The sequence below is a fragment of the Pinus tabuliformis genome, chromosome 8, assembly GCF_031772625.1.
Source record: "Pinus tabuliformis cultivar Carrire ecotype Pingquan chromosome 8, CPIR1, whole genome shotgun sequence".
Classification (NCBI taxonomy): Eukaryota; Viridiplantae; Streptophyta; class Pinopsida; order Pinales; family Pinaceae; genus Pinus; species Pinus tabuliformis.
This window is the reverse complement of record NC_142294.1, coordinates 1,335,102,940-1,335,175,028: the sequence shown is the minus strand read 5'-3', so window position 1 is coordinate 1,335,175,028 and position 72,089 is coordinate 1,335,102,940. Positions and strand designations below refer to the sequence as shown.

Below are 72,089 nucleotides of genomic sequence, written 5' to 3'. Positions count from 1 at the left end.
TGCATATGTCAAATACCAAATCTAGATGAAATATTTTATAGGGATCAAAACCAATTATCTGGACATCCTCTTGTTATATTATTTATTTGTATGTATTTAAGGGTCACATTATTAAATAACTTAACCTATTCTCAAATGAAAAAGATGGTTATGCCTATCTCAAATACCAAATCTAGATAAAATATTTTATGGGAATCAAAACCAATTACCTCCACATCCTCTTGTTATATTATTTATTTATGTGTAGCTAAGGGTCACATTGTTAAATAACTAACATATTCTCAAATGAAAAAGGCAGTTTTGCATAAATCAAATACCAAATCTAGATGAAATATTTTATAGGGATCAAAATCAATTACTTCCACATCCTCTTTTATATTATTTATTTGTATGTATCTAAAGATCACATTAATAAATAACTTGATTTTTTAATGAACACTGAGTCATTAATATTTTTTTTGTGTTTTCCATTAATAATTATAGGGACCAAAACCAATGACGTCCAAGCCACTTCATGCCACTTTATTTTTTAATTAACACTAAGCCATTAATATTTTTATGTGCGGTAATATTTCTATGTGTAACACTAAGCCATTAATATTTTTATGTGCGGTAATATTTCTATGCGTAAGGTTTTTAATATTAATTATTAAATATATAGTATTTTATATTAATATTACATTTAAATTATATTAATATTAAATTTATGTTTAATAAAAATACAATAATATTATTTTAAGTTTATAAAAATATTAGGTTAATATAATAATAGTTAATAATATAATTATTGATTATTATATTTATAGGATATAAATTGATTAATATATATCAATCATATTTAATAATATAATCATGCTCATATAAAGTAAATATCTTTTCGCAATAATTCATAGAAAAATAACTCATAAACTACTTTATGTAAATCTCATAGACTACTTTATGTTTATGTAAATATCTTTATTGTGCTGTTATACGGTAAATATCTTTTCACAATAACCCATAGAATTTATTTAAATTCGAGTTGGCCTAGTCACACATGAAACATAAAAGTTGTGGAAATTAAGGGTTACGACACAGCTTTTACATTATTTTCCAATAAAAAATTATGGAGGTAATAAGTACAATTTGTCCTTTAGATGAGCTGTACACGCAATAGAAAGTAGAATGATGGGTTGGGAATTGACGCGATAGCTTCAACGTGAGCAGTTGAGATGCACCAATCAGATTAGAATAGCGAAGTTTGAGAGTCAGGCCCTACGCTCTTGGATGATTGAGACAGCCTGAGCCGTTGGATGAATGAGACGCGGATAGACTCAAGTCGTCGTCGCAACGCGTGGATAAACGTGGCCGGACGTCGCGTTATTGACCGATCCTCGGGGTCATGGTCGTGGACATGGAGTATATAATCTAAGAATATGATTAAATTGTTTTTAATGAGTTATTGATTTTTTAATTACATTCACGAGACTTCGCACTTTCACCAACTTAATTTTACTCATATTATTTTTTATATTGTTTTCTTTTTGATATTTTTTTGGATTAATCATATTATAAATTTTTGGTAGATTTTTTGAACGGTCTAATATTATTTTTTATATTGTTTTCTTTTTGATATTTTTTTGGATTAATCCTATTATAAATTTTTGGTAGATTTTTTGAACCGTCTAATGTGGTGAAAATAGCAGAGATGTCTCTGTTATAAAGTTAGCCATTAGTAAATCGCTGTTATGAATTAGCTTTTACAAAATAATGGAATAAATTTATTATTATTTTGTTATATTTTAGTTTAATTAGTTAGATTAATTTAATAATATAATAAGAATTGAATATTTGTAAATATATAATTAAAAATAAGTTTAATATGGTTAGATGGTCAAAGACCAGGTAAACCCTAAAGACATGAAAGGGGTGTACTCCATCCATGTTCTGGTGGGATTCCCTACATTGGGGAATCCCACATTGGGGAACTAGTCGCTCCATTAACCAAAGAATCCAAGAACATGCAGCAGATATTAAGCACAACCACTCTCGTTCCTCGGCTTTAGGTGAACATGCAGTGAAAGCCAATCACCATGGTCATCGCCAAGATTAATCACTTCCATCATAGGAAGCTTCGAGAAGTCATTGAAATTGAAAAATGTAACCTTCGAGAAGCCATTGAAATTGAAAATTGTTCTCTTAATATTAACGAACGATGGTTGGAAGTTAAGTAGAAAATTGAAAAATGTAAGCTTCCACAAGCCATTAGAATTGAAAAATGTTCTATTAATCTTAACAGGGATGATGGTTGGAAGTTAAGTAGAAGTTAGATCCCGCTTTTAATTAATAATTGATTATTTTTATTTTTATATTGCAATTTATATCCTCTTTGACCTCCCTATTAAAATATTATTCAATCTTTTTATATAATAATATTTAAATATAATTGTTAAATATTATTCATTTTTAATAATAACCATATTAAACTTATTTTAGTTATATATTTACAAATATTCAATTCTTATTATATTATTAAATTAATCTAACTAATTTTGAATTCATTCTTATTTTAATTAAAATATTAATAATTTAAAATAAAACATAACAAAATAATAATAAATTTATTCAACTATTTTTTAACGGCTCCCGGCTAACTCTGGAACAGATGCATCCTTGTGATTTAAACATTATGATTTACTGATTTTTTCACCTTTGTGCTCATGATGAACCACAAATTCATGATGTGATTAATCCCAAATAATTTATCAAAATTACTATGGATCACAAAAGTCTAAAATCAAGCATTGTTATTTTGAGTAAGAAACTTGTTTGGTGAAGTCTTGTTTTTTTTAAAGTTTGTTGAGATTGTTCACTTTTAAGTTGTTATTAAATTAAGGATGAATATTTTTATATATTGCACATTTTTTGATGAAATGTTATTATGTTTCTACCATCCTTTTGCTGCAAAAAATATCCGTTCTTTTTTTTTCAATTTTCTTTAGGGACCATTTATTTGCTAGTTTCACATTTTAGATAATGGGAACTAGTTGTGCAAATCAAATATTAGTTTTTCCTTTGGTTGAAGATGTCAAATACTCTTTAGCATCCTGCTTCCATATGAGGTGAAATTCCTTAATATCATATGTTTTTCTACTTACTTGCTTTATCCACATTCTAAATTTTTTAAGTCAGATAGATCTATACTGATCCATATTTTCAATCTTCTTTAAATAACTTAATCATTAAAATCTCAATTAAAAACCTACCAATCTCAATTAAAAATTTATCATATAAAACCATTAATTTAACCTCAACTTAAAAAAATATTTAAAAAAATATATCATAATCATGTGGGAACATTGATTTGACCTCAACTAAAAAAGAATATCATATAATACATTAAGATGGATGCTTTTAGTACCTTTTGCGATTATATGGATGAGGTTAGGATTTTAAAACTACTTGTGATTAGATGGTTGTTTTTGAATTCTCGCCATTTGTGGCTTGCAAAGTCATTTTAGGACTCTAAAATTATTTGTGATTAGATGGATGCTTCTTGCATTCTGGCCATTTGTGATTTGAAAAATTATTTGTATTTATTAAAACATGTGGACTTGGTGATTCTGGCTTATAAGTTTGTGCATGGATTGTTATTTCCATGTATTGACTAGCAAATATAGTTGGTATTTAAAATAGATCTATATTGATTGATATTTTGAATATTCTTTAAATAACTTAATCATTAAAATCTCAATTAAAAACATATCAATCTCAATTAAAAAATATCATATAAAACCATTAATTTAACCTCAACTTAAAAAATATAAAAATATAAAAAAAAATATCGTAACCATATGGGAACATTGATTTGACATAAACTCAAAAAGAATATCATATAAGACATTAAGATGTTCATTTTGTGATTGTATGGATAATTTTAGGACTTTAAAACTACTAGATGGATGTTGATTTGACATAAACTCAAAAAGAATATCACATAAGACATTAAGATGTACATTTTGTGATTGTATGGATAATTTTAGGACTTTAAAACTACTAGATGGATGTCTTTTGAATTTTCGCCATTTGTGAATTGCAAATTCATTTGAAGACTCTAAAATTACTTGTGATTAGATGGATGCTTCTTGAATTTTTGCCATTTCTCATTTGAAAAGTCTTTTTTTTAATTATTAAAATATGTGGACTCGGTGACTGTGGGCTATGAGTTTTGGTGCATTGGTTGTCATTTCTCATTTGAAAAGTCTTTTTTTAATTTGGTTGTCATTTCTCATTTGAAAAGTCTTTTTTTAATTATTAAAATATGTGGACTCGGTGACTCTGGGCTATGAGTTTAGTGCATGGGTTGTCATTTCCAATGTTGAGTAGCAAATAAGGTTGAATTTTGGATTCACTCTTTAATGACCTTGGGTTGAGGAGGAGCTCAACTTAGCAGAATACAAATTTTTCTCTTTTCTGAAGGCAGATGGAAAAAGAAAAGAACGTTCATGCAGTCGGGGCAATGGCCGCGAGGATGAGCCTGTTACTTGTTTTTTGTGTGGCTGTGCATATGCCTCTCTCAGTGGCTGAGCCGTACACTAATATGGTTTCGTATCATCGTGGGAATCACAGCGAATATAGAAACGGTAGCGCCTTCCAACGTAATCTAAACAAGGTTATGGGAAGACTTGTGAAGAGTGCTTATTACAGCGCATACAATACTTCCAGGTTTGGTGACGAGGGCTCCAATAGTACTGTTTATGGTTTTGTCCAGTGCTTTGCAATTCTAGAGCACTGTGAGTCTCATCGGTGCGCATCTATGGCGAAGACCAGGCTTGTTCAGATATGCAATGGCACTTCCGGAGACATTCAACTAAACGGCTGCCGCTTAGGTTACGACGAAAATCCGGTGGAATTTGCCTCTGTGGTTTGGTCTCAATGTCAGAATAACAAATATAGAAATGGTACGTCATCAGATTTGTTAAATACTTCGTTTAAAAAAAGATTCGGATGCGGGGTTTTACTTGGTAATCTTAAAAAACTCTTCAAAAACCCCAACAAATGTATTTTTTAACTCTGTCACTGTATATTACAATTTTTAAAACCCTTATTTTTACGGTTTTCCCATGTTATTTTAATATATTTTCTTATTTCTATCCCTGGTATGGAAACTTGAAAGAATTGACCAAACACAATAAAAAAACAAGGCACCTGCGTAGCGGCAGTCCCTGCCGTATTGCCTGTTCTGTGATGTTGTTTACATTATGGTTAAGTTTTTATGAAATACTTAAACGTAATACTTTTACAGAGCAAAACAAATGGTATCAATCTGCCATTAGAGAAATAGTTGCAGGAGACGGTGCACAAAGCTCCATTTGGAGCTACAACTGTGGTGAAAAATCAATGTTTTTACGTTTGAGTTGGGCCTTGGAATTTTATAGAGTTTGTTCACCGCATAATCGTGGAAACAAACAAATAGCTTACATTGGTTATGACCTCAGAGAAATGGCAAAGATGGAAATACAAACTTAGATTTAGGCCTCTTTTTGTTCTCTTAGTAACTGATCTTTTTGTGAGGGCTTAAAATAGGATTGATATGAAAGGGTTTCCCCATTCTATTTCCACAGAGATGCTGTTATGAGTAGGCTTGGTGGGTATAAGATCTGTTGATAGTTCCGTGGGAGCCTTTCTACTTGTTTCCATCTAGAAGGCAGAACCTATTCGTCCAGTTTAGTGGGAAATTCGACGACCCATCTAACATAAAGTGGATATGTTCGGTTATAATGGAGTACCGGCAGTCATAATCGAGTAGATAACTACCTATCTGGATCGGCAGCATCGCCTGCCTTTGGCATTTACACATCTCGTAGCAAGGAAACTCCTATTTTATAGATCATAGAAAAGTATTATAAAAATAAATGTTGTTTGACATGCAAAGTAAATAGCTTTCGTTTTTTTCCGGTTGCTATCTCGATTCGGGTGCTGTCACTCAGAGAGTGAAAACTATTTACCTTGCATGTCAGGCAGCATTTACTTTTCTATGATCTATAAAATAGAAATTTCCCAAGTAACAATGGCTCGATTAGCCAAATCGGATATGAAAGATAACCGTCACGGAAAAACGAATCTGGGAGTAAAATGAAAAATAGAGTTATCTAGATGTCAGAATTAATTGGGATACAGATCTCCTATCTATCTATTTAGAAATGTTCTATCTATCTATTCTATTTACAGATTTCCTATCTATCTATCTATTTACATATGTCCTATCTGTTGATCTAGAGCTCCTGCTCGTAAAATTATGATTTTGAAAAGCGAGACTGGAGCTAATAGTGAATCTAATCGTTGATAAAATGAAATAGACTTACTGGATACATTTGTAGTAAATGGGATTTACAGAGTTGTAGTTAATCAAATATTAATAAGTCTTTGTATTTATTATCGTTCAGAATTAGACCATAATAGAATTAATTATATTTATACTAGCACTCTGATTTCAGATTGGGGAAGAAGATCGAAATTAGAGATCGATGTGGGAGAAAGGATATGGGCTCGTGTAAGCAGAAAATAAAAGATATCTATTCCAGTTCTATTATCAGCTATGGGTTTAAATCTCGAAGAGATTCTGGACAATACTCGCCCGAAAGATTTTTATTTTTATTGAAGAAGAAGGAGAGGTGGGAGTGGAAGGAATATCTATGGTCGAGGGAAAAAGAGCTAATCGTGAATCTAATCATTGATAAAATGAAATGGAGTCATCTATGGAGGTCAAGGAATTGAATTGTCTTAAAAGTGACTGAAATCAAGGTAAAAAATTTCAAAAAATCTTGTAGATGAAATGTTTGAATCATGTTTTTTTATGGCGGAATGGATTCAGCACCATCAAAAACATCTAGAGCACTTAAAATTATGAATTTTGGATTCAGCACCATGAAAAAAACGTGTACAGCACTTAAAATTATGAAAATGGATTCACGACCCTCAAAAACATACTTAAAATTATGAATTTTAAATTCAGCGTTATGAAAAACATCTATAACACCTAAAATTATGAATTTTGATAACTTTACTTATATTTAAAAAATGACTTGTCAATTTTTTTTCAAAATATGACTTAAATTTCCATAACTCTCAAACCAAAAAAACAATTTTTAGACTACTGCAAATTAATTGAATATACATTTTTTTTAAAGATAGGTCAACGATGGAAGTTCTTACTTAAGAAGGTGAGGGATTGTCGATCGACCACACACAGAGGGACTGAGTCACTCGACCCTGGCAATGTGCCCTACATGCAACCGCTAAGCATGCATTATTTTATTATATTTTAAATAAATTTAAATTAGATTTTATTTACATATTTATCTAAATAAAATAATAAATATAAATAATGGAAATAAAATTAAAAAAATTTAAAAAATATTTAGGTAGGGAGGTTGGCCATGTATGCACCACTTGCCGCTTTCTACTCAGAGTTGATAGCATGCAACCTACGTTGCATCAGTATAATCACTCTTCGTTTTGGTAGCAACAGGATCGATGGGTGTTTCTGTTGTTATGAGTAGTGAGTATTAGGAAATGTTTCAATAACAAATATTTTCTGCAGATAGTCGTTTGTGCAGATCTCTATCAAGTAATTTATTTTAAAATGTAAAAATTGTTACTTATTTTACAAGTTAATTTATTTTAAAATGTAAAAATTGTTATTTATTTTACAAGTTAATTGATGATCCTTGGCATAGAAAGCTGTAACGGTACAAATCTAAATTCCCTACCAAGTAATTTATTTTAAAATGTAAACACTGTTATTTTAAAATGTAAAAATTGTCACCTGTGGTACAAGTTAATTTTTCATATCGAAGTTTTTAAAATGTAAAATAACTTCTCATATTGAAGTTTTTAAAATCTATAGATACACAATTAGGCTATTAAAAGTACTCACAATATATAAATGTCTGCATTGCTTGATTAAAGCCTGTCTGCATTGGTTGATTACAGCTTTTCGGTAATGTTATTTGAAGATTTATCTCCTTGTCTAGTCCATCTACTTTTGAAGCTCCTTAAAGGAAACAGGTAAACTCTGCAATGAGATAGGATAGTTGTTCCTAAAACAAGGATGGGGTAGCCTTTCCTAAAGTAGGGATGAATAAGGATGGGCATCGTGCAATATGTATGGTTCTTTCCCGGTAGAGAAATCACTTACTGAACCATATATTATCTCATTGAACCCTTCTTTGGATAGGTTGTAAACTCCTTCTCCCAATAGGCCATTGTTATAGCATCTCAGGTTTAGCAACTTCTAGCAACTACCAGAAACCTGACAAATGGCCGACATGCTAATAGCAAATTACACCACACCCTTTGCAGCACACTCTTTGGATTATGATTAGCAAAATGGAAAATATGTAGGTGAACATTAAATGTTTTTAAATTAATGTTGAAACCATACTAGCATTAAACTGCGTCTAATTAAAATTCAAAACCTTCCAAACAATTTATCCTAAAAAAATCATGTATCACAAAAATCATACATTATCACCAGCAATAAGACGTCCAAGTTGTAACTTTAGATAATAAAAAAATTCGCCAAAACATTTTTATTAAAACATTGGCTAAAAATTAAACGCAGTGATAAGTCAAATAGATTTAATATTGATGAACAGTCTATCAATCGTTATTGATGAACAGTCTATCAATCGTTATAATCCCTTCTTTGTCGTAGGAAAGGACTAATAAGTAACTCAAATGTACTCGCATTCCAACATAAACATATGTCACAGTAATAATATAGTCTCCTTGTGTTATATGTTACTGTAATAATATAGCCTTTCCCGAAAGTAGTAATAATATACTACTTTTGCACTTATCTTTAGCATAATATGATTATGCATTTTTTAAGTGGAGAAAAACACGCAATCTAAAAAAATAGCTAATGATATATAGGCTTTTACAGTTTGTATTCTTTATAGCATGGCCAACCTGACATGTATCCAATGCCTTTTCACAGTCCCTACATATACACAAGTGTCTACATGGCAACAACATAATTTATGTAAATTTGACTTGGTCTAGTCACACATGGAAATTAAGTGTTACATTATTTTCCAATAAACAAATATGGATGTAATAAGTACAACTTGTCCGTTAGATGAGCTGTACACGCAATAGAAAGTAGAATGATGGGTTGGGAATTGACGCGATAGCTTCAACGTGAGCAGTTGAGATGCACCAATCAGATTAGAATAGCGAAGTTTGAGAGTCAGGCCCTACGCTCTTGGATGATTGAGACAGCCTGAGCCGTTGGATGAATGAGACGCGGATAGACTCAAGTCGTCGTCGCAACGCGTGGATAAACGTGGCCGGACGTCGCGTTATTGACCGATCCTCGGGGTCATGGTCGTGGACATTGAGTAAATAATCTAACAATATGATTAAATTGTTTTTAATGAATTATTGATTTTTTAATTACATTCACGAGACTTCGCACTTTCACCAACTTAATTTTACTCATATTATTTTTTATATTGTTTTCTTTTTGATATTTTTTTGGATTAATCATATTATAAATTTTTGGTAGATTTTTTGAACCGTCTAATATTATTTTTTATATTAGATTTTAGACTTCTGTGGGAGTTTTTGATTCATCATCCGGATTAACCACAATTCTCAGTTCATTATGCCAATTTCAAATGCCAAAGGAGGTCCATCATCAGGACAAATTTGAAAGAATAAGAATGAGAGATTATTGAGAGAGAAGAGAATGCGACCTGGAAATAAATACATGAACCCTAAATTCATAGATAAAGGCCGACATATAATTTATTATTTTCCAGTTTATTAGAACAGGATTTTTATTATTTAAAATTATTAATTTTTTACCATAATTATTTTTACTATAATTAAATAATATATCAATATAACTTATATTTAATTTATATAATCCTCTAATTTATATTAATTTATAAAATCCTTCTAATTTATATTAAAAGATATACCATAATTTATCTATACTAATTGATATAACTAAATTATATTTATTATAATTAATATATATATAATATATATAATTAATATGAATACAATATAATTAATTTATATAATTATTCTAATTAAATAATTAATATAATTTAATTAAAATCATTAATATAGTATGATTATAAATTAATTAATATAATTTATAAAATTTTTATAAAATAATATAATTAATGTAAATTAATTAATAAGATTTATATAATTAATATAATTAATATAATTAATATAAATTAATTTATATTTAATTTATATTAATATAATTAATATAATTATAAACTTATGTAAATAATATAATTTAATAAAGGATAATTAATATAGTAATATAATTTAAAATTTTTAAATTTTTTTTTTTTATCAATTAATTAATATAATTTATAAGATTTAATAAGATTTTAATATAATAAAAAATATAATTTTTTTTATTAGAATGATTAATAGAATTAATTAATATAAATTAATTTTACCAATTAATATTAATATAATTAATATATACTTATATAAATTTTTTAATTTTTATAAATTTTTGCTTACCTGTTTTAAGTGAACTCCCGAAATGCAAGACCCTTTATTTCCGATCCTGAGCTTCCAAGGGTTCGGGTGGGGTGTTTATTTGCTTTATCAGAGGAAGCCAATTTCCACTGATTTCACTCCCATTGTCCCTGTTGAGGTTCCGAGGGTATTTCATAATTTCGATGGCCTCCCTGATTTTTCTTTTGTGATAGTTGTCTTCTCTTGCAATAACCCTGGCGCTTTCCAAACACACCTGATGTTTGGTTTTGGACGAGTGCTCAGCAAGGGCTGATGTGCAGGATCTTTCATTCTTTATGTCAGCGGCATGTTCTTTAAGCCTTATTTTCAGAGATCGACCTGTTTCCCCGATATAACTCTTGCCACAGGAGCAATCGATCTTGTACACCCCCTTGAGCTGCTGACGATCAATGCTATCCTTAACGGACCTCATTATTTGCCTTATTGTTCCACATGTTGTAAATTGAGTGTGAATGTTCTTCCTCCTTAAAATTTTTGCAATCTTATCTGTAATCCCTTGGATGTATGGAAGGTAAACCTTCCCTTGATTATCTTTTTTGTCTCCAGGGGGATGCTCAGAGAGGGCCCTATCCCATGCCCTTCTTATAGCTTTCGTGATACTCCCTTCTTTGTATCCAATGTTTTTGAAGACAGAGGTCAAGTGATGTATCTCATCCTTTATGTGATCAGGGTCAGAGATCCTAAAAGCCCTCACAGCTAGGGTGTTTAAGACGCCGGATTTTTGGGAGGGATGATGATAAGAGTCAGCGTGAAGATAGCTATCAGTATGAGTTTTCTTCCTGTAGACCTGGTGTCCCAAAGTACCATCCTCCTTTCTACTGATCAGAACGTCCAGAAAGGGGATCTTACCATTCTCCTCAAGCTCCATCGTAAATTTGATTTCGGAAGAGATAGAGTTAAGATGATTGAAGAACTTCTCAAGCTCTGCCCTACCATGAGTCCAATTGAGGTTGGTGTCATCAACGAATCTTTTCCACCATGCTGGCTTCAAGTGGAAGGAGTCAAGGGCTTTTCTTTCAAAGTACTCCATGAATAGGTTGGCGACAATAGGTGAGAGCGGGGAACCCATGGCAACTCCAGAAATTTGCTCATAATAGTGATCTTGAAAACTGAAGAATGTGGACCGTAAACAGATTTCTGCAAGCTTTGCTGTTTCAGGATCGGTGGCCATCTTTATGACATGAACAGCTTCATCAAGAGGAATCTTTGTAAACAACGATACGACATCGAAGCTTACAAGAATATCATCCTTATGCACCCTTTTATTCTTAATAAGCTTTACAAAATCACTTGAGTCTTTTATAAAAGAGTCTGTGTTACCAACCAGAGGCTTTAGGATTTTAGCCACATATTTCGCTAATTCATAGGTAGGGGAACCAATGGTGTTAACAATTGGTCTGAGGGGAACCCCTTCCTTATGGATTTTTGGTAACCCATAGATTCTAGGAATAACCTCACAGGAGGGAATCAGCTTCTTCTTAATTTTATCTTCCAGGTTGGTTTCCATGATGGCTTTCTTGACCTGCTTTATCACATTGGGAATAGGGTTGGAGTTAACTCTCCTATAACTCCCACAGTTCAAATGCTCATTCATTTTTTGAATGTAATCTTCTTTGTTTAACACAACGGTGGCGCCACCCTTATCAGCTTTAAGAACAACTATCTTATCATTATTCCGGATAGATCTGAGAGCTTCTCTTTCTTCCTTATTCAAGTTACTTTTTGGCCGCTTGGACTTCAGCATGGCTAGGGAACATTCTTGTCTTATAATTTCTCTGTCGTTTGATGAAAGATTTTGAGTCCCATTCTCAATGTTGCAAATGATGCTTTCAAAGGGAATGTTCTTAGGTGAGACCGCAAATCCCAATCCCTTGCTCAGGATTTTAATTTCTTCAGGGCTGAGAATTGTGGATGAGAGATTCACTACTTTATTATCATGATTATTGGTAGCAATGGGGTTTACCATAACAAACGTGTCATTGTTACAATTAAAATTATCGTTCCTAATAATTGAAATCGCTTCCGCCTCCCTATCTTTTCCTTTTTCATCAACGCTGCCTTTATTCTATTATAATTAATTCCGTTCTCATTTATGTTATAATGCTTCATGATTACATTAGTATCACTATTCTCGACCTTATTACCGTTCTCATATATGTTATAATCCTTCATGATTACATTATTTTCGACCTTATTACCGTTCTCATATATGTTATAATCCCTCTCACTATTTTCGACCTTATAATCCTTCATGATTACCTTATCATCACTCTTTTCGACCTTATTACCATTCTCATATACGTTATAATCCTTCATGATTACATTATTTTCGACCTTATTACCGTTCTCATATATGTTATAATCCTTCTCACTATTTTCGACCTTATTACCTAATTTTTCATCCTTATTACTTATTTCAGAGGGAATTCGATTATTTTTATTGTTGCTGCGATCCCCATAAGGGACAGAATTCACCTGATGGACAGCGTTTTGGAGAGCTTTAACTGCGTGCTCATTATTTGACTGAACTGCGTGATTGTTAGAATTTACAGCATCGACTGGTTGGACAGCGTTGTGGAGTGTTTTAACTGCGTGATCTACTGGTTGGACAGCGTTATGGTGGGATTGAACTGCAAGTTCATTATTTTTCTGTGCTTGAGCTGCGTGGTTGCAACCAGAATTCACAGCGTCATGTCTACTTTCCTGCGACTTTACATCCTGAACCGTGTGATTGCAACTGTTAATGACAGCGTTATTATGTCTTTCTTCTGGTTTGCTGCCGCTGTCCCATGGCTTGTTGCCTCTGTCCCTTGGTCTGTTGCCCATATCACTCCCGATCTCTGTTTTAGCAGCGCTAATAATCTTACTTACTGGCTGAGCAGCGTGGTTAGTGCAGGAAGTTTTTACTGCGCAGGAGATTGGCATGCTTGACAAACCCACGCCTTCCTCCAACTTGGCCAGCTTCCTGGACTGCCTCTCCCTGGCGATTCTACCCTCTGACCGGGCTTTTAATGCAGCCTTAGCATCAATAATTTTCCAGAGATCAGAGCTTATTATCTTAGTTAGTTTCAGATGGGAGGAGAGGGCCAAGCGATTGAGCTTATCTAAGGATGCCCTGGTTCTCCTGATTTCGCTCCGAATTAGGGATAAACTTAATCTTAAAAATGATTTATTATTGTAATGATTAAAAAGTCTATGATTAACCTTGGCAAAGGGAGGAATGATTTAGTTGTTTCTACATTGCTTTAGAAATTGCGGGTCCGCAGTTCTCCTCTCAATTTTTGTCTTCACGATTTCGAGAAGACAGATCTCCTTCCATGTTTCCCCTCATGTTAGATTTTAGACTTTTGTGGGAGTTTTTTGATTCATCATCCGAATTAACCACAGTTCTCAGTTCATTATGCCAACGTTTCAAACCCCAAAGGGGGTCCATCATCAGGACAAATTTGAAAGAATAAGAATGAGAGATTATTGAGAGAGAAGAGAATGCGACCTGGAAATAAATACATGAACCCTAAATTCATAGATAAAGGCCGACATATAATTTATTATTTTCCAGTTTATTAGAACATGATTTTTATTATTTAAAATTATTAAATTTTTACCATAATTATTTTTACTATAATTAAATAATATATCAATATAACTTATATTTAATTTATATAATCCTCTTAATTTATATTAATTTATAAAATCCTTCTAATTTATATTGATATACCATAATTTATCTATACTAATTGATATAACTAAATTATATTTATTATAATTAATATATATAATTAATATGAATACAATATAATTAATTTATATAATTATTCTAATTAAATAATTAATATAATTTAATTAAAATCATTAATATAGTATGATTATAAATTAATTAATATAATTTATAAAAATTTTATAAAATAATATAATTAATGTAAATTAATTAATAAGATTTATATAATTAATATAATTAATAAATTAATATAAATTAATTTATATTTAATTTATATTAATATAATTAATATAATTATAAACTTATGTAAATAATATAATTTAATAAAGGTTAATTAATATAATTTAATAAAGGATAATTAATATAGTAATATAATTTTAAATTTTAAATTTTTTTTTTTATCAATTAATTAATATAATTTATAAGATTTAATAAGATTTTAATATAATAAAAAATATAAAAAATTTTATTAGAATGATTAATAGAATTAATTAATATAAATTAATTTTACCAATTAATATTAATATAATTAATATTACCAATTAATATAATTAATATAATTAATATAATTAATATTACCAATTAATATATTGTTTTCTTTTTGATATTTTTTTGGATTAATCATATTATAAATTTTTGGTAGATTTTTTGAACCGTCTAATGTGGTGAAAATAGCAGAGATGTCTCTGTTATAAAGTTAGCCATTAGTAAATCGCTGTTATGAATTAGCTTTTACAAAATAATGGAATAAATTTATTATTATTTTGTTATATTTTAGTTTAATTAGTTAGATTAATTTAATAATATAATAAGAATTGAATATTTGTAAATATATAATTAAAAATAAGTTTAATATGGTTAGATGGTCAAAGACCAGGTAAACCCTAAAGACATGAAAGGGGTGTACTCCATCCCATGTTCTGGTGGGATTCCCTACATTGGGGAATCCCACATTGGGGAACTAGTCGCTCCATTAACCAAAGAATCCAAGAACATGCAGCAGATATTAAGCACAACCACTCTCGTTCCTCGGCTTTAGGTGAACATGCAGTGAAACCCAATCACCATGGTCATCGCCAACATTAATCACTTCCATCATAGGAAGCTTCGAGAAGTCATTGAAATTGAAAAATGTAACCTTCGAGAAGCCATTGAAATTGAAAATGGTTCTCTTAATATTAACGAACGATGGTTGGAAGTTAAATAGAAAATTGAAAAATGTAATCTTCCACAAGCCATTAGAATTGAAAAATGTTCTATTAATCTTAACAGGGATGATGGTTGGAAGTTAAGTAGAAGTTGGATCCCGCCCTCTTTTCATAATTTTTATATTTTTTTTAATTAATAATTGATTATTTTTATTTTTATATTGCAATTTATATCCTCTTTGACCTCCCTATTAAAATATTATTCAATCTTTTTATATAATAATATTTAAATATAATTGTTAAATATTATTCATTTTTAATAATAACCATATTAAACTTATTTTAGTTATATATTTACAAATATTCAATTCTTATTATATTATTAAATTAATCTAACTAATTTTGAATTCATTCTTATTTTAATTAAAATATTAATAATTTAAAATAAAACATAACAAAATAATAATAAATTTATTCAACTATTTTTTAACGGGCTCCCGGCTAACTCTGGAACAGATGCATCCTTGTGATTTAAACATTATGATTTACTCATTTTTTCACCTTTGTCCTCATGATGAACCACAAATTCATGATGTGATTAATCCCAAATAATTTATCAAAATTAGTATGGATCACAAAAGTCTAAAATCAAGCATTGTTATTTTGAGTAAGAAACTTGTTTGGTGAAGTCTTGTTTTTTTTAAAGTTTGTTGAGATTGTTCACTTTTAAGTTGTTATTAAATTAAGGATGAATATTTTTATATAATGCACATTTTTTGATGAAATGTTATTATGTTTCTACCATCCTTTTGCTGCAAAAAATATCCGTTCTTTTTTTTTCAATTTTCTTTAGGGACCATTTATTTGCTAGTTTCACATTTTAGATAATGGGAACTAGTTGTGCAAATCAAATATTAGTTTTTCCTTTGGTTGAAGATGTCAAATACTCTTTAGCATCCTGCTTCCATATGAGGTGAAATTCCTTAATATCATATGCTTTTCTACTTACTTGCTTTATCCACATTCTAAATTTTTTTAAGTCAGATAGATCTATACTGATCCATATTTTCAATCTTCTTTAAATAACTTAATCATTAAAATCTCAATTAAAAACATACCAATCTCAATTAAAAATTTATCATATAAAACCATTAATTTAACCTCAACTTAAAAAATATTTAAAAAAATATATCATAATCATGTGGGAACATTGATTTGACATAAACTCAAAAAGAATATCATATAAGACATTAAGATGTACATTTTGTGATTGTTTGGATAATTTTAGGACTTTAAAACTACTAGATGGATGTCTTTTGAATTTTCGCCATTTGTGAATTGCAAAGTCATTTGAAGACTCTAAAATTACTTGTGATTAGATGGATGCTTCTTGAATTTTTGCCATTTCTCATTTGAAAAGTCTTTTTTTAATTATTAAAATATGTGGACTCGGTGACTCTGGGCTATGAGTTTTGGTGCATGGGTTGTCATTTCTCATTTGAAAAGTCTTTTTTTAATTATTAAAATATGTGGACTCGGTGACTCTGGGCTATGAGTTTAGTGCATGGGTTGTCATTTCCAATGTTGACTAGCAAATAAGGTTGAATTTTGGATTCACTCTTTAATGACCTTGGGTTGAGGAGGAGCTCAACTTAGCAGAATACAAATTTTTCTCTTTTCTGAAGGCAGATGGTAAAAGAAAAGAACGTTCATGCAGTCGGGGCAATGGCCGCGAGGATGAGCCTGTTACTTGTTTTCTGTGTGGCTGTGCATATGCCTCTCTCAGTGGCTGAGCCGTACACTAATATGGTTTCGTATCATCGTGGGAATCACAGCGAATATAGAAACGGTAGCGCCTTCCAACGTAATCTAAACAAGGTTATGGGAAGACTTGTGAAGAGTGCTTATTACAGCGCATACAATACTTCCAGGTTTGGTGACGAGGGCTCCAAGAGTACTGTTTATGGTTTTGTCCAGTGCTCTGCAATTCTAGAGCACTGTGAGTCTCATCGGTGCGCATCTATGGCGAAGACCAGGCTTGTTCAGATATGCAACGGCACTTCCGGAGACATTCAACTAAACGGCTGCCGCTTAGGTTACGACGAAAATCCGGTGGAATTTGCCTCTGTGGTTTGGTCTCAATGTCAGAATAACAAATATAGAAATGGTATGTCATCAGATTTGTTAAATACTTCGTTTAAAAAAAGATTCGGATGCGGGGTTTTACTTGGTAATCTTTAAAAACACTTCAAAAACCCCAACAAATTTATTTTTTAACTCTGTCACTGTATATTACAATTTTTAAAACCCTTATTTTTACGGTTTTCCCATGTTATTTTAATATATTTTCTTATTTCTGTCTTTAAAGTACTGTTTTATTTCTATCCCTGGTATGGAAACTTGAAAGAATTGACAAAACACAATAAAAAAACAAGGCAACTGCGTAGCGGCAGTCCCTGCCGTATTGCCTGTTCTGTGATGTCGTTTACATTATGGTTAGGTTTTTATGAAATACTTAAACGTAATACTTTTACAGAGCAAAACAAATGGTATCAATCTGCCATTAGAGAATTAGTTGCAGGAGACGGTGCACAAGCTCCATTTGGAGCTACAACTGTGGTGAAAAATGAATGTTTGTACGTTTGAGTTGGGCCTTGGAATTTTATAGAGTTTGTTCACCGCATAATCGTGGAAACAAACAAATAGCTTACAGTGGTTATGCCCTCAGAGATATGGCAAAGATGGAAATACAAACTTAGATTTAGGCCTCTTTTTGTTCTCTTAGTAACTGATCTTTTTGTGAGGGCTTAAAATAGGATTGATATGAAAGGGTTTCCCCATTCTATTTCCACAGACATGCTGGTATGAGTAGGCATGGTGGGTTCCACAGAGATGCTGGTATGAGTAGGCATGGTGGGTATAAGATCTGTTGATAGTTCTGTGGGAGCCTTTTCTACTTGTTTCCATCTAGAAGGCAGAACCTATTCGTCCTGTTTAGTGGGAAATTCGACGACCCATCTAACATAAAGTGGATATGTTCGGTTATAATGGAGTACCGGCAGTCATAATCGAGTAGATAACTAACTATCTGGATCGGCAGCATCGCCTGCCTTTGGCATTTACACATCTCGTACAGGTGGCAAGGAAACTCCTATTTTATAGATCATAGAAAAGTAAATGCTACTTGACATGCAAAGTAAATAGCTTTCGACTTTTTTCGGGGTTGCTATCTAGATTCGCGTGCTGTCACTCAGAGAGTGAAAACTATTTGCATTACATGTCACGCAGCATTTACTTTTCTATGATCTATAAAATAGAAATTTCCCGGGTAACAATGGATCGATCAACAAAATCATCGAAAGAATGAAAGGTAACCTTCAGGGAAAGACGAATCTGGGAGTAAAAATAAAAATAGAGTTATCCAGATGTCAGAATTAATTGGGATACAGATCTCCTATCTATCTATTTAGAAATGTTCGTTCTATCTATTCTATTTACAGATTTCCTATCTATCTATCTATTTACATATGTCCTATCTGTTGATCTAGAGCTCCTGCTCGTAAATTATGATTTTGAAAAGCGTGACTGGAGCAAATCGTGAATCTAATCGTTGATAAAATGAAATAGACTTATCGGAAATATTTGTAGTAAATGGGATTTACATAGTAGTAGTTAATCAAATATTAATAAGTCTTGGTATTTATTACCATTCGGAATTAGACCATAATAGAATTAATTATATTTATACTGGCACTCTGATTTCAGATTGGGGAAGAAGATCGAAATCAGAGATCCATGTGGGAGAAAGGATATGGATTCGTGTAAGCAGAAAACAAAAAATATCTATTCCAGTTTTATTATCAGCTATGGGTTTAAATCTCAAAGAGATTTTGGACAATACTCGCTATCCCAAAAGATTTTTATTTTTATTGAAGATGACGGAGAGGTGGGAGCTGGAGGAATATCTATGGTCGAGGGAAAAAGAGCTAATCGTGAATCTAATCATTGATAAAATGAAATGGAGTCATTTATGGAGGTCAGGGAATTGAATTGTCTTAAAAATGACTGGAATCAAGGTAAAAAAATTTCAAAAAATCTTGTAGATGAAATGTTTGAATCATGTTTTTTATGGTGGAATGGATTCAGCACCATCAAAAACATCTAAAGCACTTAAAATTATGAATTTTGGATTCAGCACCATGAAAAAAACATGTACAGCACTTAAAATTATGAAAATGGATTCACCACCCTCAAAAACATACTTAAAATTATGAATTTTAGATTCAACACTATGAAAAACATCTATAACACCTAAAATTATGAATTTTGATAGCTTTACTTATATTTAAAAAATGGCTTGTCAATTTTTTTTCAAAATATGACTTAAATTTCCATAACTCTCAAAGCAAAAAAAAATATTTTTAGACTACTGCAAATTAAATGAATATACTTTTTTTTTTAAGAGATAGGTCAACGATGGAAGTTCTTACTTAAGAAGGTGAGGGATTGTCGATCGACCACACACAGAGGGACTGAGTCACTCGACCCTGGCAATGTGCCCTACATGCGACCGCTAAGCATGCATTATTTTATTATATTTTAAATAAATTTAAATTTGATTTTATTTACATATTTATCTAAATAAAATAATAAATATATAAAAATATAAATAATTGAAATAAAATAAAAAAATTTAAAAAAATATTTAGGTAGGGAGGTTGGGCATGTATGCACCACTTGCCCCTTTCTACTCAGAGTTGATAGCATGCAACCTACGTTGCATCAGTATAATCACTTCACTCTTCGTTTTGGTAGCAACAGGATCGATGGGTGTTTCTGTTATGAGTAGTGAGTATTAGGAAATGTTGCAATAACAAATATTTTCTGCAGATAGTCGTTTGTGCAGATCTCTACCAAGTAATTTATTTTAAAATGTAAAAATTGTTATTTTAAAATGTAAAAATTGATATTTATTTTACAGGTTAATTGATGACTTTTGGCATAGAAAGCTGTAATGGTACAAATTTAAATTCCCTACCAAGTAATTTATTTTAAAATGTAAACACTGCTATTTTAAAATGTAAAGATTGTGACCTGTTGTACAAGTTAATTTCTCATATCGAAGTTTTTAAAATGTAAAATAACTTCTCATATTGAAGTTTTTAAAATCTAAAAATTGTTATTTACAGTTAGGCTATTAAAAGTACTCACAATATATAAATGTCTGCATTGCTTGATTAAAGCGTGTCTGATTGGTTGATTAAAGCTCTTCAGTAATGTTATTTGAAGATTTATCTCCTTGTCTAGCCCATCTACTTTTGAAGCTCCTCAAAGGAAACTGGTAAACTCTGCAATGAGATAGGGTAGTTGTTCCTAAAACAAGGATGGGGTGGCCTTTCCTAAAGTAGGGATGAATAGGGATGGGCATCTTGCAATATGTATGGTTCTTTCCCGGTAGAGAAATCACTTACTGAACCATATATTTATCTCATTTAACCCTTCTTTGGATAGGTTGTAAACTCCTTCTCCCAATAGGCCATTGTTATAGCATCTTAGGTTTAGCAACTTCTAGCAACTACGAGAAACCTGACAAATGGCCAACATGCTAATAGCAAGTTACACCACACCCTTTGCAACACACTCTTTGGATTATGATTAGCAAAATGGAAAATATGTAGGTTAACATTAAATGTTTTTAAATTAATGTTGAAACCATACTAGCATTAAACTGTGTCTAATTAAAATTCAAAACCTTCCAAACAATTTATCCTAAAAAAATCATGTATCACAGAAATCATACATTATCACCAGCAATAAGACATCCAAGTTGTAACTTTAGATAATAAAAAATTCGCCAAAACATTTTTATTAAAACATTGGCTAAAAATTAAACACAGTGATAAGTCAAATAGATTTAATATTGATGAACAGTCTATCAATCGTTATAATCCCTTCTTTGTCGTAGGCAAGGACTAATAAGTAACTCAAATGTACTCGCATTCCAACATAAACATATGTCACAGTGATAATATAGTCTGCTTGTGTTATATGTCACTGTAATAATATAGCCTTTCCTGAAAGTAGTAATAATATACTACTTTCGCACTTGTCTTTAGCATAATATGATTATGCATTTTTTAAGTGGAGAAAGACACGCAATCTAAAAAAAATAGCTCATGATATAGGCTTTTACAGCTTGTATTCTTTATATCATGGCCAACCTGACATGTATCCAATGCCATTTCACGGTCCCTACATATACACAAGTGTCTATATGGCAAAAACATAATTGAAACAATAATATTTCGACTCATCTTACAAATTATTTGGCCTCTATGATCCTTGCTACTTCTAAGTGGTTTAGCATAACTAACCTCTTCATTGGGATTTAAATGAGCTGATTCTGCATCATTTGCCTCATTATCGCCACATCCTTCTATGGTTTGCTCCTTGCTTTGCACCACTTCCTGCTGAAGATTACTTTTAATGATGTCACCATCACTTCATGATTTCTAGCTTTGCTCTGCCATTAATGGGCTTCTAGTTACAAATGTTTAAGCCTCTCCAATTCCATTTTCTATGATTCACATTTTCCATCGCCAAGTCCTTATCCATAGGACTCCTTGGAAAACCTTCTTCTATGACATTCAGAAAGGCCCTCAAATTCATGTGCCTCTTCTCCATAATAGATTGTCTGAGATATTCCCATATCATTTCAAAGCATATAATCAAATTGTTTTAGGAAAAAAATGATGAAATTTCCAATACATTTTTATTCCTTTCAAAATGCAACCACAACAGATTTTATGGATTACACCGCCTATCATTTCAAAGCTTAAAACCAAATTTGTTTTAGGACAAAATTGATGTAATTTCCAATACATTTTGATTTTTATCAAAATGCAACCATAGTAGATTTTATAGAATACATCCGATCAAATGTCGATGAAAATATTGCAACATTAGGCCTACCATGTCTACCCAGACTCTATTATGCAATTCCAATTCAGTCCATTCCAAGTGAAATGCAACACATATATTACAACTCTAAACATTTTGGATATGACAAGTTCTAGGCACCACGACAATAGATGAAAATAGTTCCCTCTCAATATCCTAACCAAATTATACTTGGATTTTACGATGATTCTAGATATCACCACAATGCAATCTTAATTTGTGTGTCTTAATAGTATCAATCTGCAATGTCTGCCACTTGTAATTAATTTGATTTTATTACGCCGATAGGTGTCCCTCTTATTGGAATTGGCCATTTTAATCGTTTTTCTAATTAATCTTTTTGATTTAACAGTCTAAACTAAAAGATGTTAGCATATTCTCGTTGTTGCCACTCCATCAATGAATGAAATTAAAAACCATAACTTCCTTGCATATCTAAATCAGCTGTTTAAACCCTATTTAAATTAATTTTTTACCAAAGGATGATTAAAATTTTACTGTGTCTCTCATTTATCTCCACGTATAAGGATAAAAAAAATGATATTAAAAAAATCAATAAAAAGTATATGAAACAATATAGAGCGACAATTTCCTTCTATATGCGCAACCTGGCAGATGCAGTTATCCCATCATTTAATCATGAAACGCTTTATGATTGGCATTCTCCTCCACTAGTAGAACAAAGTAATCCAAATCCACATATTTATCCCATCACTTATCATAAAAAGCTTGGCGTTGGCATTCTCCTCCACTAGTGGAACAAAGTACTCCAAATCCACTACTTCAATTCAATAATTCTGTGTTTGCTAAATGGATGGGACCTTGTAGGAGTTGATTGGCTTTTAGAGTGTGCTCTCATATGACATGAAAATTTCAACCTAAGTATTCATGTTACTGTCTTCTTTCTCAGATGTTTCCAAAAAGCACCGTGTTGCTTTGGCCAAGGAGGGACAAGCCGTCTTTTATATACTTAGTCATATATTGTCTTGTGTTGGGATATTAGGTTTAGTTAAATTGTACATAACAGCCTTCGTAATTATAATAAATTTTTTAAACTTTTTATTGTTATTTTGTAATTATAATATATAAGGCAACCTACACCATAGGGAAATAAGATCACGAGATCCACTCTCACTAATGAAAGGTGATAGTATTAAACTCTTACTATATTCTAATCTTTTCATGATTTCGCAAACATTGGATGCTAACCAACTTAATTATATATAATATGTTTTTATTCTATATCTTTTATTGTATTTTATTTTTAGTTTTAATTTTAGTGACTAATTTACACCTTGGGTGTGGGAAACGAAGCACCAATTAGAAGATGAAAAACTATGCCTCAGAAAGAATTTCTTGCTCAGATCGCGAGGAGCGCTCTGCTCATGTGCCGAAAGAGGGTCGTGACATTGGAGAAGGTGGGCAGCTCAAGTCAGAATTGAGAGCGCGCATAATTCAAGTATTTATATGGGATCCACTAGCCGGGTCGTGTCATGGACTATTTCTGCTTTTCAGCCTCGAGACCATTTATGGTGTAATCAGTTGGCTACCAGAACTGTGGCCTCAACATTTCATCCTTGAAGCCTTTATCAAGGTAACCCTATCATCTTGGGTTCAGTTTCGAGTTTTTCTTGTGAAGTGTTGGAATTTTATAGCTCCGAAGTGTTTGACACTCAGGTTAGTGCATGGGAGGATTGTGTGTGTGAACGGCTCCATTATTTCATGCGTAGATAGGGTGGCGAGGTTTGCATTCCCCATGCTAATTTTATATTTCCTTAGTGAATTTGAATTTCTTGGGTCTTGGGCTCTTCCTATTCCATTATCTATTTTGGAAAGAAATAAGATGAAGTGACTTTCGATGTTGGTTTTTTTTGGTTATGCTACCACTTCATTGGTGGTGAGCTCTTTAAGGGCACCGGTTTCTTCGAGTTCTATCTATTTTCAACATTAACAACTCACCAGACAATTCTCCTTTAGCTTGGGTGGGTGTTAAGCTCAGGGAATGGAATTTCTGGTGTCAGAGAAATTCCATCAATAGAGGCAATTAGGTTGGTGTACAGGTTTCGTGCTTGTTGCTTCAAGCATGGATGATCCATCAACGCAGTCATCCCTGTAGAGGAGGTGGCCACAGGGGCATCAAAGAGCTTATGTGGAGAGGGCAGGTGAGTGCAGTGGTGACGAGCAAGGTGGCATTGAAATCGAGGGAGAAATTGTGCAAGGCCCTACCTTTTCTCTTGGTCCCATAATTCAGCTTTATTTTCTTTCTCAGCTGGATTCCAGATCAGTTGAGAGATATCCAAACCAACCTATATATCCTATGTGAACACTTATATGAAGATCAAAATGATCGTGTTGGATTATATTAATGATATTTAATCTTTAATCTATTTTTGTTCTTTGTATATATCATATATATTTTTTTCTAATTTAATAGTTACATAGTACCATTTTTAATTAGGTATGTGTTGAAAATAATAATGACTATTATTTCTCTGCTAAGATAAATTAATAAAACGTAAAAATTAATTAGGATCTAATTGCTTTTGTTTCTTCACCTAAACCATTTTTTTTTTTTACATACTTACTCCTCCCCCTCCTTGGCCAAAACAACACTGAGCTTGTTGGAAACGTCCGAAAAGGAAAAAAGGAGCATGAATACTAGGCTTGAACTTGTCATGCCATATCAGACCACACTCTAAAAGCCAATAGACTTCCACAAGGTCCCATCCATTTAGCAAACACCTATTCGATTTGAATTATTGAATTGAAGGAGTTTGTTTGGAGTTCTTTGTTCGAATAGTGGAATAGAATGCCAACATTCAAACATTTCATGATTAAATGATGAGATAATTGCATGTGCCACTTTGCATATAGAAGGAAAATGGTTTATTGAGGGGAGCATTGGAATACTTCAAGATGGGGCTCCATGGTCAGCTGGTGAATAACACAACAATTAGTTTCACAAAATCATTATATTTTAACCAAACTTTCCATACAGATCCTCAAATGCTCTGAACTTTGTTAACACCATCTGTTCTCAACTTTCGCACTTTCTCTTGCAAGCATTCATAGTGAATGCAAAGTTTTTCATAGTGAAGATACAGAGAAACAAACCCAACAAAACCAACCAGGAATGGTTCGATAATTTTTTATATTGTTACTAAGAGTTTTGCTCATTTTTGGGTATCCCTAATTTTCCATCAAAGTTCCACACCAATGTTGCATAGACTAGATAATCTATAAAGGCATCGTGTTCCTGATAACCAAGGGAACCTCCTATGGTTTTTTTTGCATGCATAAAAAGCATGCCAAACTTCCACACACAAAATTAATTTGAATGCAAAGATAAAACCAGAATGAAACAGATTTTTGATATCTAAAGAATGGTTTTAATTTATCTAATATTTGATTTACATGATCTAGCAACAAAATATATTCCAAATTTGATTCCTTTAGAGTGTACATAATCCGCGAGAAACTTTGAAGCTTCCCAACCAAATTAGCCATACAATCCATATGCTCTTTGAAAATTCTATAACAATTAAAAATTTATAAATCTATAGCAAGTGAACGAGTCTTATAATTTACTCTGCCATTTGGATTTAAATCATCCCATCCTTTCATTTTACAGAAACTCGCTGCACCAATTCCATATTTTTAATTTGAATTACAAAGAAAATTACAATTTTATGATAAACTAAATGCTTAGAAAATACCAAAATGGTTAAACCCCATGCTATTGATATGGATATACTGCATCATGTTCTTTCGCATTTACAACATGTTGAAACAACTATTTATTTACAACACATAACAAAGTTTCCAGACATCTCACAATAGTATATGAATAATAAATATGAAAAAATTTCTATAAAAAAAACCTTAACTCTGAATTAAGGGAAAGTTTCCACATTTCACAATAACATATGAATAGTAAATATGAAAATATTTTCTATAAGAAAAACATTAGCTTTAACTAAATTAAAGGAAAGCCTAGATGCTCTAACATATCATTAGCATATGTGATCTCCACCATTTACAATTTGAAGTTATTAAATATTTTAAAAAATTAACATTAGTTATTATAAATATTTAAAGGTTAGTATTATAAATATTAAAAATTAACATTTTAAATATGAGTTATTATAAATTTATATTTTTATTATTATAAATAAAAATTATTATTAATAATAATGAATTTGAAAACCATATTATTAATTAAAAAATATTAATAACATCATTAATACAATATTAATCATGTTTAATAACATTTTTTATTTGATTAATATTAAATATTAAAAATTAACATTTTAAATATTAGTTATTATAAATATTAAAAATTAAGTATTACTTATTATAAATTTACAATTGTTATTATTATAAATAAATAATATATTTTAAAAATATATACATATAAAATTTATCATTAATAATAATAAATTTGAAAACAATATTATTAATTAAAAAATATTAATAATATTGTTAATACAATATTAATCATGTTTAACAATATTGTTTCTTTGATTAATATTATATATTTAAGCGATTAATAAATCTAAGGATTTAATCTCTTAGGTTTATTAATTTCATAGTCACCATAATCAATGTTCTAAAATTGTGGTCAACCTATAGTCAACCATATTTATTTTAGTAAACTAAGTTTATTTTAGAGTTTATAGTTTTTATTTTAGGATTTATATATCCTAGTTTTATAATATCAATCCTTTGAGTTTGTATTCCCACTGTTTAATATTAAAACTAAATCCAATATACTAGTGGTTTTATATATAAATTGCAATGAAGAATTCATAAATAAAATAAAAAACTCATATGTCATCTCTACCATTTAAAATTTTAAGTTATTAAATATTTAAAAAAATTAATATTTTTAATGTTAGTTATTATAAATATTAAAAATAACATTCTAAATACGAGTTATTATAAATATTAAAAAATAACACTTTAAATATTAGCTATTATAAACATTAAAAATAATATTTTAAGTATTAGTTATTATAAATTTATAATAGTTATTATTATAAATAAATATAATATATTTTAAGAATATATAAATAAAAATGATCATTAATAATAATCAATTTGAAAATAATATTATAATTAAAAACTATTAATAACATCGTTAATACAATATTAATCATGTTTAATAACATCTTTTATTTGATTGATATTATAAACCTAAGTGATTAATAAATTCAAGGATTTAATCTCTCAGGTTTATTAATTCCATAGTCACCATAATCAATGTTCTAAAATCGTGGTCAACCCATAGTCAACCATATTTATTTTAGTGAACTAGGTTTATTTTAGGGTTTATAATTTTTATTTTAGAATATATATACCTTAGTTTTATAATATAAATCCCTTGCATTTAATATTATTCCCTTGGGTTGATAACACATTGGGGTTTCAAATTATTCCCTTAGTTTTATTATTCCCTTGGGTTTATAATATCAATCCCATAGGTTTATTAATATAAGGGTTTGTATTCCTAGTGTATAATATTATTCATAAGGTTTATAATATTAATCCTACGATTGAATAATAAAACTAAATCCAATCTACTAGTAGTTTTATATATAAATTGCAATGAAGAATTCATAAATAGGATAAAAAAACTCATATGTGATCTCCACCATTTACAATTTTAGGTTATTAAATATTAAAAAAAAGTAACATTTTAAATATTAGTTATTATAACATTATAATAATTGTTATTATAAATAAATAATATATTCTAAAAGATATTTAAATAAAAGATATCATTAATCATAATGAATTTGGAAACAATATTCTTAATTAAAAAAACTATTAACATTGTTAATACAATATTAATCATGTTTAATAACATCTCTTATCTGATTAATATAATATACCTAAGTGATTAATAAATCCAAGGATTTAATCTCTTCGGTTTATTAATTCCATAGTCACCATAAGCAATGTTCTAAAATTGTGGTCAACCCGTAGTCAACCATATTTATTTTAGTGAACTAGGTTTATTTTGGGGTTTATAATTTTTATTTTAGGATTTATATACCATAGTTTTATAATATCAATCCCTTGGGTTTAGTATTATTCCCTTGGGTTTATAACACATTGGGATTTTAGAATTATTCCCTTAGGTTTATTAATGTAAGGGTTTGTATTCCTTGGGTATAATATTATTCATAGGGTTTATAATATTAATACTAGTGTTTAATATAAATCTCTTGGGTTTATAATCATGGTCAACCATGGTCCAATGTCACATTGTAACAAAGATTGTCTCAATATGAAAATCAACCATGGTCTACCATGGTCAACCATAGTCTAACATCGCATTGTGCCAAAGATTGTCCCAATATGAAAATGAAGCATGGTCAACCATGGTTAACCATGATAATTTTAGGGTTTACAATATTTATTTTAGAGTTTATATATCTTAGGTTATTTATCCCTCGTATGTAATATTATTACCTTGGGTGTTTAGTATTGATCCCTCAGGTTTATTAATCTAAGGGTTCATATTCCTAGGGTGTACTATTATTCATAGGGTTAATAATATTAATCCTTGGGTTTACTATAAATCTTGTGGATTTAGTTAATTAAATTGGGTTGATAATATTCATCCCTTTGGTTTAATATTACTCCAAACAATAGTCAACGATAGTCAACTATAGTAAACCATATTTATTTTAGTCAACCATGTTTATTTTAGGGTTTATAATATTTATTTTAGGGTTTGTGTACCTTCAGTTTATTATATTAATCCCTTGGATATAATATCATTGGTCAACCATGTTGCAACGTCGCATTGTGACAAATAGTGTCTCAATATGAAAATCAACCATGGTCAACCATCATAATTTTAGGGTTTAATTCCCATGGGTTTACTATATAAATACTTTGGGTTTATTAATCTAAGGGTCCATATTCCTCTATTGTACTATTATTCATATGGTTCATAATATCTATACTTGGGTTTAATATAAATCTCATTGATTTAATTAATTAAATTGGGTTGATAATATTCATCCCTTGGGTTTAATATTACTCCCAACCATATTTATTTTAGTCAACCATGTTTATTTTAGGGTTTATAATATCTATTTTAGGTCTTATATACCTTAGGTTTATACTATTAATCCCTTCGGTCTAATATACATGGTCAACCATGTTGCAACATTGCATTGTGAGAAATATTGTCTCAATATGAAAATCTACCATGGTCAACCATGATAATTTTATGGTTTACAAAATATATCATAATCTTTATATACCTGAGATTTACAATATTTATCCCTTGGTTGTAATATTATTCCCTTGGGTTTTTAGTATTGATCCCTTGGGTTTATTATTCCCATGGGTTTATAATATAATTCCATTGGGTTTATTAATCTAAATGTTCATATTCCTAGGGTGTACTATTATTCATAGGGTTCATAATATTAATCCTTAGGTTTAATATCAATTCCATGAATTTCATTAATTAAATTGGGTTGATAATATTCATCCCTTGGGGTTTAATATTACTGTCAACCATAATCAACCATAGTCAACCATGGTCAACCATAGTGAACCATGTTTATTTGAGGGTTTATAATATTTATTGTGGGGTTTATATAACTTATGTTTATAATAGTAATCCCTTGGGTCGAATATTATTCCATTGAGTATATAAAATTTTGGGGTTTCAAAATTAATCCTTGGGTCCAATATTAATTCTTAGGTCTGATATAAATACCCTAGGTTTATAATCATGGTCCAACATAACATTGTGACAAATATTTTCTCAATATGAAAATCAACCATGGTCCAACATTGCATTGTGACAAAAGATTATGTGCATATGAAAATAAATCATTGTCACCATGGTCAACCATGTTGCAATGCCACATTGTGACAAAGATTGTCTCAATATAAAAACCAATCATGGTCAACCATGATAATTTTAGGGTTTACAATATTTATCTTAGGGTTTATATATCTTCGGTTTATTATATTTATGCCTTCTCTGTAATATTATTACCTTGGGTGTTTAGTATTGATCCGTTGGGTTTATTATTCGTGTGGGTTTCTAATATCAATACCTTATGTTTATTAATCTAAGGGTTCATATTCATAGGGTGTACTATTATTCATATGGTTCATAATATTCATAGTTCGATTTAATTTAAATCTCATAAATATCCAAACAATAGTCAACCATGGTCAACCATATTCAGCCATAGTCAACCATATTTATTTTATTCAACCATGTTTATTTTAGGGTTTGTAATATTTATTTTAGAGTTTGTATACCTTGAGATTATAATATTAATCCCTCGGATATAATATCTATGGTCAATCATGTTGCATCATCACATTGTGAAAAATATTGTCTCAATATAAAAATCAACCATGTTCAACGATGATATTTATGTTAGGGTTTGTTTACCTTGGGTTTATAATATTAATTCCTTCGGTTTAATATTTTTCACTTGGTTTTGTAATCCTTTGGGATTTTAGTATTAACACCTTGGGTTTATTATTCCCTTGGGTTTATAATATAAATATATTGGGTTTATTAATCTAAGGGTTCATATACATAGGGTATAATATTATTCATAGGGTTTATAATATTATACATAGGGTTTAATATAAATCCCTTGGGTTTATAATCATTTTCAACCGTAGTCCAACATCACATTATGACAAATATTGTCTCAATATAAAAATCAACCATGGTCAACCATATTCAACCATGGTCAACATTGGTAACCCATTGGGCTTATTCATAGGGTTTATAATATTAATCCTTAGGTTTAATATAAATCCCCTGGGATTATAATCATGGTAAACCTTAGTCAACCATGGTCCAATGTCACATTGTGACAAAGATTGTCTCAATAAGAAAATGAACCATTGTCAATCATCGTTAACCATGGTCAACAATGGTAAACCATTGTCAATCATCATAGACCATGGTAAATCATGGTTAGGCATCATCCTATGTCACATTGTGACAATATCAAAATCAATCATCGTCCAACGTCGCATTGTGACAAAGATTGTCTCAATATGAAAATCAACCTTGGTAAACCTTAGTCAACCATGTTTATTTGAGGGTTTATAATATTTATTTTAGGGTTTATTTACCTTCGGTTTATAATATTAATACCTTGGGCTTATTAATCCATGGGTTCATATTCCTAGGTTATAATATTATTCATAGGGTTTATAATATTAATCATAGTGTTTGATAAAAATCCTTTGGGTTTATAATCATTGTCAACGATGGTCAACCATGGTCCAATGCGTCATTGTGAGAAAGATTGTGTAAATATAAAAATCAACTATGGTCAACCATGGTCCAACATCACATTTTTACAGATATTGTCTCAATATGGAAATCAACCATGGTCAATGATGGACCAATGTTGCATTGTGGCAAAGATTAGCTCAATATGAAAATCAACCATGGTAAGCTATAGTTAACCATGTTTATTTTAGGGTTTATAATATTTATCTTAGTGCTTATATTCCTTGGTTTTATAATATTAATCCCTTGGGTTTAATATTATTCCCTTGGATTTATAATCCATTGGGGTTTTAGTATTAACCCCTTCAGTTTATAATATCAATCCCTTGGGTTTATTAATTTAAGGCTTCGTATTCCTAGACAAATATTGTCTTAATATGAAAGTGAACCATGGTTACTTATTGTCAACAATGGTAAACCATTGTGAATCATCGTCAATCGTGGTCACTCATGGTCAACCATGGTCGAATGTCACATTCGTCTGAAATTTTTTCAAGCATTGCATTGTGACAAACATTGTTTCAATGTGATAATAAATCTAATAATGTTTGTTGCAATGTTATATTTCATTGAAATTTATTGAATGTTGTAATGTGACATTAGAAAATTGTGGTTTAATATTAGGTTTCTAATATTGTGTTTAATATTAGATTTATAATTTTAGAGTTTAATATTGGGATTTGAATAATAGGGTTTTTGTTATTGGGTTTAATATTAATCATAGGGTTTGTAATATTAATCCTACTATTTATATCAATTCCCTGGGTTTATTAATCCCTTAGGTTTATAATACTAATACCTTGGCTTTATTAATCTCTTAGGTTTATCAATCCCTTAGGATTATTAATTGCTTGGGTTTATGATATTGAGAAAATATCTTATTCTTATTAATCTCTTAGGTTTATTAATCGGTTAGGTTCATTAATTGCTTGGGTTTATTATATTGATCACTTGGGTTTATTATATTGAGACGATATTTCTCATTGTGAGAAAGATTTGTCTGAATATGAAAATCAACCATGATCTATCATGGTCAACCATGGTGCAACGTCACATTATGAAAACGATTGTCTCAATATGAAAACCAACCATGATCATACATGGACAATGATGGTCCAATGTCGCATTGTGGCAAAGATTAGCTCAATGTGAAAATCAACCATGGTAAACGGCAATTAACCATGTTTTTTATAATATTTATCATAGTGTCTATATACCTTGGGTTTATAATATTAATCCATTGGGTTTAATATTATTCCCTTGGGGTTTTAATATTAATCCATTGGTTTATAATATCAATCCCTTGGGTTTATTAATTTAAGGGTTCATATTCCTAGACAAAGATTGTCTTAATATGGAAATGGACCATGGTCAAGTGTTGTAAAATAACCAACCATGGTCTACCATGGTCAACGATGGTGGAACGTCACATTATGACAAAGATTGTCTCAATATGAAAGCCAACCATGATCAACCATGGACAATGATGATCCAACGTTGCATTGTGGCAAAGATTAGCTCAACATGAAAATCAACCATGGTAAACGACAATTAACCATGTCGTTTATAATATTTATTTTAGTGTCTATATACCTTGGGTTTATAATATTAATCCCTTGGGTTTAATATTATTCTGTTGAGTTTATAATCCCTTGGGGTTTTAATATTAATCCCTTGGGTTTATAATATCAATCCCTTGGGTTTATTAATTTAAGGGTTCATATTCCTAGAGGAAGATTGTCTTAACATGAAAATAAACCATTGTCAACTATTGTAAACAATGATAGGTTAACCTTTTTCACTGCTGCTGAATCCATGGGCAGGCAAGAGACAACCTGGTGAACTGAAACATCTTAGTAGCCAGAGGAATAGAAAGCAAAAGTGATTCCTGTAGTAATGGCGAGTGAAATGGGAGCCAATGGTAATCCACCTCGGATCCTCTCTTCTTAAGAATCCACACATCCCTTATCAGTGTATGGATGGCTATCTCTCGGGCATAAGTTGAAGTTTAGCCTAGATGTTAAACCATTGTTAGTCGTCAGCAACCATAGTCAATCATGGTCAACAATGGTCGGATGTCACATTTGTCTGAAAATTTGTCAAGCATTGCATTGTCGCAAACATTGTCTCAATGTGATAATCAATCCAATAATAATGTGATATTCAATGTTGTAATGTGACATTAGAAAAATGGGGTTTGATATTAGGGTTTCAAATATTAGGTTTCTAATATTGTGTTCAATATTATATTTATTATTTTAGAGTTTAATATTATATTATAACATTAGGGTTTTTATTATTGGGTTTAATATTAATCCTGGGTTTTAGTATAAATCCCTTGGGTTTATTGTTCCTTTGGGTTTATAATATCAATTTCTTGGGTGTATTATTGCCCGACCAACCATGGTTTGTTAAGAAGTCAACCATGGTCCAATATGGAATTGTGATAAGGCTTGTCTCAATATGAAAATCAATGATGGTCAATCATGTTTATTTTAGCGTTTATAATATTTATCTTATGGTTTATATATGTTGGGTTTATAATATTAGTCCCTTGGGTTTAATATTATTCCCTTGGGTTCATAATGCCTTGGGGTTTTAGTATTAATCCCTTGGGTTTATTATTCCTTTGGGTTTATAATATCAATCCCTTGGGTTTATTTTTCCCTTAGGTTTATAATATCAATCATGATCAACCATTTCCAATCATATCCAACCATGGCCAGCCATGGTTGAATGTCGCATTGTGACAAGGATTGTCTCACCATGAAAATAAACCATGTTTATTTTAGAGATTGTAATATTTATATTAGGGTTTCAAATATTAGGTTTCTAAATATTATGTTTAATATTAGATTTATTATTTTAGAGTTTAATATTGAGATTATGATATTAGGGTTTTTATTATTGGCTTTAATATTAATCCTCAAGTTTTAGTATAAATCCCTTGGGTTTATTGTTCCTTTGTGTTTATAATATCAATTGCTTGGGTGTATTATTCCCTGGCCAACCATGGTTTGTTATGAAGTCAACCATGGTCCAATATGGAATTGTGATAAGGATTGTCTCAATATGAATATCAGCGATGGTCAATCATGTTTATTTTAGTGTTTATAATATTTATCTTAGGGTTTATATATGTTGGGTTTATAATATTAGTCCCTTGAGTTTAATATTACTCCCTTGGGTTCATAATCCCTTGGGGTTTTAGTATTAATCCCTTAGGTTTATTATTAATTTGGGTTTATAATATAAATCCCTTGGGTTTATTTTTCCCTTAGGTTTATAATATCAATCATGATCAGCCATTGCCAATCATATCCAACCATGGCTAGCCATGGTTGAATGTCGCATTGTGACAAAGATTTTCTCACCATGAAAATAAACCATGTTTATTTTAGAGTTTGTAATATTTATATTAGGGTTTACCAATGTTGGGTTTATAATATTAGTGTATTGGTTTTAATATTATTGCCTTGGGTTCATAATCCCTTGGGGTTTTAGTATTAATCCCTTAGGTTTATTATTAACTTGGTTTTACAATATCAACCATGGTTAGCTTTATTAATCTCTTGTGTTTGTAATATTGATCACTTGCGCTTCTTGATCCCTTAGGTTTTTAATATTTATCCCTTGGGCTCACTAATTCCTTAGGTTTATAATCTTGAACAGTTGAGTTTATTAGTTCCTAGGGTTTATAATATTAATAATCCCTTTGGTTTACTAATCCTTTGAGTTTAAAATATTAATTCTTAGGGTTTATTAATTCAACCATCTTTATTTTAGTATTAATCCCTTGGGTTTATTATTCCCTTCAGTTTATAATATCAATCCTTTGGGTTTATTATTCCCTTAGGTTTATAATATCAATCATGGTCAACCATTGTCAATCATAGCCAACCATGGTCAACCATGGTTGAATGTCACGTTGTGATAAGAATTATGTGACTATGAAAATAAACCATGTTTATTTTAGTGTTTGTAATATTTATATTAGGTTTTACCAATGTTGGGCTTAAAATATTAGTCCCTTCGGTTTAATATTATTCCCTTGCGTTCATAATCCCTTGGGTTCATAATATCAATCCCTTGGGTTTATAATATCAGTCATGGTCAACCATAACCAACCATGGTCAATTGTGGTAAATCATGGTCTGATCTCGCATTATGACAAAAATTGACTTCGCGTAGGGTTTATATACCTTGTATTTATAATATTAGTCCCTTGGGTTTAATATTATTCCCTTAGGTTCATAATCCCTTGGGGTTGTAGTATTAATCCCTTGGCTTTATTCTTGATTTGGCTTTATTATTCCCTGGTCAACCATGGCCAACCATGGTCCAACATGGAATTGTGATAAGGACTGTCTCAATATAAAAATCAACGATGGTGAATCATGTTTATTTTAGTGTTTATAATATTTATCTTAGGGTTTACATACATTGGGCTTATAATATTAGTCCTTTGGGTTTAATGTTATTCCATTGGATTTTAGTATCAATCCCTAGGGTTTATTATTCACTTATCACAATTCTAATTATTATTGGACCATGGGTTGTTATTATGAGTTAACAATTATTATTATTATTATAACTATTATAATTATTATTATAATAATATAATAATAATTATATTATATTATTATTATAAATATAATGATAATATATATTATCCATTATTATTATTACTAATTAATATTATTATTATAATATTAATACAATAATCATAAGAATATGGTTGTCATTATTTATAAAAATTGACGATGGCGAATCATGTTTATTTTAGTGTTTATAAAATTTGTCTTAGGGTTTATATACATTGGGTTTATAATATTAATATCTTGGGTTTAATATTATTCCATTGGGTTTTAGTATTAATCCCTTGGGTTTATTATTCACTTATCACAATTCTAATTATTATTGGACCATGGATTGTTATTATGAGTTACTAATAATAATAATAATAATAATAATAATAATAATAATAATAATAATTATAATTATAATTATATAATGATAATATAATATTATTATCCATTATTATCATTACTAATTAATATTAATATTATAATATTAGTATAATAATCATAAGAATATGGTAGTTATTATTTATATAGTTATTAATAATCATAAATAGTTGTCTTTAAAAAAATACATATAATAAGTCCCTTATCACAATTCCAATTATTATTGGACTAAGGTTGTTATTATGAATTATTATTATTATTACTATTATTATAATATAGTAATAAATATATTATATTATTATAATAATAATATGATATAATTGCTATTATTATTATTATTATAGTAGTATAATATAATAATAATAATTATTATAACTATTATATTATTTTTATAATAATATAATAATTATTATTATATTATTATAATAATATAATATTATTATGAGTTAATATTATTATTATAATAATCATATAATAATATATGCTAAATATATAAGAATATGGTTGCTATTATTTATATAGTTATTAATAATCAGCAATAGTTGGTGTTTAAAAAAATACACATAATAAGTATTAATGTCCTTTATACAAGTCTATCGGCGTATATCAACCACATTGGAAAATGTGGTTGTATATATGCTTCATATACACCCATCGGCGTATATCAACCATTTAAATGAGCCGATTCTGCATCATATGCCTCATTATTGCCACATCCTTCTATGGTTTGCTCCTTGCTTTGCACCACTTCCTGCTGAAGATTACTTTTAATGTTGTCACCGTCACTTCATGATTTCTCGCTTTGCTCTACCATTAATGGGCTTCTAGTTACAAATGCTTAAGCCTCTCCAATTACATGTTCTACGTATCACATTTTCCATCTCCAAATCCTTATCCATAAGACTCCTCATAAAACCTTCTTCTATGACATTCAGAAAGGCCCTCAAATTCCTCTGCCTCTTCTCCATAATAGATTGTCTCAGATATTCCCATATCATTTCAAAGCATATAGTCAAATTATTTTAGGAAAAAAAATGCAATTTCCAATACATTTTTATTCCTATCAAAATACAACCACAATAGATTTTATGGATTACATCCCTATCATTTCAAAGCTTAAAACCAAATTTGTTTTAGGACAAAATTGATGTAATTTCCAATACATTTTGATTTCTATCAAAATGAAACCATAGTAGATTTTATAGAATACATCCGATCAAATGTAGATGAAAATATTGCAACATTAGGCCTACCAAGTCTACCCAGACTCTATTCTGCAATTCCAATTCAATCCATTCCAAGCGAAATGCAACACATATATTACAACTCTAAACATTTTGGACACGACAAGTTCTAGGCACAACGATAATAGATGAAAATAATTCCCTTTCAATATCCTAACCAAATTATACTTGGATTTTACGATGGTTCTAGATATCACCACAATGCAATCTTAATTTGTGCATCTTAATAGTATCAATCTACAATGTCTGCCACTTCTGATTAATTTGATGTTATTTAACTTTACAATTAATATCCTGAAAAATTTCCCTGTTTTAAGATAAGTCCCCGACTTGAAAATTACAGGAAAGAACCCTTAAGAACTGATCCATTTCATCCCTTTCTAAGTTGCTAGAACTTTATATTAAGTTCATCTGAGAGACCAGAAAAGAGAAGCACTATCACCTTTGGTTTCATCTAGAGTTCAAGTTCCATGATCATTGATTATTGATGTCAATAATTATTTGACATCGACAATCACTTGTCCAAAGTTAATTTAAGTATAACATCAATGTTAATTTAAGTATGTGGCCTTGTTTCACTAGGATCAATAACATTGAAGGTAGTTTAAGTATAACTATATGGTTACCATGTATTACAGACATTATGTGATAAATTGGCTTGCAATAACAACATTAGAGTATGGAAGAAGAAATAGTTACTGTGTTAGCCAAACTTTAAACATCAAATTTGAAATTCGACATATTTAATCAATAGTCGCACATATTCGATGAGGTTCGAATCGTGGTTTATTAGTCATTCAATTTATATGGTAGTTGTAAGCGATAAATTGATATTAATATGTTTTAAATGAATTTTCATATAAAATTTAATTTTGTCAATTTCTATTATAAAGTGAAGTTATATATATATATATATATATATATATATATTCCTTGGTTTGAGTTGTTAGGGATTTGAACATTGAATCTCATAGTTTACACAAGACTTCATAACATGGCAATTGGAAATCACTCTCCCACAAATAATATTTATATATATTTTAATATAAAATTATATATTAATTTTAATAAATAATATATTTATTGTTTAATAAATATTATATATTAAATATGTAAATTATATAATTAATGATATTTTTTATGTTATATAGTTAAAAATTTGATATATATATATATATATATATATATATAAAGCATTCCACTCTTTAACATGTAGGTAAGGATAAGATATTTGATAGGGCTTGAGGCTATATAACAATAAAACCCAAAGTCATGAGTTTAACATGTCAACTTGGATAGGATAACAATCATTCCTCCCAATCACTCTAGAAACACACACACAATCATATCTAATGATGAATTATGATGAATTTTATGGAATTTAATTGTTACTGAATTCAGACAAGAACAAGGTGACTTAGAGATTTAGAACTTATCTAGAAAATTTAGGTGAATCTAATTGTGCATATTGCTTGCAAACTGGACTTTGTAGCGAGGGGTTTATGGGTTTAACCATCCTCCAAATAAGAAGTAGGTTCATAGGGGGGCTCTAGGCCCTACTATGTATGCCAACATGAATACACAAGGCCCCCTTATGTATGATGTTGAGATACACAGTAGGACAATTGTCTATTATGTATGAAAACTTGCATACATGGCAGGGTCTAGAGCCTACTATGTATTCCTATAGTCTTACATAGTAAACGTTGTGTTACACATCAAGCTAGTGGGCATGTTGTGTATGTCAATGAGCATGCACAGTAGACTCCTCATATTTGCATACACAATAGAAAAATATGGAGCTTGTTGTGTATGTCTGTTGGCATGCACAAAATGATGAGAAATATGTTGAGAAGAGAATTGTGGAGGACATTTTTGTAACCACCCCTCTGACATTTACCTAATTTCACCATCCTTCCAGGCTAAACATGAGACAAGAGTTACTATGACATAACACAACCTCCTAGATCTAATTAAGGAAGTGGGGCCTACAAATGACCACGACAAATCAAAACATTCCTCAAGGCTATAGGGACACTCAGGGGCCAAAGAATCACCCTAGGTGACCAACCCCTGAGTTGGGGCTCCTTTTCACACAACTTAACCTCCAATCTCATGGATAAGACTGCAAGAATGTGGGTGAAGGCCTCCACCCACACACACAACACTGCCTGAGTGCAATTGTGACTCAAAATGTCTAGCTCAGAGGGTGTAGTCTTGATATCTTAGCCATGATTCTAGGTCAACTTCCATACCACTGCTCAGAACCACCTAAGACTTCTCAGAATCATTAGTGACATGAAAACAAAGCTAAAATACAAACTTGAAGGTGAAACTTGACCTACACTACCTAGGACATATAAAAGATTTCGTTAAACACATGGAAAACATGTAAGCTACAAGTCATGAATGCATATCTGATCATAAAAGTATGAGATTCATCTGAGAATCACCAAGAAGATCGTATGCCCTCTCCACATAGTTGCAACAACACTTATTAGTCCACACATCCATCAACTAATCAATAGCTAACCAATTCATAGAAATATCCGTAGATGATACACATCATTTAAACATCATATAACTAGAAAATAACCATGATATGATCCATGGAAACCAAACCATAATAACAAAAATACAATCACTACAAATATACGTGGATCAAAGTAGGAAAATAACTCTTATTAGCATATGAAAATAGCAACCAAAGTCAGGCACTTCCACGTACCACTAAGCCATAAATTAGGTTGAATCAAATCTCTCTTTTATCCAATCACCCTCGCACCCTATTCCAAGCGTGAACGTGAGATCTCATGGAATAAACCAAACAAAACCAAACCACGACTTCCAAAGGCCAACACTTAACTAGTGATTCCACCTCATGGTTGGACATCAGTAACACCAACCAGAACGGTCTCTAACCAAGTTGTCCAGGGCTCCATGAACTAATAACTTAACCCACAACCTATTAGGGCTCCATAGCGTTTGCTCAACTGACTCCAATGACTAGTAACTCAACCCACCAAGGGCTCCAGAGCATTTGTTCCAACCTAGGCTCCAAGACTAGTAACTCAACCCAAGTTGTTCCAAGGATTTCAAAGCATTTGTTCCAAACCAAAGCCATAAGAAATTATGAGCACCAATCATAAAACAATCAAATGGAAAACCCCACAACACCATGCCCATCTAGGAAATTTCAAGGCAACGATAAAACCACTGTCAATCTAGGCAATTTTCTATGTCAATGACAACACATAACCAGAAAACCACATGCATATGTAATTCATCCATAAATCAACAAGGAAATCTCACATGCATCTTGTTACGTGCAAAGTAATCCAATTTTAGCTAATGATCCACCTCTTGCCTTATGATTTCCTTCTTTCCTTTGCCTTCTTTTTCCAAATCCAATGTATGCCAAAGTACTCCAAGAATACTCCAAGTGTGCAAGAGTTTGAGAGAAAGAGATTATAAAAGAGAGCTCCAAAACTAAACTAACAAAAGACTAGCAATTGTTCCTCATAAGCCTTTTTATCATTGAGGCCTCTATTTTCTTCATTTTCCTCTATTTTTCCTTTAGTTTTCCTCTCATGCAATTTTGTGTCTCTTCACCTTCCTTTTCTTCTATTTTCTTTTATTTTCTTCACCTCCCCAACTAAATTAATAGACTTAACTGCAACCAAGGGTGCTACCTTACTTAGCATGTCGATCACAAGCATAATAGAACCATGTTGCTTTGATGTCCTTGTCAAACCTATCACGAAGTCCATGGAAATGACATCCCATTTCCACTTTGGAATCATAATCGACTGTAATAACCCACATGGACTGAAACTATGCTTTTACCTCCTGAAAATCCAAAAATATCGTAACATACTCAACCACCTCTTTCTTCAAGTTCAGTAAGTTATAGAAATTCTTAACCATTGTCAATGTCTTTTGATATCCCGGGTGACCTGAATATAGATTCACATGAAAGTCCCTCAAGATAAGATTCTTGAGCTCGTTGTTGTCTAGCACACAGATCTTGTCTCTAAATCTTACGAAACCATACTTCGTGAGATGATAATCCACATCCTAATCACTTGTACCTTATTGTTGTAACCTGTGCTTAAGACGTTGGTACTTGTCATCCTATTTTCCTTCCTGCAAGATCCGTTACTACAAGTTTGTCCCATGAGATCTCACTGTTTCAATATGATTCACCTATACTCTTTTACTAAGAGCATATGCAACCTTGTTCTCCTTACCCTTAATCTACTTGATATCGAAGCCAAACTCACTAAGTGTGGCCAACCATCTAGCTTGTCTGTAATTTAGATTAGGTTAGTCAAATAAGTATCTCAGCCCACTATGATCAGTCATCAAAATGAGCCTCCCGCCAAGGATATAGTGTCTCCACATATTTAATGCATGAATGATTGCTGCTAACTCAAGATCATGATTCACATAATTTTGCTCATGCTCATTCAATTTCCTTGACTCATAACATACTATATGTCCTTCCTGCATCAAGACTCCACCAAGTCCTCTCTTGTAAGCATCTATACATACCACAAACTATTTATCTGATCTGTAGTCTTCAAGACTGATGCATTCGTAAGGAACTGCTTCAGCGGCTCAAAACTAGTTGCACACCCCTTAGTCTATTCAAACTTCTTTCCTTTTCCGTTGGGTAGCGGTGGCCCCGCGTAACAGTTTTGGGGCTTAAAGCCTATAAGTTAGGTAATAATATTGTAAATATCCAAAATGCGCAGAGCGCGAAATGTAATAGGTCAAGTCAAAGGGTTGTCCACCCAGAAATAATATAGAATAATAGAAAGTAAGTCAATCTGACCATCGTTCACGGACCATGGGAATGTATAAATAGAGCGAGGCTCTAAGGGTAGAAGGGGGTAGTTAAATTCTGGGATCTTGACGATTATAAGATTGTGAAGGCAATATTCTCTGTGTTTGTAAGTTCGAGTCAAGGTTGTTGGTAGATAGGTAGAGGCTCTGTAGCTATGTGAGCAGAGGCCTGGTAGAGTCCGCAACTGTGTGCGCTGACCCCTGCAGCTGAGTGCGCAGGGCAGGTCTAGTTGTATTGGTGTTGGCCGGATAAATCGATCTTGCAGACAAGGCCGATCTCCCTAGTATCAGAAGATATTCTAGCAACAAACAGACAAACAAATTTATCTTTCTCTAGACATATGCGATTTATAAGTAAATACTACAAAGGTGTTAAGATCCTACCCTAGATCCAATGCTTTTTCGTAGTAGTCATCCTCCAGTCATTCGAAAGAGTTATCTATGAAGACCTGCAATCACAAACAAGCAAACATTAAATAGCACCTGCATAACAAATATTATAAATCATGCCTATTATGGTGATCAAGGAATCCATAAAATAAACCATGAATTAATAGCTTATTGAGAAAAACAAATTTATTTGTATTAACTTTGAAGTAGAAGAACCTTACAACCTTTTCAGCCTTGATGTTGAACAAGCTCTTCCTGGGGTCCGAAATAGGAATTTCCTTTACTTTGACAAGTCTTTCACTCTCCCAAATGAGATCTTAGTGGTATGTAATCTCTCCTCATAAAAAATCAACTAAAGAAGACTAAGTTCCAACAACATTTTCCCTCAAAAATACCAAGCTTCTAACTCCCTGTTAACCAGCCCAACGCTTCTTTTTATAGTGCAAAGGAGGAGGTTACAGGTCCACCTATGAAGGGATAGAATCCTCCTTCAAAGGGATAAGCTCCTGACATCAAGGGGTTAGCTCCTTAAGGTATGAGATACATGAACCTTAAAAGAGCGAACTTGCCACCTCAAGATTCCTTCCAGAAGCTTCTAGAAATAACTGAAAGTGAGTTTTTCAGAATATACTCACACCTTTTTAACTTTTACAGGGGTCCGCACCTTTAACACAGAGACAGTGCGGTCAGGTGCGCTAGAGACATGACCATTAGGTGCAGGACCACAGGTAAGACAAAGAGAAAGTGTGGAACCAGAGTTTTACAAACTTTTGAGAGCTTTTCTCTTATTTTCAAGGCTTGATATGAGGAACTGTTGTTTTAGACTTGCAGAGGAGGAAAGCATGAGTGGTAATGAACTCACACATATAGCAGAATGTCAAGGTGACAATTTTCAGTGCAACAATTGGCTAAGATTTTAATAAAGATCAATGATTTCTGAAATATCACAGATCTATTGTGTTCTGATTTCTACATCTGTTATATGAGTTTCTATCCTTTTATAATTGCACGCATTGGGTTTTATTGTTAAATGCTTGCTTAAAGGCTGTAATTAAAATATCATATCTATACTAATTTCATTAATAAGAAAGTACAACCGCGCGGATATTTGTGGAAGCTCAATAATAATCTAGAGTGGCGCAAGACCACAGAACAGTTCGCGACCCCTCCAGACCACATCAAGACATACCAAGGGTGTGGAAACTTGGTTCCAACACCCTCCCCTGCTACCTCGGGTGAGACCTCAGTTCGTGCTCTGCGGACTATTGCCGAAAGGGTTGGTAGCTACGGGATTTGTTTGGCTAACCACTCTTCTGAACCTGGGTCAATGCCCAATAAGCCAACAAATGGTTCCATTGTTGGGACCAAGATCTACCTAATGGATGTATAATGGTGGAATTTTGAAGCCTTGCGCAGAAAGATATTGATGATTGTGTGGATCAGAAGTGGTACAAGGTCGTAATAGGCTCTAGCATACCCACGCACACAACATGAGTTAAAAATGAGAAGCGCGATCAAGTTGCCGGTATTCAAAGGAGCAAGAAGTGAAGATCTAGAACAATTTTGGTTCGTAGTAAGGGCAGTGTGGGAAGCGCACGGAGTTACGGATGATAACATCAAAAAGGCTACTCTGGTTAGCGCGTTGCAGGACCGCGCGTTGACATGGTATATAAAGCACTCGAGTGATCACCCGAATGCAGGAATAGCGGAGATCTGGGAGGCATTGAAAAAAGAGTTTAGCCGGCCAAAATCAGAAATGCAGTCGATCATTGGGTTCAAGGAGATCGCGATGATGCCTGGTGAAACCCCATGGGATCTAGATCAAATATTGAAAAGTACAATCCGCGAGGCGAACATGACATTGATGGATGCGCAACACTGCGCGTGGTTTGTGGCGTCATTAACACCACATCTGAGGATGACGCTGTCATAGCAAAAGATCTCAACCCAAGCTGAAGCATTAGAGATAGCGATGAGGTTACATGAAACCCCAATACAGGATCCAGGGTTTGGAGTTCACCAAATCCACGCACAAATACAAAACCTGTGTTTAGAAATGCAGAGTTTGAAACAAGAGAAGGCAACCCGGCTAGAAGCACGAGAAGAAATTTGGTGTGTAAGATGCAAAGGCCAGGGTCATAATAAGGATCACCGTCTAATATTCACAAACTATCTGGCAGGAGGGGGAACAATTCCATTGTGACCAGAGGCACAAGTAGGGCCAAGCATGGTGGCCGCACTCTGGTGCATGATATGCCAAGTGGGGGGCAAGCACAACATAAACAATTGCGATATATTGCCAAAGCTTGTACAACCCCCTCAACAGCTATTTTTCAAGTTTTGTAGCTCTATGGGCCATGATGAATGCAATTACCGAAGTTATGAGTTGTTGATGGATCGAGCACCTGCTTACAGGATGCAGACTAAGGTGCGAGGTCCAGATCCAGCCGCAACAATGGCACGTGATGGGTTCCAGGGGTAAGGACGAGGACAGGGAATGGGGCTAGGGAGGGGCCACTGGCAGCTAATCTCCTATAACTGTGGTGGACCAGGGCACTATGCGTGGGATTGTACCAACATGACCAGAATATCATGCCCTTACTACGAGAAATTCGATCATGAAATGATAGATTGCCCCACGCTGATAGAACAGATACGTGAGAAGAGGGCAGCGCAACCTACAGTGACGTAGAACGTTTAAATGATGAGGGCTGAACTGTGCGAAGCGGACCCTAGCGTAAACATGGTACTAAATAGTGGCACAGCTACAGGGGGAGATGCACGAAAATAGCCTGCAGAAGATGAGAGGGTTTGTGATGCCCCTACAAGTGAACCTGACTTTGAAATGGAACAGGTGAAGAAGAGAGCAAAGGAATCTCAAGAGAGCTTCACGGACGTCTCTACTCCAGGTGGAAGGGATCTAATTGAGCCAGGAATGGATCCCTCTATTCTTACCACCTTTTAGGAGACATGTATGAAGTTGTTGCATGACAATAGAGCTGTTAAAGGACTGCAAGAGCTGATTACTAAGTGAACAGGGTCAGGGGAACCGCATGGTCCGAAAATTGGGAAAACACTCTCTGCACACTGGACAGGAGATGCGAATCACGACACAGATCGACGAGTATGAGATGGACCAGGTCATTCTGGATTCAGGGTTGGATGCAAACATGTTTCCTAGGTGACCGTGGGAACACATGGGTAGGCCCACCCTACAATGGTCTCTGATTCAACTCCGGATGGCCAACCAACAGAAGATCTTGCCGCTGGGAAGATCGCAAGGGGTGACAGTGGAAATCGAAGGCATCAGTACGCAAATGAACTTCAAAGTAATAGAAATTGTGGATGACAGTAACCCTTACCCCACACTGTTAGGTATAGACTGGGCCACAGATATGAATGGCATCATTACTTTATAGAAGCGAAAGATGATATTTGAGAAAAAGTTGCTCCGCGTGATCATCCCACTAGATCTGATGGAGGGGGTGCGATATACTGAGCCGGTGCACGATGAGGAAGATGATGATGAATTGGATTGTATCTACAAAATCACCGCGCGAAATCTGGACTGGGTAAGTCCGACTGCCGAGGAAAGAGTGCCGTGGGAGCGTGTCGAGTCCTAGACTGCATAAGAGGAAGATGAACGATGGCATAATTGGCTGAATGAAGTAACAACATTAAATTGCAACATGATGACCAGGTCGCTGTGTTGTGTAACTGCTTAAGATGGAGATCTACCAACATATGATGGGCTAACGGAGGTAGATGAGTTCTTGAACAAGTTCGAGATTGTTGTACTAGAGCACCAGAGGTTTGATGCTTAGCTAACAGAGGTAGATGAGTTCTTGAACAAGTTCAAGAATGTTGTATCGGAGCACCAGAGGTTTGATGCATTAAAATGGGTGCTACACGCGACACCTGCGCGCTGGTGGGGAACACACGAAGGAACCTTTTAAGACTTGCGCAACTGCAGATGAATGATGCAGCTAAAGTTTGGGAAGCCGGAATTACGAATCACCGATAAATATGATGGACGTGATGATCCATGTGAACACCTCACGAAATGGACCAAAGCCTATGGAAAAGAACCCCAACCAGAGTGGGTTCACTTGTTTTATCACACCTTGGATGTCATCCCCAGGAACTGGTATACTGAAACGGAGCTCTACCATAGTACAAGCGAATGGGATATCTTGCACGAAGGATTCTTATTAACATTCTTATTTGAGGACCGATGGATGGATACCGTGGATGATGCGCTGCAACTCGTCAAGGTTGCCATTTTCAAGATACCATTGGAACCAGAGGAAGTCGTGCAACTAGCATGGTCTCGTCAGCTGAGTCAGGCCCTAGAATGTTACAATGCGCAGGTAGAGGATGATGACGATGACCCCAGAAACATCAATATTCCAGAAATGGAAGGGAGTCGCGAGGTGCGTGGACCAGCGATCGAGGATGTTGACATCACCGTGCCGCTAAAAACAAAGCAAGTGAACATTGGTACGAAGGAAGCGCTGAAGTATGCAATGCTGAGGGATTATTGGGATGATGCCATGGTGAATAAAGTCGTTGAGTTATTTTGCGAGTATCAAGACTTATTCCTGACCAAGATGACTGAGTTAAAAGGTATCCTAGGAGACCTAGGAATGATGAAGATAACACTCAAACTGAACGCAAAGCCAGTCAAGCAGCAACCTTACCAATCGAATATGAAATACAAAGCGAAGGTCTGCGAAGAGTTGGACAAAATGCTTGCGGTAGGAATAATTGAACTAGTAGAGGAATCTAACTGGGTAAGCCCTATGGTTGTCTAGGAGAAAAAACTGAAAGGTGAAATTTGTATTTGCATGGATCTCAGGAAGCTCAACGATGCATGTGTTAACGATCCCTTTCTGATGCCATTTACGAATAAGGCACTGGAAAATGTGGGGGGACAGGAATCTTACTCCTTCATGGACGGTTTCTCAGGGTATCACCAGATTAAGATCGTGCTAGAGGATAGGAGTAAAAAAACTTTCACCACCGAATGGGGTTGTTTTCAGTACATTGTGATGCCCTTTGGGCTGAAGAATGCGTCGGCGATATTCTGGCACATAGTGGTAGCTACATTCAAGGAATTTATACATAAGTTCTTGGAAGTATATCTTGATGATTGGACTGTATTTGGGTTAGTCAAGAAACATGTTGCGAGCTTACGGTTAATGTTGGATACTTACCGCCGACACCAGTTTGTGCTAAACCTAAAGAAGTGTACTTTCCTTGTCCCCTTCGGGAACTTGTTCGGCCATGTGATCTGTAGGCAAGGCCTCATGGTGGACCCGGCAAAGATTTCTATCATACTCAATCTGCAAGAACCACAAAGTGTCAAGTAGCTGTGTGCCACACTGGGACACACTGGTTACCATCGAAATTTCATCAAGAGCTACGCGTAGATCACGACACCGATGGAACAATTGTTGAAAAAGGAGGCTACTTATTTCTAGAATGATGAATGTAACAAAAGTCTGGAAACACTCAAGGAAAAGATGGCATCAGCTCCAATCTTTGTCTTTCCAAAATGGGACATCGAATTTCACGTGCATGTTGATGCTTCGTGTATCACGTTGGGTGCAGTACTCACATAGGAAGGAAAATAAGGAATTGATCACCCGATCGCATTTGCAAGTTGAAAATTGTCCAAATCTGAGAATAACTACTCCACTATAGAGTAGGAGGGATTGGCGATGGCATACGCACTCCAGAAACACTGCCACTACCTACTCAGAGGACACTTTAAGATGTATACTGATCACTCTGCGCTAAAATACCTAGTGAATAAGCCTGTGTTGGGGGGGAACATTTGTCGATGGTTGTTATTGTTTCAGGAATATGATTTTGAAGTCATCATCAAGCCGCGACGTCTGAATGCTGGCCCAGATCACCTGTCTCGAATTGAAAACAGTGAAGAACCCACAAACTTAGAAGAGGGACTACCTGACGCACAACTCTATGCTGTGTGCATCACGGATGGCCACTTTGAGAATATAATCCATTTATTAACCACAAGAACTGCACCACTGGGGTATCCGGTGCAACAGAAGAAATTAATAATATGCACAACAGAATTTATTGTTATTGCAGGGCAACTTTACAAGATGGGTAACAATGAAGTATTACACAAATATGTACTTGAGTTTGAGCAAGGACAGATCCTTGTCAAAGCACATGGAGGGGTTGTAGGAGGACATTATGTGGGACGTACTACAACACAAAAGATTCTCCGCACCGGACTATGGTGGCAAACTCTACATCAAGATTCAAAAGTGTACTATTCGGCCTGCGACGTATGTCAACGGACTAGGAAACCATCGCGGAGGGATGAAATGCCACTCAAGCCACAGATGATGTTGCAACCGTTCAAGAAATGGGCAATCGACTTTGTTGGGCCTATCACACCTCAAGGGAAGATGGGCACGCACTATATCATCACCCCGACAGAGTACTTGACCCAGTGGGCCGAAGCACAACCGGTTAAGGACTGGACGGCTGCTACAACAGAAATTTTTTTATTCGAGAATGTGTTGACATGGTTTGGATGTCCCAAAATTCTAATGAGCGACCGTGGAAAACACTTCCTGAATGACACTATTAGTGCACTCATGGCGGAATTCCAGATATATCAGCGACAGAGTATGCCATACCATCCACAAGTGAATGGGACCGTCGAAGCATTCAATAAGATTTTGAAGACTGCGTTGACCAAAGTATGTAACGTGTAGCAAAACGATTGGGACTTGCGCATCCCTGCTGTGCTATGGGCATACTGAACCACATGCAAGAAGTTGATGGACCAGACACCTTTCCAGCTAGTCTACGACATGGAAGCCGTAATGCTAATGGAGTACATTATCCCGAGTTTGTGCATCACGGTAATGACTAGCATGGCAGACCACGGGGCTTTGGAGGAACAGCTCGCGCAATTGGAAGAACTTGAGGAAGAACGGTTTTTGGCCAGATTCCATCAGCAAGTACAAAAGTAGTAAGAGAAAGCTTGGCATGATCGCCATATCAAGGTGCACACGTTCAAGGAGAATGATATGGTATTACTATATGACAGCAAGTTTGAGAAATTCCCTAGCAAGCTTTGAATGCATTGGTTGGGACCCTATGTAGTCAAAGAAGTTATAGATGGAGGCACAGTCCAGCTTGCTAAGCTCAATGGAGATCCCTTCCCAGGAAGAGTAAATGGCAGTCGCCTGAAGCTCTACATGGGTGGGTCGACTGCCTGACTAACCGCCCGAAGGACAGTCTCACCGCTCCAGCTAGTTGAAAGAGAGCGCGGGACGATAAAGCAATCTGGGGGGAAGCTGCCATAGAAAATTTTAGGGGCGAATGTTCGCCCTTTGGCAAAATTAAGGGGTTTTAAATTTTTAGTGGGCAAATATTTTGTATCATAGCACATTTTTACAAATCACCTCAAATAGCCCACCTTATTTTAAGGGAGAGGGTAAAAAAGGTAAATTTAGCCCTTGAAACTAGGAGTTACAACCTTCCATTCGCCCATTTTCAAGAATAGGTTTTATTTAAGTGAATCCATTCGCCCATTTTCAAGAATAGGTTTTATTTAAGTGAATCCTATGGGCCAAATACCATATTTATAAAAGAGGTATGGTAAATTAATAAAAATATAAATAAATGAGAGGTATGGTAAATAAATAAAACATTTTTTATATTTACTCCATAAGTCACCTTATATACATGCAAGGGTGTAAACAAATAAAAATATAAGTAAAGTGGAGGTATGGTAAATAAATAGAACGTCTTTTTATACTTACTCAAAAGGTATGGTAAATAAATAAAAATATAAATAAACTAGACATATGGTAAATAAATAAAACCTCTTTTTATATTTAGTGCATAACCCTCGTTCTATTTATGAAGGCTCAAGAAAGAGGTTTTATTTAAGTGAATCCTATGGGCCAAATACCATATTTGTAAAAGAGGTATGGTAAATTAATAAAAATATAAATAAACGAGAGGTATGGTAAACAAATAAAACATTTTTTTATATTTACTCCATAAGTCACCTTATATTTACGAACACTCAAAAATGCGTTATATTTAGGTGAAACCTATGGGAAAAATACTGTGGGACAAATACCATGGACTAGATTGTTATTAATACCATGCAAAAAAACATTATTAACCCTAATATTAATATTAATAAAAATAAAAATGGCACATGGTATTGACCCATGGTATTCACCAAAATGGCACATGGTATTCACCCATGGTATTCACCTGGAATGTAGCCTATTTAAATCGGGGAATTAAACCATCATAGATCCATCTTTACTCTAGATCTACTAACCCCCGAGAGGTATCAAATATCGTGATATGCAAACTAGCATAGAGTGAAAAAATATTTGATCCCTCTCGGGGCTTGGTGGATCAAGAGTAAAAATGGATGTTGTAATTTAATGTATGTTAAACATTTTAGCTTGGTTAAAATAAAAGATAAAATAAAATTCAACTATTAATCTTATTAATTTTCATAAATTACTAATAGTAATTTTTAAGTTCTAGGTTTATGATAACCCATGGTATTGACCCATGGTAATACCATGGTATTCATGTGAGCATAGACTATTTAAATGGGAAATTCTATCATCTTAGATCCATCTTAATTCTGGGTCTACCTAGTGCTCAGAGGGATAAATAGATTTCATCCCCCTAAGAGTGGTAGATGTGGAGTTAAGATGGATATAGGTTGGTTTTTATGATAATGAAGATGTTAAATAGACTTAGGAAATTATATTGTAAAAACATCTTAAGGTGAATGGTTAAAGCATAGACATTGGACAAGTATATTTGTATACTTCTGTTTTAAACTGAAACAAATACAGGGCTAAAAGGAATGGATTGATTGCACTAGTCATCCTTCTATAACTTTCTAACATATGCTGGAGTAAACAGATTGGAATTTGGGTAATTTTTCTAACTGCAAACAGGAACATACTTGTGTATTGGCAGGGTGGTTACGAGGTCCCTAGAAGTGATGAATTTGAATTTTTCTTGGTTTTATATATAGTATTAGGTTTTTTCTCATGCTTTCTGTGAATGACACGGGTGAATTTAATCCTACACCCACTAGGTTATCGATATGTAATTTTAGTAATTTTGATTTCAAAAGATATTTTAAAGAAATGCAATGATTTCATTTGTGTATTCAATAAACACAATATTCTAATGGAATTCTGCATTTGTGGTTTACCTATATAGATTCCATGGAGAAGTGTTAGTGGTGTGACATCAATTGTCCTTAAGTAGAGGCTTTAGTTTTACTCTTTTTGGAAGCAAATACTTTCTTCCAACATTTTTGAGTTCCATGAAAAATTTGAAAGTCCTTTAATAGTATTCAATTATGGGTTCAGGAGAGACATAGTATTCAATTATGGGTTAAAGAGATCCACACTGAATGATCTATCGGCCTTATCTTCACTTAGTTTAAGACTATTCACTTGGAGAGCCTGCATGTGCCCCCACTTCAAGAGCATAGTAAAGTCATGTAGAACTTAGAGAAGCTATCTTTAAGCTTTTAGTGAAGAATGGAAAAATGTCTGGGTTCAATAACAACCAGTCAAGCATTAAGCTTCCAATAATGCTAGATTTTAACCTAGAGCACTTTTGTGATTTGGAGGAGATGCCCCCTCGTATTTGTGACACACCTTCAGTTGTGAATTGGACTATTACTAACTATCATTTCCTTCGAAAGTTACCTGATGACTTGGGGAACCTCAACTCTTTAAGAATGTTAAGGAAGGAAAGAAAGTACATTATGCTAAGTTCCCTTATGCTTTTCAAGTTTTTCTTGGATATCTACAACATTTCAGGTAGGAAAGTACATTCTGTTAATGAAAATTTGTCTTGATAGAAAGGCCCAATTTCAAATTCTAATTCTCTCAAAAAACATTGTATAATTGTAATGTTTCTAAAAGGAAAGCATATTTTTTCAATTTAAGTATCATGATCCCATATTCCAACTTATTTTTCAGTAACCCATTAGGCTTTGTAGCTTTGAATAAATCCATGTCTTTTGATAAGATCCTCTTCCAAATTAGAACGCAGTTTCCTTTTGGCAATAACCACATACAATGTCTTGATTTTGTTATTGAGAAAATAGAGGTTGTGAAACAAGCTTGTGCCATACAAGGAATTGATTCATTGATTATGTATCAATTATGGCTCTTGATGTAACAATGTCTTGATTTTGTTGCTTGAAAATAGAGGTTACGCTTTACTATTTCAAAGAATTTCTTACAATCTTTCCATAAGTATTGATTTGTAATCTGTCACTGAGGGATGACAGTAATGACAAAGGTAATATTCCATGGTTTGAAGTTACCCTCTTACTAAATATTTAAATATATCACCACAATTTAACTGTTAGTTAAAGGAATTGTATTTGATTTGTAAACAATTCATTGCTTGAATTATAGATTTTGATTTTTTTCCTTTTTTATTTTTTTCTCAGATTTGGTATGAGATATCTTCCAATATTTGGGTTCCCTAGTTTCCCCACCATAGCTATGAGGTTCAGATGCTATCATTAAATATTCTCAGAACATTACAACTTTTCTAGTAAGTGTACTTTGAAACATTTTTGTTGCTTTTCCATGGTGTTAATACAAATAAGCACTACAACAAGTGCCATTATTTAGATTAAGTGTCGAAATCTAGGTGGTCTTGTAATGATGGAGTGATTGTTTTCTAGCTACTAAGGCCATATGCATTTTTATCTCTTATGTTGTCTTGAGATATTCAAATTCAGAATAAGAATTGAGGTCTCGTTTCCACTCTAGATTACAGTCAGTTTCTTGAATATAATATATAGTAGATTATATTTTACTAATCAACTATGGATGCGATCCCTCGCAGGAAAGGAAATTCAAAGTGACTTTGATTTCACATTGATTTGTCAAAACATCCACACAGGAAATGAGATTCAAAGTGACACTGATTTCACACTGATTTGTCAAAATGGAGGCAAGAGAAAAGGAAACTTTGTATTCAACAATGCTCTTAATTTCATATGTACATGCACAGACATATTAGTAGAAAATATTGAAGGGTTGCCTAAGTAATATTTTCCATTCCACTACATTCTTTACATCTTGTAAATAAATAACTCGAAACAATTCATTACACTACTTGTTATTCTTTATTAATCAGTGGTTAAGATTTTGATATTGAACTGGCTAAGATTTTTTTTCCTTCTGTGAAATTATGTGTTCTATAATGCTTCTTTTCCATTCACTATGTATAGCATATAAAATGTGTCTAATGGAGTAGGAAGATTGGAAAGTCTTGTGATCCTTGAACTATGTTACAAGGCAGAAACCCAACGGGGTAGGGTAGGTGCATCCCCACAAAGGGGTCACAAATGCCAAAGTTGGTATTGGCTAGTGCCTTGAGCTAGAAAATTTCCTTTACCCTTGTATTAACAGTGAATCCGGAGAGGATTCTAATATTATCTTTATAAGATTTATATTAGTTAATATTGATGAATAAAATTCATGAGACATGAGCTAGGATGTCCTTGCAAGGTGGTTGTTGATTATTGGAAGCTATGATGGCCATTATGTCAGGCTAGGTGGTCGCACTCCCTTGATCGTGAGCACGATTGTGATCAAGATGGAAGACTTCATAGTCTGGATTGATTGTTTATCAGTGATAATTAGTGGGCTCATTCACAAAAGCTTCTACTTCATTAATCCTTTTTATAGAGTTGTCAGATTCAATTTCCAAAGGTTTTAATTACACTATAGAGTTGAGTTCTGAGAGAGTTGTGATTCACAGTGTTAAGTATAGCAGCTATGACACTTGAATGAAGACAAGCATAGTAGATGTATCAGACTCTGTTATAAGCTTACCTACATATTATAAGGGACTTGGTTGGCTTTTTTATAATTTTATAAACAAGTTCCATTTCGTGGAAATGTGAAAAAAACAGTGATATTGCCACCATGTGGCTCTTGTCATATATGGTTTTATACTTTTCAAAAAATTCTCTAAGAGTCCACAATGATAAGATTCACTAGGACCTTACAAAGTTTTATTATTTAGTGAAAGACTCACCAAGATCTTACAAGATTTTATAATTGAGTAAAATATTCGACATGCCTGGTGAGAGATTCGCAAAAAAATTATATATACATATTATATTATTGATAAAATCACCTTCCATTTTTCCTATATACCATGTAGATTCACCCATTTATTATACATATAAATTTAGGGGGGGTTCTTAAAATTTTCCCTGGAAGCTGCGTGACAACCAGGGTGTGTGTAGATTTGGTCTGTCACAAGGGTCGCGGTTGCATAGAATGGGCTGTGCTAATGTGTTGACAAGCAGAGAGGTGACCATTGCTATCACTATTCATGATAAGATGTTTGACTCATGGCAAGAAGGAGCGTGCGGCGGGCAGTTAAGAGACAAGGTACGAGCTAGATTCAGACCGATCTGCCGCAGGCTTAATGTCACGACACCAGAACTGGAGGGAACAACTGATTTTGAATTTCAAAACACTTATAAATTACAGGGGGCATCCACCGAATGAGCTACGCTTGTGAGAACATGCTTCCTTGGATAATGGCTTGTGATACAATTGAAGCTCGTGCCAATTTTCCATCAATGGAGTTCTTTTTCATCAATGGTACAAAGCTTGATGGGCCTATTGTTATATGTAGTAATGATCTCATATGGCCCTAGCCAACATGGATGAAAGTTTCCTTTAAAGACTTTGGATCTTAAATCAAATAATAAGGCCCAATATTCGACTTTGAATCTCATCGTCTTTATGAGCTTCTCATGCCACCGATTCCTTTGTTGTTGAACAATAGTTGTCTAATGTAGAGTAGACTCTACAAAGTTCATCTAGCTCATTGATTTGGAGAAGAATTTGTTGTTGCACCTTAGATAGATTCATGCCCAATTCCATTATTGTCCTCAAGGTTTGTACTTTTGTCTCTATTAGTAAAAGAACTCTTTCTCCATATACTACCTCCTATAGAGTGTAGGTAGCGGTTTTTCACCATGTAGTTCGGTAGGCCCAAAATGCATTAGTTAGTCTATTTGCCCAATCTTTGAGGTGGAGTTATATAGTTTTTGAAAGGATGGTCTCGGTTATCTTATTTTCCCCTCCTACTTGCCCATTAACCTATGGATGATATGGCGTGGTTAACATGTGTTTAATATTATATTCCTATATGATGTCCTTAATTAGTGTTGAAGTGAATTGTGTCCCTCCATTAATGGCAATCTCTCGTGATACACCAAATATGACAAAGATTTCTCCATGGAGGATGTTTCTACTGCTTGTTCTGTTGTGGTTGAGAGTGCATTTGCTTCCATCTACTTTCTAACATAATTAGTGTGGCGAAAGGGATAGGAGATTTTCTGGGATGGAGGGTTGATAGGTTTGAAAATCAAAAACCCACTTTTCAAAGGGTTCTAGCGGCATTTCATTTGACTCGATTGGCCTTCTCATGTGTTGGAAATTTTCACATATTTTTATTTACTGGGTGGCATCTCAAAAAATGGAGGGCCAGTTATACGATTGATGGAGTACCTTATAATCAATCCTCTCATCTACAAAATGGCATTCATAAGGCCCATTATGACAAGCCTTTAATATGGCATGGATCTCATCCTCTCTTACACATCACTAGATAACTAGATACGACCCATGTAAAAGATACATCCATTGATCCATGAAAATAGCCAACTTTAATTAATGATATTTTTCATTCCTTTAGAAATAGATGAGGTGTAAGCTTCCTTGCGACCAAATAGTTAGCAATATCTGCAAACCATGATGAGTTAATAGATACTGCAAAAACATGTTCATTAAGAAAAAGTCTTCAACAAGTGGCTCATTTTTATTTGTGGTAAGCCTCGAAAGAAAGTTCGCCACCACATTATATTTTCTCGAATTCTTGCAATAGTAACAACCATCTAGTTACCGCACCATTATTAATTGATTTGTTCATTAGATATTTAGTGTTAACATGGTCAATATGTAAAATCACGTGATATCTAGTCATATAATACCATTAGTTGACGATATCTTTTCTAGTTAACATCAATTGAAGTTTGTCAATTGAACCAATTAAAAGTATAAGGTTTATCTTTTTTGCTACCCGAGTGGCTTGATGGCCCCAAAACTTTGTCCCTACTGGTCCGTGAATGAATTTGTCCGGTGAATGAATTTGTTAGTTCACGAAGGTTATTCCCATTTTTGTTAGTTACAGACTGTAAACCGAACTGGATTAAATTAAGGCAGGTGTATCATGTAGCCTAATGGTTGGTGGTCCGTTAATGAGAATGTATATTAACAGAAATCCTAATAAATGGAGCCCATTTGTTGGCAGATCTAGAAGTAAAGATGTCCAAAAATTCTTTAAGCTATGTTTTTATGAAAAGCAAAAATTCAAATGCTAGCAAGGTAGAACACGTGGACCCATACAAAATGGAGTATGATGTGGCATGAAAGACAAATTAAGATGATGTGATAGATTAACTCATCAAAGAGGCATGCTAATGTGGCAAGAAGATGATGTGGTGCCTATGTGGCAGGGATAATGTGGTATTGATAAGGTGGAACTGGAATCTGGAGATCTGACTTTTTGGGAAAATGGCCTTTTCAGATTTTTTTCAAGATCTGGGTGTGTTTAATAGAATGCAGATAGGATTTGGTTAGTTGCTATCACTGTGAATTGTTTCCATCTCTGGACAAATCTGTTAATGCATAATCCAAATGTTTGAAAAAGTTCCCTTTTAATGATTTTCCCAGATCTGGATGTGTTTTGAAAAAATTTGGATTAGATTCTATCAACTGTCATTTTCGACTAATATTTCTTGTCATCTGTTGAAAATTGGATCCAAAGTTCGTCAAACTGTTCTCGACTAATATTTCTTGTCATCTGTTGAAAATTGGATCCAAAGTTCGTCAAACTGGAAATCCAACTTTTTGAGGAACCTAATAGGTGTGTTTAATAGAATGCAGATAAGATTTGGTTAGTTGTTATCACCGTGAATTGTTTCCATCTCTTGACAAATCTGTTAATTCAGAATCCAAATGTTTGAAAAAGTGACCTTTTAATGATTTTCAGAGACCTGGATGTGTTTTGAAAAAATCTGGATTGAATTCTATCAACTGTCATTCTCGACTAATATTTCCTGTCATATGTTGAAAATTGGATCCAAAATCCGTCAAACTGGAAATCCAACCTTTTGAGGAATCATGCCATTAGGTTCATCGATTATTAACTGCCTTTTCTTCGAGGTATTCCGAGTTGAAAGAAATTGGATCCAAAAACCATTAATCTAGAAATCTGATGTTTTTGGAAATATACACTTTTAAATATTTTCCAGATCCTAGTGTGGATGTAAAGGTCATGTGTCTACCTTGGCGTTTCTGCCCCTTCTTCTTTATGTGATTTTGCATGTATCTGTACATGGAACTGTCACGTCAAGTGTTGATATGTCTTTGTAGAGCTTTTTGAACATCTGGTTTTGTAGATGTGTAGTATATGTTTTTCTCTCATTTCAGAGTTGTTTAGATCTGGTCTATCTGCTAAGGATGATAGGCTTATATCGCCTTAATGGACTATCTGTATGCTTTTTCTGAAAGGGAGACTCGGCATTTCTATGCCTCATTTGAATCTTGAATATGTATTGATGATCTTTATATACTCTTAATATAAAGCTATGTTGGTTTTTTTTCTTTGAAAAAAAAAAGGTCATGTGTCTACCCTGTGGATGCAGGACAATGTCGTGGTGACATGTAGAGAAATGAATACCACATGTCAACCACAGATCATGTTACCCAACAAAATATGGTGATGACATGTTGATAGGCGGTCACGTGTCAGCCACGTGCTTTTGATGTGGCATAATTCAGGAAAGCTTTTGAGGCCTTTGACTTTGTGTTTAGAGTCTAGACTTTAGCTTTTGATAGAATTTCTTTCATTCGAAACCCTAACCGAGCAAGAAAAAATTTGAGGTGATTAAAATACAAAGATTTTGATACTCCAATTTTTCGGAATAAATTAGAGAAATTGTAATATCCAACTTTTTAGAGTAAATTAAAGACTTAGAATTTAAACAAAATAATAAAAAATTATATATCAAACTTTGTTTATTATCATTCCTTGTGAAGATATTTAGTTATATTTATAAAATTTTGAATTTTAATAAATGGGTGTGTTACAGTGTGTATATTATGCATGAAACCTAAACGGTAAATGTTAATTATGAAAAGTTATAAATCTTTTCCTCGGGAGAGTTTTAGCATATTCAAAGGGGTTCCACATATGCCGCTGGTTAGATTTTAACGACTAAGTGGAATATATTGCCCCCTCCAGAAATACTCTGCACCCATTATTTTGAATTCTGTGTTGGATATTTGTATCACCTTCTCTACACTAATTATTCTAAATTATTTTGTGAGAGGCCAATAATTATTATCATTTATGGTTTTCATATTTTGTGAGAGGCCAATAGTACTTCTTCACAACTATTAATTCATGGTCATCTAGCTCGGGAGATTGGAATCATATCTTCTCTTTTAAAAGAAAAAGAAAATTCTGACCGTTAATTTTTGGGTTCTTTGACAGGTAGCGCCTTCCAGCAAAATCTAAACAAGCTACTGGAATCACTGGTGGGGGGCGCTCATGTCAGGGAATTCCGTGGCAGCGGTGTTGAGGGGAAAGACAACAATACCGTTCGTGGGGTTGTCCAGTGCCAAGGTGATTTAGAACCCACTGCTTGAAAACAGTGCGCATTGACGACGAAAGCAAAACTTCTTGAAAGATGCCACAGAACTTCTGGATTCATTCAGCTACGCTGCTGCAACTTAAGCTACAACTACAACAATATATCAAGTATTTTGGCAGAAAGTCCTGTCCAGGAGTACACTACCGGTCTCCCCGGTCCCTCGCGAGGAGAAAGTCCTGTCCAGGAGTACACTCAACCTCCCTCGCCAAGAAGAAGTCTTGTCCAGGAGTACACTCTCTAGACTCTCGCTCTCGCTCCCGCTCCCTCGCCAGGACGAAGTACCGCTCCCGCTTCCCGTCCCCCTCCCTCGCCTCGCTCCCGCTCCCTCGCCAGGACGAAGTACCGCTCCCGCTTCCGCTCGCCGTTCCCCTCCCTCGCCAGGAGGAAGTGCCCCTCCGTCGCCTCCCGCTCCCGCTCCCCCTCGCTCGCCAAGTACCTTCTTTCATATAGTTTACGATGATAAGGAGTATATAACGATTTCATTTTCGTGAACATTATTTACTGAACTAAGTACAATTAATTCATTTGAATTTCGCTCATATCATTTTGTGACGGTTAAAATTATATGGAGGTTTGCTTACATATAGCATTGGGCAATGGCTACATAGCCCTGGAGTACGCTTCACTCGGATAGCTGACAAACAAAACGGATGTATATAGCTTTGGAGTGCTTCTACTTGAGATTATCAGCCGAAGGAAGAATTCTGACCACATAGAGCCTCTCATTCAAAGAGTATGGTTTCTTTGAATCTCATCTTTGGAGTGTAAATTTTCTAAGATTTCCGTACTATTATGATCCCTTAATGCTAACTAAAGTTTTATGTTTTGTTGATGTTGGCCAATCACCAGACATGGAGATTGTATCAAGCACAGAGAGCTTTAGAAGTTATGGATCCTATATTGGAAGGCAGTTATTCGTGGGAGGAAGGGATTCGAGTGATTAAAATTGGTCTTTTGTGTACACAAGCAGAAGTAGCGTTGCGACCTTCAATGTCCGAGGTGGTGTGGATGCTAACAAATGATGGGGACCTTCCGTCGCCCATAAGGCCTGGTTTCATAGATGGGGGCGAACCTAACCTACCACGTCCGGATGGGGGCGAACCTAACCTGCCACGTTTAAATTGAAAGATGTGTAAACTATTTGTTTAAACCATATTTAAATTATTTTTTTACGACTCAGGATTAAAAAAGACACACACTCCTTGTTGCTGGTGTGTTTAACACTTACATGGGAGGCATACTATTTTATTAAATTATTCACATTGTCATGAGTTGAATTGTTATTACTTAAAAGAAAAATACACACACTTCTTGCTGCTGGTTTATTTAACACTTACATGCGCATTCCGACTTCTTTTGTAAAGTATCCACTTGGGCCAGCAAATTGATTGTAAATGTGAATGTATTTTGATGCAACACAACTATTGTGGATAATAAACACACTCATATTACCATTCATTAGCATCATGTTTTATATATAAAACATTAGGTATATCATACTATTTATTAATTAATATTTGAATTTTTATGTATTATAGTTTATCATGTAGTTGATATAACAAAAATAGTTTACATTTTTAATTATAAAATACTCATTTAAAAAAATAGTAATTTTCAAGAAAAAAAAATCAATTCATCAAGGTAGACATTACGTTTTTAAGTAAAAAGATAAAACATTTTGTTATTAATATTTATTAGGTCAATAGGCTTTCTTTGCTAATCAGTTCAACTCCAAATTTTGTCAACTCTTTTCATCTCAGCCTCGGTTGAAGTCAACTCTTTTCATCTCAGCATTATCGAGGCCTCGGTTGAAGTCCTCTTATTATCGCAGGCGTGTCTAGCTACGATGATCTCTAAGACCTATGTAATTTTCTTAGCATTTTGATGCTGACACGAGAACAAGATCTTAAATGCATCAAGATCCATGACATGTGTGCCAAAAATGTGCAGTTATAAATATATTTGTTATACTTTATATAACGACAAATTCGTTGTTTGCTGAATCATGATTCAAATACTTGTATTCCTTAACGATAGTTTTAAACATATTCCTTAAAAAAATCTTTATTCTACTTAAGTCAATCTTGATTCTTTTGACTCCATAATTATGTTCTTCTGGATCACATTTTGTCTTTCATATCTATTTTAACACTCCCATGTCGAGTTGGTCTTCCATAAAATATCTAAAACTAATAACGGTGGCTAATAAATATCTTCGATGTTCCAATGTCTCATAACTAACTACTTAACTTCCAATAACGGTGGCTAATAAATATCTTCGATGTTCCAGTGTCTCATCACTAACTACTTAACTTTGGTTTTAAGTTGTGTATAGTTTTTAGATATCTGAAAAACAATAACGATCGCTAACAAATCTTTCTGACATTCCAATGTCTCATCACTAACCACTTAACTTTGGTTTTAATGTGCCTATAGTTTTTAACTATGAAGAAATGAATGTATATTGATTTAGGATGGTTTACAAATAAATTGTTGTTTTTATTGGGATTGGGGAATTTATATATGTGAAAAAAAAAAATTCCTAAATTGTAGTTTTTATTTTCTAACATTTTCAAATATTTTACTGGAAATAATGAGAGGGGTGAATCAATATTTCTTTTCAATTTTTTTTTTTACCAATTAGATCACTTATAATTAGAACACGAAATGAACAATAAGAATAAATACTTTTATTAATATCTTCTTTACAATAAATTCAATACAATAATTTGTAGGGCTGCAGCCCTAGATGAAGACACCAATCTCCAATCTCTCAGGCTCCAACTTGTAGTTTTCCAAGCACCGACTTGGAATTCCCAAGGCTCCAACATTGTCATTTTGAGGCACCAACCTCTAGCACTCCAACCCTATCTTTGGTACAGGCTCCAACCTAGTTTCTTGAGGATTCTTATCCTCTAGGGCTCCAACCCTATCTTCTAAGGCACCAACCTTGTCTCTATGAGGCTCCAACCTCTAGGGATCCAACCCTTAGCTTCAATTCGTCAAGATGTGTTTGATTATTCTTCACTTCTCCCAATATCTTCTTCAAAGGTCCCTATTAATCTCTTCAGTAATGCCTCCTCCAAATCACTTCATTAATGACAACCTTGTCTTCTCAATAGGTGTCACCACTACTTTTCATGTCACCCAAGCAATTTCTCCAAAGTTACCTCATGATGGCTTCTGATGAGCCCCAATTTTTGGTAACAATTTGGGCTCATTTGGCCTACTTACCTTGCTCAACCCTTCATCTTTTATCACTTATGCATTCATTTCTTAGTATATTCGTGTTATTTGTAGGAAGAAGGGCAGGCATTATATCTATGTGGCTAATACATGATGATTTCAGGTTTTTTGGCATTAAAGGGAACAAAGACCACGCAGAAGGAGACAAGGAGACAACAAAGGTGGCATTGCAGGTTTATAGGGAGGTTGTCTACAGCCTTAAATGACCTCCCTCATGATCTCCACCCTAACTTCGAGCATCCAACGGATTCTACAGGAACAACAGTTTACAACAGTCTACTTTTAGTTGGACAACCGAGCTCCACTAATTGAGGAAGCCAGCGTGGTCCTCATCATGTATAAATATGAAGGCTGTAGCCTTTGATAGGAGTTTTTTGAACCTTTGAACTACTGTTGCAATTTATAAGCACGAGTTACAGCTCGGTTTTTGCTTTTTGTAAGCCAGTTTTGGCATGATGTTAGACTCATGATTATTTAATAAAGGCAGGCAGATTTGGATCTAATTCTGAGTTATTAAGGGAGATATAGCTCTCAGGTTAGGGCCCAACCTGAGAGCAATAGACCTCCTTTTCCTTGTATTGTTATTTCTTTTTCCTTTCAGCACTTCGTTTCTCTGTTTTGTCATGCATTTGGAAATTACAGTCTTCTGATTTGATTTCTTTTATGTGATTGAGTAGGATTAGTTTATGGTTCAAGTGCTTTTAGTTGCTTAGATTAGAGTAGGAGGATTAGTATTCATTAGAGCTCCAAGAAAAGGTTGACAGTGCACTCACTGCCATCTTTGTTTAGAGATTGGGGGTGTAGACCGTACCAACCACCAAAAAACGCAGTCTTATACTTTCATTCAAGCTGCAACACAGTCATTTCAATTGTAGATCCGTCCATGCATTCTGATCTTGAACAGTACTTCTTCATTCCAACTCCATGCACGATTTTTCTCTGAGGTTTACACTGTTGTTCGTTGATTTAATCACACAGTTAGAATAAGTTGATGGAATTCTCGGTTTTGTGCAGGACATAGCAGATTTGTTTCCTTTACACTGCATTGCATCACTCTGTTATCTTCTTCTTCTTCTCAACCGCTCCTAAGCCACCTGCTCAACCTCTGTTCAGCTCGTTTGCCTTCCAACACCTCTAACTGTTCACGTAGCTCCACCTCTTTGGCTTTTCATTGCTTCCACCCTTCTATCCACCAACCAACTGTACCCACTCTTTCCTCATCTCATATCTCTGTCCCTGAGCCATCATAAGCTCCCTTTCCATCCTACCTATCCACCCATACAACTCCTCCACTCCTCCATCACCCAAAACTCCAACCACAGACCATCCTGTAGAAGTTAGCAGACTTCCTATAGAAATCCCGAGCTTCTTGTAGGATCCCCTGCAGACATCCTGTAGAAACCTGTAACCTCGGTTGCCAAGCACCTGAATGTTGTGGACTTCTATGGAATGATGTTAGGGATCCCCTGGAACCTCTCCTAGCCTCCCTGACCTTTCCCAAGCTTTCTTTCCCTTCACACTACCCCTGCACAGTCAAACCCTAATAAGAAACAAAGTCATAATAACTCCAACCACTTAAGAAAAAATATAAAAACAATGTTCTTTTCAATGGAATTAGTTTAAATTCATGAATTTCATATCACTAGAAGTAATGGCATCATTTTTAGAGAGTTACATTCCCATCGTTGCATTATAAGGATTAAGCTAGTCAGATTAGGGTTTACTAGGGTTTCCATGTTTGGTTGGCTTCGAGTTCATTCTTGCAACGTAGATTAATTTCCTTTCAGATAGTCTTCGTTCATCATTTAGAAAGCTTCTTCTGAGAACATATAGAAGTTGGCTTGAGCCCTAGCGGACTTGTGCCAGCTGATCAAGTGACAGCTGTGACAAGAGCTAGTACTTGTGCATACAGCACCGTCGCTTCCAAGTTTGTTACGAACTACCGGGTTGATAAAATTAGAGAAGGAAGCTCTAGGAGTTGTAGCATTATTGCTACAATACTGGAGCCCACCATATTTTTGGCGCCGTTGCCGGGGAAGCGTCAGAGTATTAGTAATTGTTGCTTTTCTTCTACTTTCCTACTCTTGCTTTCCGCTAAGTAGTTTATTTCATTTCCATTCTGCAAAAGTAGCATAGACATTTCCTGCTTTCATAGATTAGCCTTTCAATTCCGCAATTTCAATTTTGCAAGCGTAGATTAGTATTTCAATTTTGCAAGCGTAGACTAGCCTTTCCATTCCTGCAATTTCATTTGAGCAAAGTAGATTAGTTCTTTCCTGCTTTCAATTCAATTCTGCATCTTTATTTCAGTAAGATAGTTAGTTGTAGATCAATCTGTTTCAGTTTTGCAGGTACCAAAGAAAAAACAAAAGAAATCAAAAAAAAAAAAAAGTCTTTCCATTTCATGCCTCGTAGGAATCGAGATAAAACAGGCAAATTCTTACCCAACACCCCCACCACATCACTGAGTCACCCTTCTCTCTTCTTCGGTGACAGTGATCCAGAAGAACCTATAGGTGAACCTCCTGAGATACACGAAGATCCTATAGCAGAAGAAGAATTAGAGACCATCCCATCTGAAGCTATGGCTGACAATAGAGGAGAAGATGAGAGAATAGAAGGTGCCTTCCCCATCCGAGAGACCAATGGAGAGATGAAAATGAAGAACATTAGCCCCTTCGCTTTACCTCACTTCCATGGACTGACTACTGAAGATCCTGATACCTTCCTGTTTGAGTTTGTTGTCCTTTGTAGAACCTATGACTATATTGAAGATGAGAAGAAGCTGAAACTCTTCCCTTCAACTCTTAAGGATGTAGCATTATGCTGGTTCATGGGCTTACCTGGGAATAGTATCACTACTTGGGCTCAGATGCAGCAAGCTTTCAATACCAAGTACCGGGACTACTGTAGGTCCAAGGAAACCAAGGGAGAAATCTTTCGGATGACCATGGGAAATGATGAGTCCTTAGAGGATTATGAGGAGAGGTTCCAACTTAGCTATAAGCGGGCCAGGTGCACACTTGACCCTGAATCCCTCAAGTTGGTCCTGCTCCGAGGAGTCCCTGAAGACCTCTTAGATACCCTTCACATGTTAGTTGGGGGGGATATTTACCAACTGCCTTATGAGGACATGAAGACTGTGTTTAGAAACCACTCCAGGGCAGCTCAAAAACGAGGTAGAGGAACCCTCCTCTCAGCTGGTGTCCCTTTCTCCAAACATGAGTTTGCAAATAAATTAGAAGACCTTAAGAGTGAGATGAGACAGACAATTGCCATGCAGCTGGACACATTCAGGATCCAGTAGAAGAAGGAAGAAGCTGAGAGAGCCTTGGCTATCTTCTTCCCTAGATGTACAAGGAGACACCCTAAGAACGAATGTCCATTGCATTCAGTTGAAGTGTGTTTCGTTTGTGAGGAGGACCATCCCACAAACCAATGTCCAACCTTACCTAGATTTAAAGCCATGTACCAAGGGACAGAAGCTCCCACTGAACCTCTCTATTTCCTCAACCAAAGAAGGCCACAAGGACCTAGACCTTACCAGCAGGGGATGCAAGGGGCACCCCAAGCTTATTACAACCCCAACCAATCGACTCCTATGCCTTCCTGGGGTCCCCCTGCTCATCCTTCTTGGTCCATGCCTCCTCCATGGTCTTACCCACCTCAGTACCCTACTCAACCCACTACTCATTCATATCACTCTCATGCCTAGCCTCAACCTCAGTGGAATGCACCTCAGTCGGGGTGGAGGCCCCAGTACAACACTCCTCCTGCCATTTTGCCTCCACCACTAGTTCAACCTCAACCATTACCTCCTGCTCCTCCAAGGCAACCTCAAATACCTGCTCAACCGAACCTGAACCCCAACAATAGACAGACCCAACAGGTATACACTAGGGAAACATCATGCCCTACTTATGCTGTGGAGATCCAGGAGATCAATCTTCGATCTGGAAAGACTCTTCCGGATCGCCAACCTCCTCCCCCAGAGGATGAGGAAGATAAAAAGGAAAGTGAACCAAAGGCTATTCCACCCTTTCCTGAGAGACTAACAGCCACCACACAACCCAACCTAGAGGAGGATGAGCTTCTGGGTGAGCTCAAGCAGTTGTGTGTGAAAATACAACTTCTCCAAGCCATCAAGGATGTGCTAATATACAACAAACTGGTTAAGGAAAAGTGTTTCAAACACCTAGGCAGGCGAAAGAGAGATGCTTCAACCATCAATGTCTTAGGACAACTATCTGACCTTATGTTAGGACAAGTCATCTGCCCAAAGTATCTAGATCCCGGGAGTCCTGTAGTAGATGTCCACATCAATGGCACCATAATACCTCACACCTTGATTGATTTGGGGGCTGCCATTAATGTGATGACCAGGGATACCATGCTCAAACTCAATCTTCAGGGTTCCTTGAGGAAGACTTCGACAGTTCTGCAACTTGCAGATCGCTCCACTGTGACTCCCGAAGGGATTGTGGAGGATGTCTTGGTCTCTGTCGACTCTTGGGAATACCCTGCAGACTTCTTGGTTCTGCAACCCAAGGCAAAGCTTACTGGATATCCTCTTATTTTGGGAAGGCCTTGGTTAGCCATTGCATATGCTTACATAAGTTGTCGTGCAGGAAACATGACCATCAAAAATGGTCCTATGTCCAAGCAGCTAGTCCTATACCCTCCTGCCCAACCTTCCTTAGAGCATGACTTACCACTTTGGTTGGAGGAAGGAGAAGAGGATGAGGTGTACTCAGCACCTTTGTGCACCCTAGATACCACTAGAAGAGACCCCCCAACCGAGGATGACTTGATTGAGACCTTGATCCAGAATCCACCTCCCAGTGCACTATCCCTAGAGAAATTGGTGGAGGATGCCCAAGCCAGCACCTCAGTGGATCTTTGTACAGCCAACCCTGTCACTCCCAGGGTCAAAAATGTGGAGTTCGGCCCTGAGAGAACGTTAAAGATCAGCTCCTCCCTATCTCCTTCCCAGGAAAAGGAGCTGTGTAGCCTGTTGGCCAACCATCTAGATGCTTTTGCTTGGAGCTATAAGGAAATGAAAGGAGTCCATCCTTCGGTCTGTACTCATCACATATATATCAAAGAGGATTGTAAACCGGTTAGACAGCCTCAGAGGAGAATGAATCCAGCCCTTAAGGACATTGTCAAAGAAGAATTGCAAAAACTGTTGGATGCCGGATTCATTTGCCCCATCTCAGATAGTGAATGGGTGTCCCCTCTGGTGTTGGTTCCCAAGAAAAATGGGAAGTGAAGAATCTGTGTGGACTACTGAGAACTGAACAAAGCTACCAAGAAAGACCATTTCCCTCTACCTTTCATAGATCAAGTGTTGGATGGACTGGCAGGAAAGAAGTTCTTCTCTTTCCTGGATGGGTTTAGCAGGTACAACCAGATCCAAATCAGCCCGGAAGACCAAGATAAGACCACCTTCACTTGTCCTTGGGGTACCTTTGCCTACCGAGTTCTTCCCTTTGGGATATGCAATGCTCCTGCTACCTTCCAGAGAGCTGTCTTAAGCATCTTCTCGGAGCTGGTCCATGATGCAGTGGAAATCTATATGGATGACTTCACTCCTTATGGGGCCAACTTCCAGGAAGCATTGTCCAATCTGGGAAAAGTCCTAACCAAATGCATTGAGATGAACCTGTCCCTTAGTCTTGAAAAATGTGAATTCCTGATGACTGAAGGGACCGTGCTAGGCCATACCATTTCTTGCCAAGGATTACAGGTCGATCCTAACAAAATTGCTCTCATCAAGAAGGTTCCACCTCCTCAAAAGGTAAGGGATGTTCGAAGTTTCTTAGGATTAGCAGGGTATTACAGGAGATTCATTAAGGACTTCAGCAAGCTAGCCTCGCCATTGTTTTGCCTCTTGGCAAAAGATGTGGAGTTTAAATGGACTGACGATTGTCAGAGGGCTTTGAATGAATTAAAGGACAAGTTGGTGTCAGCCCCAATCTTGAGAGGTCCAAATTGGGCCCTACCTTTCCACATCCACATTGATGCCTCGAACAAAGCCATAGGTGCAGCTTTGGGACAAGTTGAACAAAAACTTCCATATGCCATTTACTTTGTTAGTAAAAACTTGTCCAAAGCTGAACTAAATTACACTGTAACTGAGAAAGAGTTTTTGGCTGTGGTCCATGCACTGAACAAGTTCCGACATTATATCACTGGCTATCAAACATTTGTACATACAGACCATGCTATAATTAGATATTTAATGAATAAACCAGATGTGAATGCTCGTATTATTAGATGGTTACTTTTGTTGCAGCAGTTTGATTTGACCATTGTTGACAAACCAAGTAAAGAAAATGTTGTTGCTGACTTTTTATCTAGATTGGATTTGTCTGCAGATGAGGATGGAACAGTGGATGACCAGATGCCCGATGAACATCTGTTTTCTATCTCAACACTCTCTCCATGGTTTGCTGATATAGCAAACTACCTTGTTTCAGCACAGTTCCCTCCACACCTATCTTCAAGAGAGAAGAGCAGAATCATCAGAAAAAGTTCCTCATTTACTTGGATCGGGGGCAATCTGTTCAAGCTTGGCCCCGATTAGATCTTAAGGCGTTGTGTGAGGGAGGAGGAAGTCTTTGATATCCTCCTCACCTGTCATGATGGGCCTTGTGGAGGACATTTTGCAGCAAAGAGAACTACCTTCAAAATCCTGCAGGCAGGCTACTATTGGCCCACACTTCATCAAGATGTCAGAAGATATATCAGCCAGTGTGACCAATGCCAAAGAATGGGGAAACCAACCCAAAGGGATGAGATGCCTCTCCAACCTCAAGTGACTCTTGAGCCATTTGAGAAGTGGGGTATGGACTTTGTGGGTCCAATCAACCCTCCTTCGAGGCAAAGGTCTTACATCATTGTGTGTACTGACTACCTGACAAAGTGGGCAGAGACTAAAGCAATCAAAGCAGCAACAAAAGAAAAGGTGGCCGAGTTCTTAAGAGAAAACATCTTCTACAAGTTCGGTTACCCAAGAGAGCTAGTTACTGATCAAGGGAGCCAGTTCACATCCAACCTAGTTGAAGATCTACTAGCTCATCACAAGATCAAGCATAGGACTTCCACCCCCTATCACCCTCAAGCAAATGGGCAGGTGGAAGTCACCAATAGAGCATTGGAAGGGATCTTGACTAAGGTGGTGAGCAGCAGCAGAAAGGACTGGGCAGATCGCCTGGTTGAGGCCACATGGGCTTACAACACCACCTGGAAGACCACCACTGGCTTCACACCTTATGAGCTGGTCTATGGGAAGAAAGCTTTGCTGTCCATTGAATTTGAATACAACACTTTGAGGATGGCAGCTCAGCTGGACCTAGATCTCAGCCATGCACAACAAGAAAGGCTATTGCAGCTGAATGGACTGGATGAGCACCGAATGCAGGCCCTCCTTCACTCGGAAGTGGTTCAACTTCAGAGAAAGGTGTGGCATGACCAACACCTCAATGACAAGCAATTCTAGCCAGGAGATTGGGCATTGTTGTATGATACCAGATACAAAGATTTCAAGGGAAAGATGAGAACCAGATGGCTGGGACCATATGCAGTGAAGAAATGTCATGACAATGGATCTGTCCTTATTCAGACCATTGATGAGGAAGCCATCCCCATGCTTGTCAATGGGCATCGATTGAAGATCTACAGGAAACCTCTCTCAAGACAAGAGTTCATCAAACTATGGAGAAATCAGTGTTGGTCATAGAGAAGGGTTCTGCCTCTCCTTTGGGCATACCCTGAAAGATCTAAAAAAAATAAAATAATAAATAATAAAGATCCTTGGGTGAAAACCTTTCTGAGGCGCCAAGGCAGGTGGTAGGGGTGAAAACCTCATTGAGGCGCCCCTATTGTCTTTCAAAAAAAAAAAAAAAAAAGAGAAAAAAGAGATTTGAAAAAGATCCTTGAGTGAAAACCTCTCTGAGACGCTTAAGGCAGATGGAAAAGGGTGAAAACCTCATTGAGGCGCCCCTGTTATCTTTCAAAAAAAAAAAAAAAAAAAGAAAAAAAAAGAAGAGAAAAAACAATAAGAAAAACCAGGTTAGCAAGTTCATAGTGTGAAAATTGCATGCAGGTTGCAGGTGTTCTATGGAGGAGAGGAAGCCTCTCAACTCAAAGCCAAGGATCCCTATCATGCTGTCAAGAGACCTCACCAGCACCTCGTCCAAGAATACTCCTTTTCTCCAAGGTATGTGCACAATTTCATCATGGCTGGAGATTTCTACAGGAAGATGCAAATTTTCTACAAGAAGATGCAGATTTCTACAGGAAAGCGCAGACCTTCTACAGGAAACGCAAACTTTCTACAGGAAGTTCTGTATTTCTACAGGAAACTTCCTGTAGAAGTTCGGGACAGCCCAGAATCCATTTTATGAGGAGATATAACGACTAAGGATCGGTTTGGACGCATGCAAGCTATTGTTGTCACCCTTGCACACTGTTGTCACCTCGTCCTACCATCCTTGTCGACATGCAATGAAGTTACCTGCACCAGCAAAGCAGATCGTTGAGTTATCAAGACAAAGCAATTTTTAGATGGAAAAAACGCTGAGATCTCATACCATATTCATCCCAGCCATCCAGAAGCTTTGGGAGCGTGATCGTGAGGCCAGATCCTTCGTCGTGCAGCATGCACCCAAGGAGGAAGAACTGTTACAGGACATCCCCCGGGAGTCCTGTAACAATTAAGCCCGCCAAAGTGTACACTATTCACAACACTGGCCATATGCAATGAGAACGCGGACGCATGCAGCCAAGCATCAACTCCATCATCGGCAGCCTGTAAACATGAATCTCCGGGCCTGTGCAAATTCACCAGCAACAGATAGATCCATTCATCATCGTCCAAAACCCGA

At 34.6% G+C, this 72,089-nt stretch overlaps 1 protein-coding gene across 1 annotated transcript; it reads left to right on the top strand.

Moving 5' to 3' along the window:
* Positions 1 to 16,995: 16,995 nt before the first annotated feature.
* Positions 16,996 to 60,247, top strand: LOC149240397 (plasmodesmata-located protein 7-like). Its single transcript, XM_089367292.1, has 2 exons — positions 16,996 to 17,590; positions 59,793 to 60,247. Exons 1-2 carry the CDS (start codon positions 17,113 to 17,115, stop codon positions 59,945 to 59,947), a joined length of 633 nt encoding a protein of 210 aa, XP_089223418.1. The 5' UTR covers positions 16,996 to 17,112; the 3' UTR covers positions 59,948 to 60,247.
* The last annotated feature ends 11,842 nt before the right edge of the window (positions 60,248 to 72,089 follow it).

What these genes read in the sequence shown, in the direction of transcription:
- LOC149240397 (XM_089367292.1), top strand. Translation starts at nt 17,113, where the DNA reads ATGGTAAAAGAAAAGAACGTTCATGCAGTCGGGGCAATGGCCGCGAGG. An exon ending in GAATAACAAATATAGAAATG is followed by an intron (nt 17,591 to 59,792) that starts GTATGTCATCAG and finishes GTTCTTTGACAG; the next exon opens with GTAGCGCCTTCCAGCAAAAT.